Source organism: Nasonia vitripennis, assembly GCF_009193385.2.
Source record: "Nasonia vitripennis strain AsymCx chromosome 2 unlocalized genomic scaffold, Nvit_psr_1.1 chr2_random0004, whole genome shotgun sequence".
NCBI classification, from domain to species: domain Eukaryota; kingdom Metazoa; phylum Arthropoda; class Insecta; order Hymenoptera; family Pteromalidae; genus Nasonia; species Nasonia vitripennis.
Window position 1 is genome coordinate 2,869,516 of NW_022279610.1, and position 72,089 is coordinate 2,941,604.

At 38.9% G+C, this 72,089-nt stretch overlaps 2 protein-coding genes and 1 long non-coding RNA gene across 20 annotated transcripts in view; all 3 read left to right on the plus strand.

Annotated features, from left to right (window-relative positions):
- LOC107981865 (ubiquitin-protein ligase E3B) overlaps positions 1-2,638 on the plus strand; it is a 583,577-nt gene extending 580,939 nt beyond the window's left edge. For all 17 annotated transcript variants that reach the window (XM_032601499.1, XM_032601501.1, XM_032601502.1 and 14 more), the window contains 2 exons: positions 1,726-1,837; positions 2,292-2,638. In XM_032601499.1, coding sequence (XP_032457390.1) covers positions 1,726-1,837; positions 2,292-2,464 — 285 coding nt within the window. In that variant the 3' untranslated portion in view covers positions 2,465-2,638. The remainder of the gene's footprint in view (positions 1-1,725; positions 1,838-2,291) is intronic.
- Positions 2,639-29,790: 27,152 nt separating this feature from the next.
- On the plus strand, positions 29,791-34,131 carry LOC116416299. Its single transcript, XR_004226759.1, has 3 exons — positions 29,791-33,498; positions 33,590-33,769; positions 33,859-34,131. It is a non-coding gene; the product is annotated as an uncharacterized LOC116416299 (long non-coding RNA).
- A 33,634-nt stretch (positions 34,132-67,765) lies between these two features.
- The window catches only part of LOC116416298 (dihydropteridine reductase-like), a 5,744-nt gene continuing 1,420 nt past the window's right edge, over positions 67,766-72,089 (plus strand). The window contains exon 1 of one of the 2 annotated variants that reach the window (XR_004226758.2): positions 67,766-72,089. This exon is cut by the window's right edge and continues 92 nt beyond it. The gene's annotated coding sequence lies outside the window, so the exon portion shown is untranslated. The other variant, XM_031924024.1, reaches the window with a different exon arrangement.

Here is a 72,089-nt window from a genome sequence, read left to right on the forward strand (position 1 = left end):
TACAAACATGAATGTGACATGGTTAGTTTTCTGAATGTACATCAATGAATGCCGCTATTGATGACAGTATTCTGAAACTAGATAAAAGCAAAGATACCCTTGGAAAGATTACACAGACGGATTTAGGTTATATACAGAGCATTTTGAATGTGACAGCCAAAGATATGATACTGCAGACATGGGGTTCATTCCGTTTCAGATCCACAAGATTTGGAACGAAAGTTTCCTTGATTGAACTGCTTGAATTCCTGATGACGTCATGAAGATTTTTGCCGTTTGATGGAGGAGGTCGAATACGAATGATACCATCGTTCACATCCATGCCGTTCGATGGAGGAGGCTGGATAAGAATGACCCTGTGATGACGTATACCGACAAAGACGAAAGATCCTGATTAAGACACTTCACCTGATTGAGACACACCAACCCGAATGTGACCAAATTGAACCGGCTAATGAAGACTGCTCTGCTCACGGTTCTTTTAAGCCATGGTTTTTACCGTGAGCGCGAAAGTGAATACCGGAGCAGGGACTTGGGGCTTGGGACAACCACTACATGGCTGTAAAAACGTTCAATTTACTCTTTAATGATCTTAAAGAGTTAACAGTTAGAAAAGTAACTATAAAATATAAATTAAAGGATTTCATAAGAAATCTAATAGTATGAAATGAATTAGAGACACTAGTTTAACTTCTGTTATAAGTACAAGGAAGAACAGTATGAAAAGATTAATTTTAGTTTTTATTTTTTAAGTTATCTGTATAATTATTGTGCCATACCTATGTACAGGCAACTTGTTTGCCTCTATAGGAAGCCTTTAGAAGGCTTATGTATATGGTCATAAAAAAATTAAAAAATGAATAAATAAATAAATACATAAATTCCAAGAAGTCCAGAAAAATTCCCTGAAAAATCCGGGAAGTTCTTTACATTAAAATATTGCATTATTGGTGCACTAAAGAAAAAAAAAATAAAACGGTAGGAATGTTCTTAGATGTCAGGACTCATGTAAAAGTTACAAAAATTTTAATTACAATTGGAGGAATTTGAACTGGAAAAGACTTTGGGACATAAGTTCAAGAAAATTAATATTTTGCAGAAGATTTTACCCTAAATAAGACTGATCTGACACGTGTACAACGAAAATAAGGATTATATATGTATGTTTATGTATATTCTGTTTTGCTTAGCAAATAAAGCTTCTATTTACTCTTTTCTACTCTCTCTCTCTCTCTCTCTCTCTCTCTCTCTCTCTCTCTTTACTGGCCAAATTTGATGTTATTTGTGAACTTAGAAAAAAAAATATTGACTCAAAATTCCCTATTACCAATGTTTACCAAATTATCCAATTGAATTTTCATGTTTACGAGAAAATGCATTTAAAATGCAGAGCAAGTTGCGTCGTTATTTTATGAGCATGGCGGTCTAAGATGGCGGTTTAAGATGAATAATTTTGTACACTTATTACATCACCACAAGAAAGCATACTGCTATTAAAGATGGCAGCGGTTTTTTAGATCCGAAAAAAAATTTACTTATGTCACTAGGATTGAGAAAAGCGTAGGTGTGATGAGCCTACTCTAGAAACGAACGCAAAATTCATCTAGAAACACTAAATGATGCGTTATGTGGAATTAAACTTCTGAGTTTGAAAAATACACCTGTCAATTTTATTTCTATATTATTTTGCCAATTCAAGTTATTAGAAAAAATTGTATGTTTCAGTTTACTACTAGCAGTTCCAAGTCACCTTTGTTAGGATTTGCAACTTTGGAGCCACCATTTTCTATTAGATGTATTGAAGTAGGCGACGATGAAGATACGGGAGATACTATTGGTAAACAATATTATGCGGTTCAATTTTCGTTATAACACGTACACAAAAATTCTCTTCCCTGTGCCTTAAAAACTAATTAACATTTTAAAAGATGTTAAACATTCTAAAAATAGCGGAAAGTTATGAGCAAACGTTAAAAAGCTTTAGAAAATATTAAGAATTTTTTCGAATTGTATGATACACGCTGCACAGACCTTAATTTTCTATTTGTTTTTGTGTGCTAAAAAGGGCCTTTTCATTCACGATCCAGTGGAAAAGTGGCATTTTCAGACTCAAACCTTTTACGTACTAGTTTTTGAATCCGGCGCCTTCAGCGATTTTGCTCTGACTTGTGCTCAAACATCATTCTGGCTATAAAGTTCCGATTTTCACCTTTTTGAACTTTTTATAAATAACATAAAATACTAAAAATAATATAAAAAACAATTGATATAAAATATATGTTATTTAACAGGTAGCGTAATACGAGGATTTTTTACTATTCGGAAAAAGGATCCACAGAATCGTTTACCAACATCATCAACTTGTTTTAATTTACTGAAGCTACCAAATTACCAGAAAAAATGTACACTACGAGAAAAGTTACGTTATGCAATTACCAGCAACACTGGATTTGAATTGTCTTAAAATAATTTCTCTCTGAATTCTTTCTGAGAAAAATGTTCCAGTTTTTTTTAATATAAGCTAAATTTGGTAAAAAGTGAATCTTCTTATTTAAAAGTATGAGGCAAGACAAATCTATATCATAACATAAAAAAAGATGTGACCTATATGACCTATCACACGATCAATTTATATATATTACTCATTTTTGTTTTTCTTAAATGCTGCCTGATAATGCTGACCGACATGAACATTTCGTTTAACACGAAAGAAAAAAAACGCATGCCTTCTTCTGAGCCTTCTTCTCTTGCGTTGCGTACGAAAAAATCATGCGACTGCCAGAGACTTTTAGACTGTTCAAAACCCTTAAAATTCTCTCCGGCTTGAGCCTTCCTTGCATGCACGTGGGCCGACACTCGTGTAAAAGTAGCTTGAAATGTATAGTAAAACTCTCTCTCTCTCTCTCTCTCTCTCTCTCTCTCTCTCTCTCTCTCTCTCTCTCTCTCTCTCTCTCTCTCTCTCTCTCTCTCTCTCTCTCTCTCTCTCTCTCTCTCTCTCTCTCTCTCTCTGCTACATACTCTTACAGAAACTACAAAGGAATATGTGCTGAGAAGATAAGGGACTTCCTTAGCGCATGTGACTGGTCTTCCTTCACCACGCCATCACCTGACGAATGCATTACCATTCTTAACGCTCACGTCACGAACGCCATAAATCATCTTGCCCCATTAAAGACTGTGACACCTGGACGTAAAAGTCACCCGTGTTTTACCGCGGCTCTTCGTGACCTTTTAACTGAAAGGAACAGACTCTACAGACGCTTTCGCAGAAGTCGTTTACCTACGCTCATAAACAGGTTGAGGAAGCCAGGCTGAATTACTACTATTCACGCTTGTCTACCTTGACCGACGTTGCAGAGATCTGGAAAGAGCTTGAAAATCTTGGTATTACTACCTCTAAATCTCCTTCACCTGCTCGGTTCTCTTCAGATGCTCTCAACAAACACTTTAGCTCCATCTCAAACGACTCTCAAGCTCCATCTGTTGAGGAGTATCTGCGAACCCTGGAGAGTATGGACCTCCCTGAATACTTCATCTTCAGGGCTATCACGGAGTTGGATGTGTCGACTGCAGTATCACACTTTAACACCCAGGCCAAGGGAAGCGATGGCATTCCACAGGTTGTAATCTCCAAAGCACTGCCAATACTCGCTCTTTTACTTTGTCAAATTTCTAACCTGTCTCTGAGCGAGGCACGCTTTCCTTCAGCCTGGAAATCATCGATCGTGACAGCACTAAACCAAGTTAACTCTCCAACAGCTGTAACTGACTACCGTCGGATCTCTCTACTCTGTTTCCTCTCCAAGGCGCTAGAGTGGCTGGTGGACAAGCAAATCTCTGAATATCTTGAAACAAGACTTTACCTTGACAATTTCCAAACTGGCTTTCGCACTGGCCACAGTACGCAGTCTGGCTTAATCAAGCTGACTGATGATGTCAGGCTTGGGATAGACAGGAAGAGGGTCACTCTGCTACTTCTATTTGATTTTAGTAAGGCGTTTGATACTGCGTGTCACGTCAAGCTACTCGGAAAGCTATCCTCTTTCAGCTTTTCCAAGCAGGTTATCTGCTGGCTTGTATCTTACCTCACGGGAAGAGAACAGGCCGTCATTGGTGACAACAATGAGCTCTCAACTTTTCTACCATTAAACACCGGTGTTCCACAGGGGTCAGTTTTAGGCCCCCTGTTGTTCGCGTTGTACATCAATGATATTGGTTTTTGTCTAGATTCAGATGTGTCCCATCTAATCTATGCGGATGACCTGCAGATCTACAGCCAATGCCACCTCGAGGAGCTTGATTCCTGCTCTGTCAGGATGAGTGCTAACGCCGAGAGGATAATGGGCTGGGCTGCATCAAATAGTCTTAAATTTAATGTCCTTAAGACTAAAGCAATCGTCCTGAGCCCCCCCTACTATATAAATGCTCTACCTACTACTGCTAACACCTATATAAATATAGGAGGTGCCCGGGTCGACTACGAATCATCGGTGACCCCCCTGGACTTCCCGTCCTTCAGAACGGAACTCATTTTTCATCAGTGCTTCCTGCCTCTGGAATAGCCTACCATCTCACCTTCGCAACACACTATCCATATCACACTTTAAACCAACAGCTAAATCATATTTCTTTAAATTGGAAAACACGCAAACATGACACAAACATACACACCCATCCATCTCATTTCACCTAATTCCATTTACTCTTCACACTATCACTTCTTACACAACAATTGTTGATCTTATCTGTATTTTTACTATATTTAAATATGTACAACATAATGTAACAATAAAAACATATAAATCTCTCTCTCTCTTTCTCTCTCTCTCGCTCTCTCTCTCTGAGTTTATCTTGTCGAGCGCGTATCTCTCAGCATGCTCGCGCCTCGCGCCGCAGTCGCCAGTTACTATTCATCCTCAACAGTCGTTCAGACATCCTCAACATCAATCTCGAGAAACAAAAAGACGCCCTACGCCACGTGTTCCCTACCAGATCCCGAGGAGATGCAATTTTAGTAGCTCAAACCAAGCAGGTACAGTTCCCACAACGTGAAAATAAGTATTCATCGTTTTTAACCTAATTATTTTTTAACTAAACACAGTGCACCCGTGGATCTTCCTTGTTGAATTGATTTCAGAGAGTTTTTGCTTTCGTGAAAACTCAGTACGAACACTAACATTTAACCTGCCTCCGAAGGAACCTAAAAAGACCGATACGTGCCGTCCAGCTGGGGTGGCTACGTCATCCACAGTTGGTTGTCCTAGGCCGCAATTCGATATGTGTTTACTTAACTAACAGAATCATTTGTAACCGCGTTGTGCGTATAAACTTTGACGTGGACAACGCAATCATTCATATCTATATTTCACAACAGCGGGCATATTGTGTAGTAATAACATACGCGATGACTTACAAACCATAATATTTCTGTCCGCAATAATATTTCGTGAAACTCAGTTATTCACTCATATATATCCCAGAAAATTTGTCTAGCATTTATAAGTCCTGCTGAATACTGGATTCCATTCGTGTCGCAGAAAAAATATAGAACAAATTTGTACAAATTTCTTTATGTTATATTGCGAACAACCTTATTGAATTTCTAACGTCTATTTCAACCATCAGATTTAACTATTATTTTTTTTATTTTTGTCGTGTCTGTTTGATTTTCGGTATATCGCTAACTAAAGAATCACCTTATGATATTCTAACAACCCAACAAATGTTATTTGCAGCAATTAATTACTATTTTATGACATAGCAAGATTCTACGGGATACACATATATTTATTTTGAATAATTTCGTCAGCGTTGTATTTGAATAATTTTTTCTTTCTGTGCAAACATTTTATATTTCTTCCTAATTAAATCACACTTTGCTTAAGGGGGGTATTAGAGAGGTATATAGAGGGTCTAAAACCATCAAAATAAAGGTAATTATATCCGAGAATAGTAAGATTAATTTGGTTTATCTATACAAGTATTTATATATTTTTAATAAAAAATTTTGATTTTAATTTTAAAGGTGGTGTGGCCCATTAAAATAATCTTCATTCATCTATCTGTATACATATAGTTCTATGTACCGCGACAAAATTGAAACTGCAACGTGAGTTATGCAGACTCAGAGGTACTTATGCAGACGTCCGTATAAAACGAGTGATAATTGCTTTAGCGAAAAGATACTTGCTCGGACATATAAATACTAATTATATATAAATTAGGACTTATGCTGACAAAAAGTACATACACAACGCGACTTATGCAGACTGTCAGCATAAGTATACCTCCACCAAAAACAAATATAGATATATATATATATATATATATATATATATAATAGTATATGTTAAAATTATAAAAAAATTACATTAATTCCGTCTATTTTTTACATTGTTTTTACAGCTTCCAATCAACCTGGACCAAATCTTGAAAATGGATTAGTAGAAATGTATTATTTTATTATATGTACCTGTCTATAGCATTAAATACTTTTTTATTTATAAAATACGTCATGTTTTGTGGAATAAATGTAAAAAAAATCCGGATCGATGGACGGACGGACAAACGAACATTTTTTAAGTTCTTTTATTACTAAAAACTAATTAAAATTTGATAGATTTGACTTTTTTGGTAACCTGAATGATTTACTGAATAACAAATTTTAATATAGTGTAGATTTTTAAAATAATTTTGACATTTAGCACCAAATAAGGAAATAATTATATCGAATTATTTAATAGTAAACAAATAAGAAAAGCTCGAACATCTAGCGACCCCTGGACGCCGCATAAAACAAAGGAAACGTCCAATCAAACATCGCGCCGCAAGGTTCAAGCCATCTAGGAAAACGAGTGAAGAATATACTAATAAAAATCAATAATTAAAAAAATATTAACAAAAATTCAGAAGTGGAATATTGATTGGATCAGAACTAGGTTTTTAAATAGTCACTGGAATTCCCAGTAAAACCACATATATATATATATATATATATATATGTGGTTTTAAAGTTTTTAAGTTGTAGGATATCGAAGGGACAACCCGATGGTGACCTTGGATTTGACCTTGAACGCGTTTTTCAAGGTCATTTGAAGGTCAACTTTGGTTTTTTAAATAAGAACCCCATTCTTTTATTGCGGGAATGGAAAGAGCGGTAAATTTTACGTTCAGAATGGTATGTTCGGTTGCGGCACTGAAGGTCATCGCAAGGTCATGCAGCCAGAATGAAACCCCGCCTACGTAATTCCTCTAGCAACGCCAAATTAAAAAAAAGTGGTAGAGACCAAAGTTGTTGTATAGGGGGGGGGGGGAGAATTGTGACCTCGAATTTGAGCCAGTCCTACAAGGTCATTTCAAGGTCAAATTATTTTTTTTCAAACAGCACCCACTTTTTCGACTCCAGATCCTGAAAGCGTGTAAAATGTTGCACTTTAAACGAAGTAGTAAATTTGAAATAGAAGAAAAGATTTTAATCAGTTAGCGTACCATTTCCTGCGTTTTGTCATCATTATAAAACTTGATGTCCAGGACCCACGACGAGGACGTAGCAGGGTGGATTTTCAGGTCCCATTTTGATCCGGCCGATGAAGGCAAGACGTGAAGACACCGGCCGATTAAGGCAAGAATCATAGCCCGGCCGATGAAGGCAAGACGTGAAGACACCGGCCGATTAAGGCAAGAATCATAGCCCGGCCGATGAAGGCAAGACGTGAAGACACCGGCCGATTAACGCAAGAATCATAGCCCGGCCGATGAAGGCAAGACGTGAAGACACCGGCAGATGAAGGCAAGACCATGAAAAAATCACTTTATAAATAGAGTTTAAGCTTTACCTAATTAAGTGTTCAAAAATCCCTCCATGATGTCTAATACATAGTTGAATTCTTCGCTCAAAGCTTCCAACAGTCGACAGAAGCACATGCCTTGGTATGCCTCTGCAAGTATTAATGATTCTTTGCATCATATTTTCTCTAGTAGTAGGGGCGTCCGCATACACGCTGTTTTTCAAAAAGCCCCATAAATAAAAATCTGGGCTCGTGAGATCTGGGGATCGTGGAGGCCACTCAACATGATCTTCACCACGTCCAATACCTATCCATCTATTACGGTATGTTTGATTTAAAAAATCTTGAACATCTAAACTTCTATGCGCAGGTGCACCATCATGTTGAAGCCACATACGCATTCTGGTTTGTATATTAACATCTTCTAACAGATTTGGTAATTCATTTGTCAGAAAATGGAGGTATCTATCTCTGTTAACATTACCGTCAAAAAAGTAAGGCCCAATTAGATAGCCATTAACAATACCACACCATACTACAAGACTCTATTGATGTTGGTGATCGACTGCACGGGTCCAATGAGGATTTTCAATGGACCAATAGTGGGAATTGTGTCGGTTTAGTTGACCTGTATTATGGAAAGTGGCTTCATCGGAAAACATGACGTACCTGAAAAAATGTGGATCGTTTTGCAATCTTTCCTGTGCCCATTGGCAAAATCGTAACCTTCTTTCAAAATCACGTTCTGTTAGCTCTTGGGTCAAAGTAATATGATATGGATGGTAACGATGGAGTCTTGTTATTCTTCTCACTGTTTCTCTCGGGATGCCAGATCGTACTTCTATTTGTCGAATTGAAATATGAGGATCTAAATAAATCATATCAAGCACCACCAATACTCGTGGATCATTTCGCTCGATAGTCATTACTCTATGACGTTGTCGTGATCTTTGAGGTCCTCGCCTCTCTCGCTGTTCAATTCTCTGGATCGTACTTCGAGATGGATGATGATTTCTGTTTGGGAAACGCCTCCGATATAATTGTGCTGCTGCATTATAATTTCTTCGACACTCTCCCAAAATCAATAAAATATCAACAATTTCGCTTCGACTATAGTCCGGCATATTTACTTAGATTATAAATATTACAAAAATTAAAAAATGACTCAAATCACATATTTTCAATTATTAAATTAGTATTTGAAGTCGATAAATATCTAAATAAATTAAAAAATTCTACTGCATTACTAGAACTTAGACTGTTTTCTGCAAAAAATAATAAATAAAAAACTACTTAAACAATTATTTAATTGCAAATAGTAATTATTAATTTTTTATTATAAAATAATTTATTGATTAGGAAGCTTTTATGAAATAGATAATAAATAAATATTTTGTAATTCCAAAAGTGTTAAAAGTAAATTTTAATAGATAACTTATAAAATAGTTAAAATTGTATTTTAGTAAAAGATTTATTTTAACTTATTAAATTTTATGAAGTGAAATCAAACTTATACATACATTTAAAATATGGGTAATTAATCGGAATATTTAGCTCTTAAACAATATTTTCTAGAATAATCGCTATGACTTGAAATTATATCAAACATTTTTTAATTTTAAGTAAATTGATTCTTCAAGAAATACCTTCATTACGTATTGCAGAACTTTTTTTATACAAGACATTAATACAAAAATTTTAATAGAAAATGTATATTCGTATTATTTTTAATATTAAATGAAATGATGTAAAAAGTACAATCTTCATTTGTTAACAATAATAAATATTCTGTTACGTTAGATAAAAATTTTTTTACATTAACATAACTTTAGATGCAATATTTTATATTAATATGTATGTTATTAATTAATTATTATCGTGTTAAATACAATATTTTACAGCTTACATATTGTACAAGTTTAAATAATGAACATACATTTTTTAGTGTTGTTGGTTGTTTATTATTACTTATCTAATAGAAAAGTGCAAAAACTTTAAGTACCTACCAATTTCTGCTGCAAAAATATTTCTAATAGAATTAAAATATTTATACAGTGGAATTATCACTAAATAATTATATTAACTGTTGCCAGTAATTGTATGTATAATCTGTGTGACGACATGGTATGTATTACAAACTTTATAATTCTGCTTATACATATGTATTTTCAACATGCGTGTTTACATGTATGTGTGTATAGCATATGTATACAAACATACGTATGTATGTATATCTATGTATACTTAAAACAATAATAATTTATGAATAAATTAAATGGAAAAACAACAACGTTATTTAAAAAAACATAATGCAATTTATTTCTGATTCAAATAATAAATGTGTGTAAAATAAATATAAAAACTTTTTTACTTTATACTTCGATGTTTTACTTTTTCTTTTTCTGTATCGATGGCTTTTTATTGTAAAATTCTATTCATATTTTGGCATTACGGTTTATCAATTTATGATTTTTTAAAAATAAAACATTTAATATTTTTTTTACGTTTTTATCAAACTTTGACGTTTTTCTACAATACTTCGATGTTTTACTTAATCTTTTTCTGTAACGATGATTGGCTTTTTAATAAAAATTTTCGTTAATATTTTTGGCGGAAGGACGAGTGTGAGACTCTTTCGACAATTTTCGGAGGCTATTTTTATTTTTGCAAATCGAAAGTTCGGGCGGCAGGTACGGCGCGGGGCCGGGGCGCCTGCTTGAAAATCATTCGTGAGTTAAGCGTCGTAGGGGAAGGTTCGACGGAGTCGCGGTGGCAAGACTGAGCGCGGGACTTATTTTAAAAGGCTTATTTCGGGAGCCATTTTTATTTTTCGCACATCAGGAGTTCGGGTAGGTAGGTGGCGACCACCTAGAGGAGTCATGCGCAAGTTAACCGTCGGAAGGGATCATTCGGGGAATAGCGAGACTTATGTTTGGACGCTAGCGAGGGCTCATTTGCGTCTTGGCCGCTGGACAGAGAACATCTAAGAAGGGATTTCATCTCGGATACAAAGTAAAAGTAAAGTTTGAAAAAAAATAATTTGACCTTGAAATGACCTTGTAGGACTGGCTCAAATTCGAGGTCACAATTCTCCCCCCCCCCCCCCCCCCTATACAACAACTTTGGTCTCTACCACTTTTTTTAATTTGGCGTTGCTAGAGGAATTACGTAGGCGGGGTTTCATTCTGGCTGCCGGACATTGAGATGACCTTCAGTGCCGCAACCGAACATACCATTCTGAACGTAAAATTTACCGCTCTTTCCATTCCCGCAATAAAAGAATGGGGTTCCTATTTAAAAATCCAAAGTTGACCTTCAAATGACCTTGAAAAACGCGTTCAAAGTCAAATCCAAGGTCACCATCGGGTTGCCCCTTCGATATCCTACAACTTTGGTCTCTACCATTTTTTCGATTGTGGCTGTCCCTGACGAGTTATGAGCGGTGCCCGTTTAAATTGGGTCACCCTGTATATATATACATATAACCCGTATATAAATCACGAAAAATTAAAGTATTGTAAGTACATTTGCCACCTCGAAGGATAGCCACCTCGTCGTGTGCCCGTTGGGCCGGTGAGGGGACTCCTCTAGTCGATTGTGCGGCCGATCTCGGACCTGGACCCGGCGAGAGAAAGTGAATGTTTCTGGCTGTGTCTAATTCCCTGTAAAACGGGCTCTCAAATGTATGTGGATCCCCGTAAAAAGGGCTCTCACTCGAGTGCAAGATCTCCCTAAAAAGGGCTCTCCTTTGCTTCCGACTCTCAACGGACCTGGGGGCGAAACTCACTCAACTCTCCTCGTATCAGAGGGAGGAGAGCGAAAACTGCCTGGCGTACCGACTAGAGGCTAGGAGCAATGCCTCAACCAGGCGAAGGCGGTAGTGCCGGTTGGGATACACAACCCATGAACACACATGTTACACCCCAACACTCACACACTGCCGACCTCAAAGCTGCCCCCGGGCACGTATGTCCACCGGAGTCACTCGAGGGGGGCTGACTGCGTCGATCTGAGGGCACCGTAGGAAAACTAGGTTGTCTGGCGCTCCTAGGCCGTCGGATAGTACAGGGGCCCGAGTCAGCTTAACCATCATGATCTGGCTGCCCTATCAGCCGACGAAAAATCCCGCCTGACCTAACAGCGTCGGTCGGTGATCGGATAAAGCCATGTTGGGTTGGGTGAGGGGCTCTGCTGAGGCCACAGGCGTCGGGGTTGGCTTCTCTACGGTGAGTGGCTTCTGGGGGGCATACTGGTCCGGGATGCGGGGGTGGGGCTTGGTCCACATACACTAACACACCCGTTAACATAAAAAAAAAATGAAATGGAAAAGAATGAAACACAGGAAACGGTTGCAAAAGTACCAGCAACAAAGGAGCTCCCCAGCTCAAACCAAGTCCTCACGGACGGTATTCTGAAAGACCGGGCGGCTGTCGTCAAGACGGCAAATACCGTTGCAAGTTCCCAGGAGAGTCACCGGACGGCTGCGAGGACCGTCCCAGCGGTAAATACCAGTGCCTCCTCGGGAACTGAAAACAGTAAGGTAAAGAAAAGAAACAGGCATGCCAATAGGAAGCTAGCCTCGGGGGCGAAGCTAAGAATGAAGCGTCTGGAGGACGCTCCTGGGGGGTCTCAGGTTGGGACCCTTGCGGGCGCGACCAAAAGACAACACTCCGACAGCTCCACCCCGAGGGAGCTTAAGAAGAGGTCCGTTGGGGACGCTCCAAAGAGCTACAACAGAGCGGTGGCTACTGACTTAAAGGTAGCCATCGTTTCGGTCAAGTACTCGGAAGAGCGCCTTAACAAGGATCAGGGAAAGAAGGTCCTGGAGGCCTTGGAGGGGGAGATTGATGACGCCCAAGACGGAGGCTATTTTCCAAGTTTCTTGGATAATTGGTTCCAGAGGGGTGCATGAATCTTCCACTGCAAGGACCAAAAGGACAAAGATTAGTTACTTAGTAATGCCACTAAATGGTCGTGTGGGGAGGGAACCCAACTCAAGGCTATTGGGATAAGAGACCTCCAGAAGCTGGTCAGAGCGATAATCTATGCCCCCGGAGTGCATACTCCGGAGGTCGTGGTGAAGCGCTTGAAAAGGCAGAACACCACACTCACACCGGACTCCTGGGTGGTCGCCGAAACCAAAACGGTGACGGTGGGCACCGAGGGGAAAAAGAAGGAGGAGACGGCCATTCGGGTGCTGCTGGAAAGGACTAAGGTCGAGGCACTCAAGGCCCTGGACTTCAGACCTTTCTGTGGAGGCGGCAGGGCACATGTCGTCCCGTTCAAGCAAAAGACAAAGGAAAAGCCGGGACAGACAGAAGTCGAGGTTATGGAAGTCGATCCCGGCCTAATATCGTGAAAATCGATTCTAACTGCTCGCTAATCCCAGCCGGAAAAGAAGGCAAATAAGTACTTGTTATTGGGGGCAATAGTGCAAAAGAATCGGATACTTCAGAGGGATTATACGGGAATTGGGATACGCGCGACCCAACCTGACATACTTGAGTTTAGAAACGTTGTCTCGGTAGAACCGCGGCTAGGCGTCTGACTACGCCCAGGATATCCTGCACGTGCCACGTGGAGAAAGAGCTACAAACACATAAAAAAAAAAAAATACTGACGGATAACGGAATGAATGGTCGAAGGGTGAAAGATCAAGTTTAATCAAAATTGCTATTTACTCGAGCACTAGGCGAAGCCACATAAATGGGCTTATGCAGAGGTCGGTCACGTCGGAAGACACGAGAACCAGAAGAAAAGGAAAATTCCAAGGACGGGCGGAAACCTTGGCTAGCCGCTCAGGTTGAAGCAGGAGAGGAGTCACGCACAGCAGGTGTCCCTCCGATCGCACCCCGGCCATGACCAGCACGTCGATGATACGTTCACCCACTTCTTGGAGACTCCTAGCGGCGTGATCTTGGCAAATCCACTGAAAAGATATAACCCCGGACGGAATCCAACGCAGAATTCCTAGCGTAATTCTGAAAGGTTCAAACGAACAGCATATCCCGGATCATCTGGTTAAGCGCAACTTCAGGCGCCTCGACCTCAGCTAAAAGATCTTCTATAACACTCATTATATGAGCCAAAGGGCGTTAAGAACGCCTTTGAGGAGAAGACTCATCCAGATCCAGACCCAGATCCACAGAAACCAAAAGAAGCCATCTCATAGCCTCTTTCTGAGAATTATTAGAAAATGAGCAATGGAATGACGTAGCTCCAGAGAAAAATACATAAAAACCGAAGAAATGCAAACAAGCTAATATGGACACTGACCAAAATGTTAAAAAAATGATAAACCAATAGCACGAGACGCTAGGAAGCACTCGAAGAATAATACGTAACAGTCAACGAAACGGACGGACAACAATTTGGCTAGCAGTGAGGCAGAGAGGAGCGATCGCGATCACTTTATACGCTCAAGCAAAAATTCCTCTGATTTCAAATTTGCACAAAATTCTGTCAGTAGGGATAGACGAAGAGGTGTCAAGACAGAGTCAGTACTTGGTCTGAAAGGCAAGGTGCGACGGCGGAAGGTGAAGCGCGCGACAAATATCGGGAGCGAAAAGCGCGAACATATACAAAAATATTACAAACTATATCATGATACAATTATTTAACCGCGAGACGATTACGATTTTTAACTATGTAACGCATAATTTTGTAATCGCGAAAACGAAGATGTAAAACGATTACGGCACTGGTAATAATAATAATTAGGAAGAGGTCATTCGCTATGTAAAACACAGGGATAATGTTACGAGGTATGATTAAAATACCTTGAAAATGATACTAATTTAAATAATAAGTAGATTAGAAGCGTGGTAGATGCGAAGGATAGTACGGGATAAAATAATACAAAACGAGCAGCAGGCAAACCAATAAAGGGGACATAATTTAATTAGCAATCGCTTGTTAAAGGAGAACTGCGATTGATTGTATTACTGCTAGAATCCCGAAACTTTGTCATATAAGTACAAAATGAACGAAAAATCAACGATATACCCTCAACTCAACAAGACACGAAGGGCCAAAACGAGTCGTCGGAAAATTAATGAAGGCAGAAAAAAAAAGAAAGAACTTAGGGAACAAATAAGGAAACCTACTCAGCCTCCCATGAGAAGCTAACTAGTAGAATACACAACGCACATCAGCAACAATGAACTGGCGCCAACAAGTTTTTTTACAATTTTCATCACTATGGAGTAGCGCACGCACACTTCCATAAACGTCGCCTTCTAACAAAAGTTATATATGTTTTCGCTACTCTTAGATGCTGGGAATAGTCAATAAACAACCAATGATGAAGTTCACTAAGATAAAGTTCTTTTATTTACAATATAGACACTATATCGACACGATACTTACTAACTACTAATTCCAACAACTAGGATAATAAAGTAAATATATACAATTATCTTGGCCTAATACTTATTAAATGTTAAACTATCCTACACTACTTAACTATGCTATAACTAGTGAATAGACCTAACTGCATTCGGTGTTTGCGCTCGGAGGCTCCAGTGGCAGGAACATTCCCCGAGTTACGTTCACGGCGAGTCGAGTGGGCGGCCTTGGGCAAGGAGTTACCCATGCGTTTCTTACGCGCACGTTGCTTCATGTTTCCGCACGTTAGACCACTCAACGAGGTTACCGCAAAAACAGCAAGGGATCAAACCTTTCCCTGTATGGACTTCGCGCTTGTGCCGATTGATGTTTTTTGCAAGCATACGCTTATAGCAAATTGAACACATTTCCTCGGCATAGAACTTATCGGGACGCTGGTGAGACTCTACGTGCCTGCTGTATTCAGTACGCGACAACGTCACGAAGGAACACTGTCAAACTTCTCACTCGTATACACGCCGTACGTTGTCTCGGTCTGGGACCTGATGTTCGGTCTAAGAAAACTTACAGCGGTATTCTGGCTTGACGACAAGCTGACAAAGCATCCCTTTCACCCGAAGAAACTTGACAGACAACATAAAGTTCTTATGGAAATTTGGAGTCGGACATCGCCGTCTCCAACCAGAAAAGTCATCCTTACCAAGTTTCCGCAGACGCCGGATGGGTCGAGACAAGACCTCAGCGACCCGACTGAAGTTATCCCCAGAGACGCAAAGCCATACCTTGACCGCACCAGACTTTCCCCACCGCATAAGATTGACGCTGTCACTCCAACCGTCCCTCGGGGTAAGCCTCTGTAAACGCAAAACGCCTAGCCAAATAATAAGTAACTTTATTTATCCTGTCGCTGCGGCGGAGAGCCAAATTTCGGGCGTGATCCAGGAGAAGGGGGATGTTGTCCAGAAAAGACTTAACCCCCAGGGTCTTCTCTAGCAAGTTTCTTACATATACCGGAGACAACTCCCCGGCGGACACAGCTTATACAAGAGTGTCGTGAAACTGCTCCAATTCCCGGAGGGCGAGAGGAATTTTCTCAAAAGGAGCAGAAACCTAAGGAAAAAAAGGAAATATTTTAAAATCAACGATTATATTCCATATAAAATCAAAAAAAATAAAAGAGGAAACAAAACCTAACTAGAAATCGCTGGACTATCCGATCGCCTGGCTCAGTGCCTACGAGGCTCTTTCCAGCGCGGAGACTTATATAAAACCCTCGGGCTTGGGTAGCCCGTAGGATCTAGGAAACAATCTTGGTCTTATGTCCCGACAAGATCCCCCATAGCGTCACAACAGGATCAACAACCACTGGCGGAATCACCTTGCGGAAATGGCAAAGAAGAAAAGAAAATAATCAAATATTAATAAAAGAAATAAAGAAGAGTAGGTGATTAACAAACATACGCCTCAACCCAGATAGAAGGAATTTAGTAAACAGTCCCCATCGCATGCGTGGTTATGACACAATGAAGCATGTAAAAACTTACCCACCATGGCACAGGATACGTCGTATCCGCAGCGGCAGCTACCTGAAAGGAACGATGATCCCAAGAAATGGCAGGAAATAGAATACAAGTCACGCGCATATATATTAGAATATAGGCACATCTATCGGTAGACAGATCCCTGAAAGACATATATAAACATACAAAAGGACGGTAAACATATTAACAAATAATAATAATAAATATACACACACATTCGCATAAACGTTTTATTCGCACATCTTATTAGAAAAATTTATTAAATACATACATACTATATACACGCATATGCATATATGCGTAAGTAGCTAGTATAGACAAATTCTGCACCCCCCCCCCCTACCACTCGACCCTTTAACTCACCTGTGCAGGTGAGAAAGCCAGGGCCGGCAGAGCTTGGAGTAGGGGGGGGGGGGGGGTCGCTCATGTTAGGAGGAAGGAAGGGTAGAGTCGTTAGTGAACTCCTAATTCGTGCTGTCTCCAGAAGGTCGCTCAGGGTCAGAGGCTGTCGCTGTAGAATTACACAGTCCAAAGGAATGTTCTGGAAAAATTTCGCAGGGTGATGCCGGCGTGCGTCAGCGTACGTAAGCAGCCAGAAAGCTCGCAGTTAGAGTGATCAGATTAAACTTGATGTTTTGCTTACCTACATATGATATTCGTATTTTCAAAAGCACAGCAACATATGCGCATCTTCTTTACTACAATATGTAGCTGCTGTATATAAACAGCAGCTATCTTTCTCTCTCTCACATGCTGCACGTCACCGATGCGAATCGTGAAATTGCGCGGTTGGAGCGTAAAGTTCTGGCAGTGCGGTGACGTCAGCGGTGAAGTGAGTATTATAATCTTTATTATAAGTTATCTTAAATTTGGATCTATAAAGTGTGAAGATTGCTTTTACATTATTTATTTATTTTCCAAATGATAGCATGCATATGGATTAAGTATGGTCAACGGTTAAATAATTTTAATATTAACAAGTAAAATGAATTCATTTATTTATTTATTATTTTTCAAAACAGCATTATTTTATAGAAAACAAAGTCGACGTCTGTAGTTTGTTTACAATTACTGGCAATATAATTTCACTGATTCTTTCAATCTTTAATTGAAAACGCTCTCGATCTCGGGCTGCTTGCTTCCACTCTCTACGTCGTGCATTTTTATGTGCATATGCCCACGTACACATTAAATAAACCATTGGCTTGTCTTGGAAACGCACCCGCTTTTTCATATTGCTATTTTTTGTTAGCATTAAATTTACACTGTATGCAATCTATTCTCAAAGGTGGGACTCCACTCTTAATGCAACTGTACTTCCGACAGAGTAGGCAGTTCAAAATTTCTGAGTCCTGCTTCGAATGTTCTAGTAGTTTATCCCAAGTTTGCTCGATGCTATTAGCAGCAAACTTTATGAGAAATTCTTTTGGCAAAAATGTGATATCGTTCGGAGTCATAAACGATAGATGCTCTGTGCGATAAAATTGTCTAAGTGACCTCTCCAGCGATGGTGTATTATCGTGATAAAATTTTTTCAATAACAATACATTCCTGTGCGCACAGTTTACCTTAAATGCTAATTTGTGGTATGGACAGAGAGGCTTCAAAATATCATAGTTCAGCCTTTGTAATGAGGGAAAGCACATTTCATTCACATCACCTATGTAAAAATTGAATTTTTCAAGCCATTGCTTCTTCTTAACTCCTTTGACATACGAAACACTCGCGTTATGTAGAACAGTTCTTAACACATTTTTGAGCACCTCGTAGGCCACATCTTTCAAACTCCAAGATAGTCCATGATAATTACGTTCGAGCCAGAGATTTTCAGATTTGTACTTGGCTGTGAGTCTGCGCCAAGATGTGGGCGGCTTGAAAGAAAAACACCAATGTCTTGAGGTACGAATTAAGTGGAACAATGGTAAGTTTCTTGACGACAAATTCGTATTCCATTTTGACTGACTACCAACCACAAGCTGCTGCTCAATTTATACCATCTTCTCCCATCATCCTTCAAACGATTATGTTCACATCACCACTCATAGGATTGTATTCAACTATACGATCGTGTAGGATCAAACAGTATACAGAGGTGCCAACTGGAATATTTGCCCTTGCCTTAAATTCCAGACATACATCCACACATCCACTGAAGCTTGCTTCAATGACTCAATTTGTATTTGATTCAGCATTGGTTCTACCTCTTTGTTGTAGTAAGCATTTTCAAAATTAGGAAACATATCATATAGTAGAGCATACTGATTATTGGTAATATTAAGATTGAGATTTCCATATGGATAGTGTTGAGAGTTAAGAAAAATTGTGACGTTACTAATGTTGCAATGATCAAAGCGACTGGCATTAGCCACTCTTCGTTCCTCTTGCGATTTATCTGGAAGCCGAGAATAACGAAGAAATGCTTCTCTAGCTGATTAGCAGTATTAACAGTCCATACGTGTTTTGATGAACTGGGTAGTAATGGATACTTATATAGTTTCCAGCTACAAAAACTCATGGTGACAGGTCTATCCTTTTTTAGATAATTAAGCAATTTAATTTTATGTTTATCCGAGAGCACCACATATGGCATCAGCCATTCAATTTTGGTGATTTCAACTTGATAATCCTCGTAAACATTTGCACCAGCCATAACTACTTGCGTTTGCACAACAGAATTTACATCAGAATTTGATCTTGTAAGAATGAGCTCATGTTTGGCATTCAGAACGATTTTGCGATAATCTTCAGCAAAACCTAAAATCATACTAAGTGGAATTGATACATCAAAGTAGCCATTATTATCCAACCGTTAAGGCTCTGCGATGTCGAGCCAGTCGGCATTTTCAATCACTGAGCTCTGACTAGGATTGAATGATACGAAACCTTTTATGAAACTTTAAATAAAATAAATAATTTAAAAACTAAAATTTAAATTTAAAAATTTAAATTTAAATTTAAAAACTTTAAATAAATTAAATAAAATTATATATATATAGCTTGACTCATAACCCATCATCGTGTATATATATATATATATATATATATATATATATATATATATATATATATATATAGCTTGACTCATAACCCATCATCGTATTTTTTTGCGAAGAACTGATATTTCGTTTCGAAGATATGCCTTATATTGAACAAATCACCTCTTTTGCATTTGTTGCCGAACTGTGCAGTCGATCTGGCGGCCCTAACAAGGTAAGGAAGGAAATTTAATTCCCTTTTAAATACTTAATGGCTAAATCGTTTGTAATAATAGAATGATACAAAAAACGTCAGAAATAATTATGCAAAATTCAATAGACGTTCATGAAACAAAAACTAGCTAGCAAAATTACAAATAACTGTTTTCCCCGATTCAGAATTATAAAACAGATAAATATGCCAAATTTTATAGACATTTATAGCCTAGATTTGAAAATATTGCGGTATACATACAATCTTACACACACTCACACAAATGTATAATTAAAGCTGCTTCTACTACTGCTATTCAAAGCAACAACTCTCACGCAGTCATTCGCAGCGCTCTAAAAGGTGCTCGTCAAGCTGTGAATAAGTCTGGAGGCAAGTAAAATGTACGTATTTCATTTTCCAATATTTGTCGGTTTGAGTGCAACAGGTGCATTAGCAGGTGGCGATACTGTTATTGCTAAAGCAGTGAATTATGTTAGTGCTGCAAAACGACAGTTTGAAGAAAGTCAGACGCACAACAAAACGATGGAAGCTATTGCGCTCGGTGGTAAGGGTTTTTATTTGAAACCTTACAAAGAGGGCTATGTACCTCAAACGTGGGCAAGGCTTGAAGAAAAAAAAATTTCAAATTGCCACAACGTGCAATAACTGACGCCGATCTCCTTAAGTATGCCCGCATCCTAAAAATTCTATATTTTAGGGGTGTTTATATGCGAAATGCACTACCAGCCAGTGGACCGAACTATCGCAAATCGGTAATCGTCAATCTTGATGATAAAAATAGACCTGGCACGCACTGGGTCGCCTATCGAAAAAGAGGCAACGATGTAGTGTATTTTGATAGTTTTGGAGATTTACAACCACCTCAAGATCTTATAAAGTATCTAAACGTGAGCAGGGTCAAGTCCAATCAGGAGCATTATCAAAACTCTAACGCTCACTACTGTGGACATCTTTGCTTAAAATGTCTTCTGAATGATATATAAGTATTGTTAATGTATTAGCTGTAGTCAGTTTAATCGAATAATCATGGAAGAAGATTCGCTGACACTGAGCCTGTCTGGAACTTCATCTATACGGGAAGCTCAATATTTTCCACTGCTTTAACTTTCTCCTAACAAAAACTACGTTCTCGGACTTGTAGAGTTGTTGACATTCAATTCAATGCCTCATATTGATACAGGCAATAACAAGTTTTACGTGGGAGGAGAAGTGATAATTTTTCCTACGAATTTTTCCTGGAGGTATTGCACGTCCTCAACGCTCTTCGCAACAACGACAAGAGCTAAGTCATCGGCGAAAGCCACCATTGAAACCCCCTGGGGGAGCCGCTATCTTAACAGACTGTCGTACACGACGTTCCAGAACAGCGGCCCCAGGACCGAACCCTGTTTTCGGGCAAGCATGTACGACACAGTGCGAAGAGAAGCTTGCCGTGCATTTTTATCGGCAAAAGAGGCGGTAAAACCTTACATTTTACCAGCCCATCTATGGCCGAAAAATTGTTTAGATTGCCACCCGTCAGCTCATCAGATTCCTCGCCGACGTAAACCTTTGGATGACCGAGCGGAAATCTGCCTCGTTTACAAATGTAAGGATATAGCGAGCATATATCTGTATACAGAATACGCTCGCCTGGCTTAGCATCGTAAACTGCGACGAAATTTTCGGTTCCTCCGCCGAAGAACGCAAGCGTTATTTTGCTGATGAGCGGATGCTCCGACACGTACTTGGCGATTTCGGGGTTTTCACGCTTGACTCTGTCAAACGCGCACTCCTAAATTTCGCGCGTCTCGTAACCGAGCTGTTGGATCTGCGCGATTTTAGCGCGTGTATTCTTGAGCAACGCGTCGAAAGTATGACCCCAGGCATTCGGCTTGTTGCGATTGTTTTTGAAACATTCAGGGCAGCCATGCGTATAGCAGCCCTGGTATTCAAAAACAATGGGATTTTCTGCTGGATTGGTAGATGGTAAGAATCCGTCGACCAAAAATCCCTGGGGAAGCCGATATTCGCGCGCTCTGCCTGCATGCACGATTTCGCGACCGATCTCTCGCTCGCATTGTAGCAGCCACTCGACGGCTTTTTGGGAGTGCTTGTTGGCGCGCCGATATCGGCCCCTGGGGACTATTCCTATAGTCTGTGGCTTTAAGAAATGTTTTCTATAGAGATGAGAGCACGCGGACGCGATTGTAGTAGCCACTACGAACGGGTCCATGTCTCCGACCTCGAGAAAAATTTTTCTGAAAGCCACACACTCGCGACGCAGAATCGTCACATCCATGCGACAGTAGTCGACGATTTCCTTGCTGAAATCGAATACTGCGTTCGCTGCACGCATCTCGCTGTGCCAGAGCAAGAACTGCTCACGCTCGCTCGACGACATAGTGTCGGGCGAATAATAGTGCGCATTTGGTATGGCGCCACGGTATTCGGCGTTAGCCGAGATGTTAAAAAGGTGCTGAAGACAGCCTTTTTTGTAGTCTCACCTAAACCAAATGTAGCAGGCAAGGCTGCTAACTTCATTTGAAAATATCTGAGACTATCGATGAACTTTGTGCGTCCATACCGGATGCACAGTATTTTCTGACCATTCAGTATGATGCTTGGCGCGCAATTTATTTTACGTTCGACAAGTCGTCGTAAAACGAATTGCGCATCGTACCCTCGTGCGTTGTGTGCGATGCATATTATATTTTCAAAGTCCGTTTTGTCGCGTGCTACAAGCTGTAGCAGCTGACCAACGGGATCTTCGGTAAATAGATGCTCGCTCACACCGCACGAGGGACACCATTCTGAAATGTCGTCAGAACTTATGCACTTCGTGCAGACTTGCTGTGCAACGCAGACATTCGGGACGTGCATCTTTATGCTTTCATCGCCTCGATACGATGCTTTTTGCATCGTTTCCAGATCGTAGAAAACATAAAGATATTTTTTCGCTGAAGTATCATTTTTTTTTCGGCTGTATAAAACAGTGTTGATTATAACGGAGTGTCGACTTGCAATGTCGACACCAATTTTTGCCGCACTTGTTCTTACCGCGCTGCCGGTTCACGCTTTTGCAGCAGGTAAGTCAAATCTGCAGCACATCGCACAATCGCTTGTGCTTCGCTTTGTATGATCCCGCAACCGAATGGTTGCGATAACATACATCGCCGAAAAAACTGCGATTGCACGATGCGCATTTTTGCAAAGCTTCGTTTTCGCTACAGGGTGGCGAGACGAAGCAGCGCGAACACAGCTGCCTACAGTTGTGATCCTCGATATTAATGTAGCCACGATTGCAAAAAGTACAGAAAAAATATTGACGATCACGTCGTAATGAAGCTCGGAGTAGAGCAAAAATATTACGGTTGTGCAGGCATCGCAGCGTCCGTCAAAAAATGGTGCTTCACCGCTGCCGATCGAGTCTTTCTCGTAAGCAACTAAAGCTGTACCACGAGTAGTAAAATAATGCTGGAATTGACGAAGCTCTCGTACACCGCAACCTTCGCGAGGTACGAGAACACCGGCATCCTGGCACAATTTTACAGCTCGCTCATGCTGTAGTTGCCTACGACCGTCGCGGATGACGTTCCACTCGGCTCGCATCGCGGGGGTATCGTTCGTCTGAAGCGCTATTTTCGCCTCGCCTACAACGAGCGCTCTCGGCAGACAGAGATTGTCACGATTGTCGATCTGAATGATGGACCGTTGAGAAACGCTGTCGACGGTCAAGTTTTTCCGTCGAGAGCCACCTGCACCTACAGGCATCTCTACGACGGTCAAACAAACGGTAAATGACTCGTCGACTCGAAAATTTGCGTTGCTCTGAACGAGTCCAGACACCACAGACCATAAATCATCGCCAGTCAGCGCGCTCGCGAGACGATACGAGAGCCCGGCTAACCTGTTTGCGAAATATTCGCTAGAGATTGAAACACCGACGCGATCGCTTCCGCTTTTGATTAGAGTTAGCAAATACTCGTAAATGTCACGTAATTCTAACTCAACCCAGCTGAGCATGTCGGTCCCACGCGGCGGTATTTTAATCCGTAGCGTCAGACGGCGATCGTCTGTACGGAATTTCCGTACGCGATGCACCGTATTCGCGATAATTTCGAAGCGACGATAACGCTCATCGGCACGAGCTTCCTCCTCCTCCTCCTCCTCCTGATCCGAATCAGAAGCTGCAGCAGAACCGCTTACAATACTATTGTTCGGCGATGGTGCCTCTTCGCTCGAGGTATCGCCGCCGTCACCGCCGCCGCCTACCTGCGATATGCCGCTCGCTGTGCTGCGCATCGTAGAACCCGACCTCCTGCAGCATCGACAATGTAGGGCTCAGCGCTGTTGAAGAGTCCGATGATCATGGGTCCTCTTCCTCGCTGCTGCTGCTGCTGCTGCTGACATTATCGTCGTCGACTGCAAAGAAGCGAGCCTTCATTCTTCCGCACGACCGTTGTAACATTGAATGTTGTCGCTGAACAACTTGGCCATCTCGAACGCAGTCATAGAAAATAACTCGTCTGCTGATTTTTCAAGCAAGTTGTTTAACCAACGTACTTCCTGCGCACGACCGTTATTCACGATTAGTAGCGCAGCAGCTTGAAAAATCATAGCCACGTCATTTTCTGGATCTGCATCCGGACAGGGATCCATGCCTTCGTTCACACGACGTCTGATAACTTAAAAAAGTATTATTGTAAGTAATAATAATTTTTTAAGAAAATTTAAAAGTTTAAAAAAGTTTCTCTTACTTTCATTAATACGGCGGTCGAATGAGCTGTATTGATCGAAGCGTGCATGCGGATTCATCGCAACTTCCTCAGCGGTCTCATCCCGAGTCGCAAAGCCCTCGAAAACATCGGCTCTCGTAGGACCAAACTCGGGAGCTGGCTCGTAGCGGAACGAGAGCAGAATCATCGCAGCCTCCATCGTTTGCTCGCTACCTCTCAGCGGTGTTGGAGCGCCCGCTCTGTAGACAGCCTGCTCGGAGACCCCAGGCCGATCATCGCCGTGATCGCTGTCCTCTATCTCGCTCTCAGCATCATCCTCCACGGAGTCCTCCATAGGAGCATGTATATCCTCCTGCTCCTCCTGTTCCTCCTCCTCCTCCTCCTCCTCCTCCTCCTCCTCCTCCTTGGATGATGTGGCTCGCTGTGGTGAAGGAGGTGACGACACAACAAACAGCGTTGCGTCGCTGTCGCTCTCCTCAGCGTCTTCCTGCAGAGTAATTCGAGCTACAAGAATAACAAAAATAAAGTACTATTTTTTTTTTTAAACTGATTGTAGGGAACACTGTAAACACTTACCATGTTCCTCGATGATATGCCTCAGACCGTACACATCGCGTGCACCGTGTTCCACCAAAAAACTGCCCACGATTTTTATCACAACACTAGAATATTTAAAGTATCTGATAAAAATCGGCGATCCAGCGGTACGCGCAATGCGTCAGCAAGCAGCGCAGCTCGCGTCGCAGCCTTTCCTCGCACATCCGATGAACGCGCTCGTACCACTCGCGGGTACACTTCCTCTGCATAGGTATGTGACGTCCCTTGAGCGCGTTGGCTACGCGCAGGATCGCATCGCGAACTTCGTTCGTAGCACTGGGCATTTCTTCGACACGTGGTAAGCTGGCTCTCTCAATGACACGCATTTCGAGAGACTGATGACTGCGCCAGCGTACGGAGGAGTTTTGTATACGGCTCAGGGCTGATATGAAAATATCATGCCTTTCTTAGGAGTGATTTCATCGAATAAGAAGATCGTAGAGCAGAAAAACCGTTAAAGAGGGGGATTTGTTTTAAAACAGCGCACATTACAGCAATAGCTGAGAAATCTAGGTTGCCACCAGTGATCGAAAGAAATAAATCCGATACCGTACACGCTGTTTGCGCTTTAGGCACGTAGCAGTCATAAACCTTAGGCGGATAGCGGACGTCTCATAGAATGGGCCGTCGCCACCGCTAGATCCGTTGACACGGACCAAACAGTTTTTTATGACTCTACGGCTGACCCTTTTTAATCTCTCTTACCAGACACCTGTAATCTCTGTATAAACAGTTTACACTCGTTCTCAAGTGTCTACCGGAGATCCGATGATTCGTTCTCTGCTTAGTTTTGAAAACTAATCCGTTGGCGATAATAAAACAAAGCCCGAGTCCATGATCACACGATACTTCTTGGAGCTGATTCGCGAGACATTGCAAACCTTTCTTTCGCTCTCATCTCATGCTGGACATGTCAGCGCTGTTGCAGCAAAAACAGCAAGAAGCCGAGCGAAAGGCTTCTCTGGCGGTACAGTTTGTGCCGATCAACGTGAGGTGCAGAGTGTGCATCACCAACAGTTCGGAGCACGACGTGTGGCAACAGTGCTGAAGGTGCCTTCTCTTTCGCTGCTGGAATTGCAACGGACAGTCCTGCCCGTGCATCCTGGATATGGATTCGCCGAGATCGCCTTCGCCTCCACCATCATCAGCAGCAGGCGACGACAACGACAGTGACGACAACAACGTCCAAGGTACGCCACCGATAGCACGCCGCAACCACAGCGTACCTTACAACTCATCGGATGCCTACTCCGCCGAAAGAGTTGGTGCCTGGTTTACTGCGAGGAGGGCCCACATGTCAACTGTGCCAACAACGCGCCACTCGCAAGTGTAGGTGTATCGCTTGTTTATAATTTATAGCGTAGAAATTTAGTGTGTGTGTGTGTGTGTATGCGGCTGTGTAAGTATGTTTGTGTGTGTATGCGTGCGCTCGTGTCATTTTATTATTTCATTACCTTGTAAGCTGAGTCATTCGACTCGTACGCGTTTTTTAGTAAATAAATAATGTGTCAGAATTTCTCTTTTTATGCGTGCAAAACCCCCCTACTCCCATCAACGATCCCCAAAGCCGAAATTTAGAATAAGCTTTGCGGCACCGAGTAGTAGTTATATATGCACGCGTTCATTTCGATGCGAATCATTTGTCAAGCGACCGGCAAAGCAGCAACTCGACCATGGGACAGGAGCAGAGCAAAGAGCAGAAAAAAGGTTCTACGTGGGAGGAGAGACAGCCTCTCGTGAGATGCAAGGAGCCAAGAAAGCAGAACAATCAGTCGTCATTCTCAACCAACACTTTCTCGTAACCAGAGAAAAGCGGTTATAATAATCTGTCTAAAAAATCTTCCTCCTCCTCCTCGTCACAGAATCAAAAATCCTTTTCCACAAACACCTTTTCGCGCCCCGAAAAAGACGGCTACAGCAAGCTGAAACGCTAATTACAATATATATTTCAAAAAACAATCGGCCCTTTTCAGGGCCACCATATAAATTATATACGTTGAACAATCTCTCACTTTACAGTGCAGAAAGGATCAGAGCCGGCGCTAGGGCAAGAGAGAGAGAGAGAGAGAGAGAGAGAGAGAGAGAGAGAGAGAGAGAGAGAGAGAGAGAAGCGGGTCCGGTATAGCAGCGGCGAGAGCCACCACGCCAGAGCTCACGGGCTACTATAGTGTAAAAGGTGAGGGGGCTACGGGCTGGTATAGCGAGAGTCGCGCACGTGCGTTCGAGCTCGGGGCCGGTATGGAGTAGACAGCGAAAGAGAGAGAGAGAGAGTCGCGCTCGGGTCTGCTTGAGTAAAAGGGGGAGGGCTGGCATCGTATGCGTGATATAACTTTTGTTTAAAAATTATTTATAATTATTTATAAATAAACAAATAAAACTCACCCATCGATGACAGACTGTTTATGACAGTAGCGGTCGTAAATCATGTTTATTAACCTTATCAACTACTGTTGATATAAACATGGGCTACATAAACAACTGGCGCCAGCCACGGGACTGATGACGTCACTCTAGGCCACGCTCAGTCTCTCCATACCAGCCCATATACTACTCTTTGTAACCAAATATCAGATCCTCGAAAAAAACTACGATGATAGGTTATGAGTCAAGCTATATATATATGTATCGTTGTGTGTGTGTGTGTGTACCGCAATATTTTTGAATCGAGGCTATGAATGACTTCAAAATTTGGCATTTTTATCCGTGTTCAAATTCTAAATTGGGGGAAAAAAGTTATTTGTAATTTTGCCAGCTAGTTTTTGTTTAATGGCTGTTTATTGAATTTTGCAAAATTATTTTTGTTGATTTTCGTATCATTTTATCGTTACACACGATTCTGCCATAAAGCATTTGAAACAGAATTAAATTTCCTTTCTTACCTTGTTTGGCCCTCCAGATCGACCAAACTGTATAGCAGCAAATGCAAAATAAGTAATTTTTTTAAAATAAGGCATATATTCGGAAGCAAATAACAGAACCTCTCAAAAAAAAAAAAAAAAATAGGATTATGGGTTATGCGTCAAGCTATACTTATGTATAGATGTCTACATTACCGTTGGTAACATTGTTAGGGCTAAACTCTTAATCAATCTAAGAGTTTCTCCTTGTTCTCCGTAGGGGATAGATATCGTTATAATTCGTAATTTCTTCTGATACGTGGACATCGCGTACTGTGGAAAGGGATGGTGTGTATATATATATATACACACATATATATATATATATATATATATATATATATATATAGAGGAAATTTCCGATAGATTTTATAGGCTCCTTCATGGCGAAGCACTAATCGTCGTTTTGACAATCGGAGTAATGTCGTTGTAGATTTCTCGAATAAGTCGGCGTAAGATATTTATCAAGTCCAATAAGTTTTTTGCTTTCTTTGCCATTCTTGACAGGCTTCTATGTAATTATTATAAGGTTTCGGGTAGACGTTTTCAAGGGTGCGGATGTTTTCACTATTTACGACTCGTCCTTCTTCCGTATCTCTCGCTAATAAAGAAAGAATAAATGATATCGCTAACCTGGGTATTTTATCGGAGTATACATTGTAACGGGGTTCGCTTTCGGGGGAAAACTAGGTGATATTCAACTGGATCACAATCTCTCGGTGCGACGGAGAACTCTCTCAACGTCCTGCTAGAGCTGCTTCGCGAACGTCGTGTGCATGCAACGCCCGCGAAGGCGGCGGTATTCGCGATGAGGACGTAGGGAACAGGAGAGAACAAGCCGGGAAAATAAATCTAATTCCGATTAAAATCAAATAAAATAATGATATATTGTGCGGCCAATATTTTCTCTATACAAACGTGCGCTGAATCACCTCAATGTCGACTCGGCGTGGAGAGTATCTCGCGAAGCTTTCGCGTGCGAACGAGAAGGCCGTTACTCGGTGCCGCTGCACCAAGTCGCAAAGCTGTAACCGCTGCTACCGCTGACGCGATACAGAAAAAAGGCTCAGTCCTACTTACTCGCAGTTGCCGTTCTCGGTAGGCGCACACCACACACTCTGCGCCGGTGGTGTTGCTTCCTCACTCGCTGGAGCCGATGTCCTCTCGTTTGGCCGCTGATCGACAGGCCGGGTCGTCCTTGCTTCTCGTAGCTGGAGTTGACTTGAACGTCTTCTTCTCGCGATCTCACACACACTCTCACTCTCTCGCACGCTATCGGTCGTCGCTCGATGCCGTCAGTCTCACACACGAGAGCTGACGCGTTCGCACCTATGGCCGGAAGCTATCTCCTTGTCCGACGGACCGCGACATATACGCGAGGCCTCGAATCTTGCCTCGCGCTTGCGCAACGTCGCGTTTCAACGATGCGCGAATTTATCCGATTTCGCACCTCGTTACAACATAGCGTAATAATTCTCCTGAAGGATATAGTACTGCTCCAGCGTCAGCTAAAGTTCTCACCTTTATATAATTATTATTCCAATATGATATTCTTAACGCAGTGTTTTCGGTGCAATCTCTTTTATTAACATCGATTTTACTTTTTTCTAATAATAATTTTATACTCCTGTTGGTTCCAAATTCGGCGGCTATGTGTAATAAGCCGTCTTCGCTTCTTGTTGGTATTTCTACATTTGCTTCTTCATCGAGAAGTAATTCTAGTGTATGATCGTTCTCTTGTAGTATAGCTGTCTCTATAGCATACCTTGCATCACGAGAGCAAGTGTTTACAGGTATACCTTCATCCAATAACAATTGTATATTTTCCAGAGAATCTATATAAGTAGCACTCGCAGCTCTTTCCAATAACCAATGTTAAGAACTAATTAGCATTTTCAATTTCTTAGCATGCTTAATGAGTAACAAGAAGATCTCTGTGGGTCCGTTGGCAGCTTGTCCCACGTGATTAAATTTTTGTATACTTGCTCCTGCATTTAATAGGATCTCCACCGCTTCTCGATCCCATCTTGCTATAGCATCTCCTAATACAGTGCTACCCATTCGGTTGGAACTATCAGCAGAGATATCTTCTTTGAGTAATAGTGATAGGAATCTTTTATCTTTAAGCCTGTCGCAGTGAAGGTAATTATATACTATGTAGTTGTCAAGAGTTGCTCCTAATTTAAATAATTTTTCTAAAATGTCTAGACGCTTTGCTATTAGTGTAGAATGAATAGCAGGGATGGCAGTCTTCTAATGTAGTATAATCTACTTTGTATTCTAACAATAAATTTATCATTTCCTCGTATCCCTTGTTTATAGCGTGGGTAAGAGCACTAGTTAAACATAATGTGGATTTGTGCGGATATACCTCCAAACAAAGCCTGACAGGTTCTAGATCCGAAGATCCCACGAGTTCTTTGATTATTTCCCTCATCTCTGAAGCTCTTATCATCGGAGCCAATAATCGAATTAAAATTTTTGCTTTTCTATTTTCTTGACGAATTATTTTAGTCATCATGATAGTTAATTTCCGTCGATCTCGAGAGAAGATGAATGGAATCCACGTATGTGCCAAACATTCCCAAACTGCTGCCATCTGTGGGATAGAAAGAGTCTAGGTGTCAGACTTATTACTAACTTATGAGGTGTTTATCAATTCTTATTTATATAAACGTATATCTATTATCGCCGATTAGTCTAGACGTTCTTGTAGTCTCTCTTCGTGTTCTTTTCATATTATCCTTTTATTAATAATTTGGTGTATAGCTTGCATGATCTGAGAGCCGTATATCGGAAATTGATAAGGATAAATTTCTGCTTCACGGTTTTGGAATGCACATGATTTAGCAATATATAAAAAGGAGTTCGTAGGTTGCTCTATCAATTGTTTAAAAGTGACTCCTGTGATAAAATTTTGCCTTGAGATTTGTTGCCATTCGAGACATGCTTTTTCGTATTTATCATATAATTTCGAGTAGCATTCTTTTAACGTTAGTTCATCTTCTATATTAATGTTTTGATTCTCTACCTTTCCTCTTGCTAATAATGAAATAAAAATCTTCGGTTTGTTTCATGGCAAAAGTTCGGTTAATATAAAGTAAACGTTTCTCCCGATAGGGTAAAGCGAAGCCCCTCGCTGTAGCAATACTTCGATTTTCCGACAGCAGTCTATCTTAAATGCTCAGGTTAAAGCAGTTTCACCGAAAGATGATACTTCGTCTATATCACATTCTCCTGTATCTAGGATCATTTCGACTGCTTGGATCGTACCGAATCTTACTGCTATGTGCAAGGCATTTTCTCCCTTGCTTGACGTGGTTTTTAAATTGGCTTTATGCTCGATTAATAATTTTAGTACTTCATTATTATGATGTATGATAGCGGCTACTACAGGACATCTTTTATTTCGCGACAATGAATTTACATTAAATCCCCTTTTTAGTAGTAATTCAACGTTCTTTGCAGCGTGAGGATGTTGAGCGGTAACCGCTTTTTCGAGTAGATATTCAGTTATGCAAGATTCACGCTGAGTCTTTTGTGCATGATTTAATAATAATTCTAATATTTCGGGCTTGGTTCTAGTGGCTCTTTCTAAGGGTGTTTGATCGAAATGATTTATTATATTTGATGCGGCGTTAGCTTCCAATAGTAATTGAATAATCGGTATATCGCCCCAATCAACAGCGTGCATTAATGCCGTTGACCCAAAGGTATTTTTTGCATTAACGATTATGCCGGCTTTTAATAATAGACGTAAATAATCTAAACTTTCACATTCCATGGCCCTTTCTAGAAGCTCATGTCCTTCGTACATCAATAGATATTTACACGCCCCCAAATTTTATTAATTGAGTAAGAATATCGATACGTCTGTACAAAATGGCTACTCTGGTCATTGACCCTTGTTCCTTTTCGCAACGTATCGACCAATCTATCGGAAGTTGTAATATTCTTTTAATAATTTCTTCGTGATGATCTTGAATGGCTAATGTTAAAACCATGTCTAGGCTGGTTTCTTGGAGTCTAGGATATGATTTTAAACAGGCTTTTATGATGAATGGTTTATCATTCAATAGCGCTTGCCGCATAATACTGGTCACTTCCACCGGTTGCAGAACTAGGGACCATTTGTAAATCAGATCTCGTGCTTCGCGTTCGCATCCATGTTCTAGTTTTATCTTAAGGTCTTGTACTTTTTCGCATCAATTAGGTGTTACTCTTAACAGTACTTTGTTGATCCATCTCCAAAAATATACAGCCATCATCGAAACTGCGAGACAATGAGGAATAACGAATCACTATTTTGTTCCTGACTCAATCGGATTAATACTTCTCTCAAGATTTTATGATTAATTATAACTGATACTGAGGTAGTTTATGCAAGAGGAAAAGATTTTCTTTTCCGATGTAGTGAGTTTTCTTTGTTTTTAAATTGCAAATGGAAATTAAATTTCGTAAGGCCTCTAATCTTTCCGTGTGTTGTTGATCTCCTTTCTCATTGTTTTCAATTTTATATTAAGGTTTTCTTTATGATTCTGATTCAATTGCTTTACTATTTTCAATTTTTCCCGCTCGCCAGGTAGTCTACAACCCATGCGTGAGTTTAATTTCGTTATAACGAGTATATTCTTTATCCGATAAAATTTTCAATTAAACTTATTAATTCTTAAATTTGTTTATTATTGGTTTGGTCTCTATGTATGCTCGTAGTACTACTTGAAGTCCCTTCTTTGGATGGAGAGTGGTTTGTCTCTGTTTTCCATCCTTCTAATTCCACTTCTCTTGACGTCTAGAAAATTTCTTTTTCTCGACATGGCGTGGGTGTATTTTGTTTTCTATGATCAGTCGGTTATCATGCTTCGAACGGTTCAGTTTTTTCAATATTTTGAGTCTGTTCATCACTGTCGATTTTATAATACAATTGTGCGATATTTGGTCTTACTGATTTATAAAATAATGTTTACGCGTGTTGTGCTAGCGTCCAATGATTCGATCTAAGTGAAATAATTGAATTTAGTGAAAAATATAGTGATTTGCTTGCAATCGACGTGTGAAACAAAGGCCATGACTTCACGTGAATCCCAGTGTCCTTACAATTTTTGCATCGAATCCAGAACGAAGGAAGGCTTTCCGACTTACGAGGAGGAATTAGTAAGTTTCTTAAATTTTTAATTATATAAATAGAGAAATTTTTTTTTTTTAACTCTTGGTTTTCCTTATACGGCAAATTTCCCTCTTCCTTTTCTTAGATTTCGCCCAGGATTCCTTGTATAGCAAGTAAGCAACCCACTCGGTGTTATCGGCCTTATCCAGGGATTGATATGCTTTGTGTGGTATATCACCGAACTCAATCGGAGGCAATACAGTGAGAGTTTATCCCACTCACTCAGAAAATAAGGTGGGCAGTGCTACTATTTTTTTTATTTCCTCTTGTTATTCCATATTTCGTAATAGTTTAGTAATCCTTTTATATATTTTTTTTGTTTCAGTATTCTTATCCTATATGCGTACCGTCGGACGGTTGTTCCCCCTTTGGCTTGGTACCAAATCTTTGGGTTCCATGCCATATACCCTGTATCGACTGCCCAAATAAAAGACACGGAAATTGCGATATTCGTGGTTTAGTTATGGATCAGACCTTTGAGAAAATCAGATGGGAGAATTTTGGCGTAAGTTAACTTTAAAATTTTTATTATCCTTTTCTCGATGAAATTCTTGTTTTTACTAATTTTTAATTATTTACTTTTATTTGTTTTAGCGCTGGATTCCACGTTTTGAGCTTGTAGAGCAGCCATACTTCTTTCGAGATAATCTCGTACAATAGCGCCGTAGACAATTGGCCTCGGGTTCTTTCGTTGCTGCCAGATGGGATAGATCTCGCCTGCATGATGCTGAAAAATGTTGTTCTCTGTCTGTGCGCTTTATGGTTTTAATATATATTAGTGCAATTGCGGCACGCGATATATTGTAATTCAATTTCACTATACTCCAATATAATTATCATTAAATAATATTGGAACTTTTCTTCATACATGTATTTGGTCCTTTTCTTGGCTTTCGTCGGCCCTTTGGCTTATCTCCTTACTTAATTGTCCTTATTCTAGTCATATTGTAAATAAAAGTAAAACCTTTTTTTTGTAAAATTTTCTTAATGACAATCTTTTGTTTTATTTTCATTATCTTTTTCTTTATTGCACGGCAAAAATTTAAAACAATCGTTATATAGGCAAAGTTTTACTAAATACTGATTCTCGCTTAACTATGCTTATGATCGACCATGTATGATGTACATATCATTGCCATCGGGGCGTAAGCGCATATCACTACATAATCGCCATCGGGGCGTTAGCATTTATGTTTAGTATTGCTATGAAGGTGCTACCGAGCTCCTTGATCTACTCTTACAGATCACATTGTATCTTGAGATGAGTTCACCTTTTGATAATATTTTTTTCTTAAGCTTAGTTGCTTTAAACGTAGATTTTACCAGTTATTTTGCTACTACCTTTCCTTTTTTCTGAAATCTTTATCTCGCTTGTTTAATCGATTATTGCTGATACTGTAATTATGCATTATGTTAATTTGAATAGAATAAAATAGGATCATACTTTATACTTAAACTATATTTGACATATATCATTTAATTAATTTAGACTTAAGTCTTTTCTGGTTCAATGTATGATATACGTACGCGATTCATATGCACTACTTTATATTTATTAGTTTTTAGTTGTATCCTAATATTACCATTACGCAGTATATCTACGACTAAATAAGGACCTTCGTACTGGTCTTTTAGCTTATGAATTTTTCCTCTTTTAAGTAGCCAAATATAATCGCCAACCTTAAAATCTTGTGGATTCGCACTTCTGTCATAATAATATTTTGCACGCCATTTGGCTGCTATTAATTTTTCTCGCACAATTTCTTGAATGTTATTCAACCTTGTTGTTAATTCGATAATATAATTGGCATACGTCAGAAGTCTGTCCTCTGTTTCGAGTGGGTCGCTCGACGGGGAGCGAGCCAATCATTCGAAAACTAACTCATAGGGCGTGTTTTGTGTCGCTTCGTGTACGGTATTATATGAAAAAGCAGCCATTTCTAGCCACTGGTCTCATTGTTCGTCTTGCGAGATAAATTGTTTCAGATATTCGCTCAGTACATAGTGACTTCTCTCAAGAGAGCCGTTTGACAGTGGATGAAAGGCGGTCGTCTTAAATTGCGTTATTCTGAATCTTTTTGCTACTCGTTTCATCAGACTGCTCAAGAAATTTGTACCTTGATCAGTCGAAATTGCGATAGGAGCGTCAAAAGTGCAGATAAAACGTTTTATTAGTGCATCGGCGACCGATCGCTCCGTGGCGTCCTTAAGTGCAATAGCGAGTGAGTATTTAGTCAAACAGCTTTGTAACGTTAGTATATTATCCTGCCCGTATTCTGTTTGTGGGAACGGACCAACCAGGTCGAGGGTGACCTTTTCAAAAGGTTGAACAGGCGTATCTGTGATAACCATACGATATTTTGTTTTAACTCGGACTAGTTTCTTTAATTGACACGGCAAACATTTTCGAATATACATCTGTATATCGATTTTCATATTTTCCCAGTAGAAATTTTGTTTTATGCGCTTATAAGTTTTATTCACGCCCTTATGTCCGCCGATGGCAGAACAATGGGACTCTTCTATAATCTTTGCGCGCTCGCTTAAACTTGGATAAGTAACAGTACCTTTACAAATTATTATTTTAACTTGCGATTTCCTTAGAGTGCTTCGAATCTTATCCATCACATCGTCCCATTGTACATTTTCAATCGAGACACTTTTTGCAAGACTAATTGATTTGATATGTTCTTTCAAGATAAATGATTTTAATTGTTTTAAACCGGAAACTAAATTCTGTGTGATTTTCGAGATACTCTAGCGTTCAAGTCCCCATAATATTATGATAAAATGTCGTTTGTTGCTTTTCGGCATTATTCTTAACTCTCCCGCAGTCAATTCGTGTAGTCGCGGTACTCCCTTGCGACTCTCTAGGAGTCGTGCTCCTTCATCGCAGGGCTGATGGATAGAGAATAAAAAATATAAATAATTATCCTTGCGCATCGACAGCTGTTCTCATGTTTCAGCAAACATTTTGCCATAATTTTTAGAGCGTTTTTGTGTATTCGGATTTATAATAGAATCGTTGTCTTCATGATTAATCGTGGTTTCTTGATCGCTGACATTATTTGTGTCAATATCGTCGAGATTAATTGTTTCTGGCGCACTTTGACTGCTGACAGGTGATTCATAAGATTATTGAGAAAATTGTTCGGTCTCTTCTGAATTTTCCCTTGGTAGAATAGAATATTGATTCTCATTATCCTTATCAGTAGCCGGGACTATATTTTCTAATGCTTTATTCATTGTTTGAAAATTATATAATTCTGGATTTTCGTCCTCTTTGATTAAATTCTGGAATTTGTATGGCTTTGTTTTCGCAAAAATGTCGATAAAATCTTCATAATTATTAAATAATGGCGATATGTTTTCAATGTTTCTCTTTACTTTTATCGATTTCGGAATTGCACCTTTACTTATTGTATTGTTCTTACGAATTTTTGTCGGTTTTCTAATTACACTGTCGCTGTCACTTCCGAAACTTGGTCAATCGGGTTTAAATTTTTAAATTTGTTCAAGATTTTTATCCCGGAAATTAACACTTTTCTTCGGCGCGATTTTGTTTGAAGAGTTCGTTAGTAGGCATTGTTTTTTTCTATCTGGCAGACGTCCCGTTGAGTATGTCACCATAGGTTGCGCGGTGTCGGTTAACTCGAATTTTACACGCGCTCCGTCTCGCTATCCGACTTTAGGATTCCTTGTCATATTCGTATTTTCTTTTATTTTCGCTGAATTACATGCCTTTGATTCATCATGATGTTTATCATTTATCTTTTCAGTACAAACATATACACAATCATTATTTTTACTAGAGTAGTCCCTTTCAATGTCATGATTTTCTCCAATGGTGTGTGCTTGACTTCCGTAGCGTAGAGGTATGAGTGCACTAAATTCTAAATTATCATTTTTCTCATTTTCATTAATTTTACAATAATTCACGGTATCAATATTTTTACTTAATCTCTGCTTATTATTATTTTGACAGTCGACTACACTGTGTTCGACTTCTCTACTTTCTTCGTTAATTATTTCTTGATTTTTATTTTGTAAGATATAATCACTTCCCGTAACTATATTATCCCGTGCACTTAATTCATTTGGCTTTTGATCACTTTTAAGATTTAAATTTCTCCAAATGTCCGTATCGTTTGATGTGATTCCCATTTTTTTCTTATAAATTAAAGATCGCTTTATATCTTGGAATTTATCCTCTTCGATTCTATGCAATATTGTAATTGCCCTATTGAACGAGTAATTAATGCCCTCCACAGGAAAAACGTTTGGATCTTTTTCTTTTTTATACAGACGCGCAGTTATTCTATCATATTCATCCAGAATCTCTGTTACACTGTCGCTTTTGCGAATATTTTCTATTTTCCTATCTGCCTCATAATCGGCAGCAATATCCTCTTCGCTTTCGGATAAATTTTCACTTAAGTTTTCAAGTGTCGCCGTTCGTCTTTCGATTTATTTCTTAACACTTTCATCGAACAGGCGTTATCGCAATCATTTGAACATGTATACATTGTCTCAGCGTCACCCTCAACGCTATTAATCAATGTTACTTTATTCACTGTGCCTTTCGTGTCATTCACTCCTAGGGAATTCACAAGAGGTTCGTTATTTGATTCGAATTCATCAACATTTTCAGTCCCTTCCTCGTTACGGGACTTCTCTATCAGATTTCCTCCGCCGTTCTCTAGACTCGGCTGAGTACTTGCTATGCTCATATGTGGATCTAGTATCTCGTCTCTTGTCGTCGAGTGGCTTACATCTGTATAATTTCCAGAGAGATTTCGGGTTTCTTTCTTTGACTCGAAATTGACTCTACCGGGATTAATATTCAATAGAGGTTTAGTGCATGGGATTTGAGAGTTATTTTTAGCGTTTTCTTCGGGGAGCCTCTCCGACACGACTCTCCTGTTTGCAGGATTCCCTAAATTCCATTGTTCGTCACCACCTTCGTCGTTTTGAAGGAATGGAATATCATTTATAAAAGGATACTCTACACTCGCTAATTCGAGGTAGTTTCTTTCATAGCAGATTTCTTTCATTGCACTCGTTTGTTGGAAAAAATCGCTACCCAATATCCCCGCTTCTTTGATGGGAAATTCATCAGATACTACATGAAAATAAATGTGCAAACCGTCGTAATTAACCGTTATGGTTCCTAATGTTTTTATCGATGCGGATGTTATTCCTCTCAATAAAATTATTTCTTGTGAATTGATTGGCAGATAAATAAGGACGTGCGAAATTTTTAAAAAATTTGGTGAGGAAACAGTATCTAGCATGAAGGTAGCAGGTCGAGTTAACTCTTTGATATCGATTTCGATATTGTGTGCGCTATTTTTCTGATTTAAGTTGACAGTGACCTCGTAGAGGATGCACTCGCTCCTTGAGTCTCCCGAGTCGAGCGAGCACTCGAAGCGGCAGCCTCTCCGCGAGGATTGCCGCGACCGTTTCCCGTCGGCAAGTTTCTCTCTTGCATATCTCTCATTAATTTGTAACAACTTCGTTTAGAGTGCCCTGGTTTTTGGCAGTAATAGCAAACGAAATTTGCCGGTAAATTGGAATTCGGATTATTTGATATTTGATTATTATGGTTGTATCTCATATTGTTATTCGGACCTGTCCTATTATTCGAATTATAACGATTGTCGCCACTATTATTATTGTTGTAAGTATTCTGACGACCTTCAGAACGATTACTGTTTCCATTAGTAAAATTATTAGGACGATTATTATTTCCGTTCTCGCGATTTTGAAAGTAATTATTTTCTTCGCGTGGTTTATCAAAGCGAGAGTTATTGATAGTGACAGGTCCTGAGTTGCGAAAAAAGTTATTATAACGAATGTTCCTCTTGAATCCATTCGAATTATTATTACGATTATAAGATGATTGATTATTATCTCGATTGTTCTTATTATTTCCGTTAAAAGACGGGGGACGAGCGTTGTTTGTATTCCAATTTGATTGCGGAGAACGATTATTATTTAATTGTAGGCAAAATTTTAAACATTTCATCGCGACATGTCCAGCTTCATTAAAAAATTGCACGTTACCTCTGAGATGGCTTCTATAACGTTTACTCTCCGAATTTCCTTTGGTTTTAGTCGCGCTTCTTCCTTTCTCGAGTTTTCATCACTCTCTTCCGTATACGCAAAGTCCCTCTCGATTTCTATTGCCTTCTATGAGCTTTCTCTAGTGTTTTCATATCACCCATTCTAGTTTGTATCTTCGATATAAGTCCTCGAATAAAAAATCTGATACAATCTTTTTATAATTCCTCGTTAAAATTATTTTTATCCGTTGCTCTCTCTTCGCGAACCGCGGCTTTCTTGATTTCTTTTTCGATTTCTCGAAGGCGAGTCGAGTAAACGACTACACTCTCCGTCGGACGCTGTTTGATTTTAGCTAGTTCTCCCGAAACTTCGTGGTACGTCTTTGATGATCCGAAATTACTCTCAAAGAATTGAATGATTTCATCAATAGTTTTTAATTTTTGCCCCCTTGCGCACTCTAACGCATCGCCAAAAAGACGCATTCGAATAAGACGCGAACAGTCTTCTTCGTTTCCTTCGGGGAGAATATCTCGCGCTTCTATGCAACCGTCGACATACTGCGTTACTGATATGTTCGATCCATTAAAACGGGGAATTAAATCGAGCGTGTCTTTTAAAGAGATTCCTTTTATTTGCGGCGCCATTTTTTTCTTATTACTCTCAATTTCACTTTCACTATTTTTTTCGTTTATAGTTTCGTCAAATTTTAGATGCGTCTTCGAAGCAATTATTTGTAAAGGGTTGTTACGTCCTGACTATCCTAAATTGAATAGATAGGAACGTAATGATATTTGTAGTGGCAAAGACTGTAATAAATATTAGTCCACGCCTAACACTCTCACTGTTAGTAAATAAATGAGAAAACTTACCTTTAAGTACGGTGATGCTTAGTTGCCAAAATGCAGATTCAAGCTCGTACTGGATAGATAGGATTTAGTTATAAAGAACTTTTAAAATACGAATTCTATTCCACTGTAACTCTATTGTTTATTTAATTAGCTATATAAAATTCTCTTACAATATTATTCGCTTATAACGGAATGAAATGGCATATAGATATTTATAGTGAAAACTGCTTTCACAAATATATCGCCAATTGTCGAACTGACGCGTACGGAGCCCGTGACTGACTACGAACTGCTCGTTTGAGTGCGTATAAGGCTTTTTAAAACCTTCGTTCGTAACGTAACTTTTGCAATATTTACAAACTTAAAATTACGGAAAATGTATACATAAAAAGTAGCGCTCGCTTACAACGTCACGAATTGCTGATTTATCATTTCGCTGATTCGCAAGGTAAATCGAAATCGTATTACAAAAGTGATTATTTTGCATTTTGCGAACTCAACTCATAAGCGACACTGACGCATTGGAAAATTGAGATTCAGCAGTTTTTATTTAATTTAGGCCATATCGAATTGTTCAAATCATAAAGAAATATTACTAATAGTAAGTATACGTCGTACGACGTAATAGGGTTTATTATATTTCCGGTTGGCGTAGAGAACTGTTCGTTATTCTCCGTGTAGTCGCGAGTGTAGGACTATCTTTAAATGCAGTGATTCCCCAAAAATTCGAGATCCGTCGGCAGACGTAGTCGTATACGCTAGAAAATTTTTCTCCCTTTCTAAGTTTTTCACCTAATTCGTCAACGTTATCCGGACTTTAAAAATAGTCGTCTAAAACTTTCTTTTTCACACAGGGACTCATTTGAATCTTCAAGTGATACGCGAATTTATTGCGTAATTCTTCTGCTTCTCGCGCGACTTCTTCTGCCGATTCTGCCAGGGACTGTCTGGATAGTAACTCTATTTGTTTGTTCGCTTGTATTACTTCAAATTTTGTTAAATTTTTGGGAATTACATCACTTTTTACTTTTTCTTACGATTGGGTATTAGTTTCTGTTGCAATTATAATAGTCGCGTTTTCGACGGTTGAGTTTACCGAGGAGCTGGATAAGTTCTGTATATTCTCTAAGTTAAGGGATTCAGACAAATACGAGTTAGTTAGCAATTCGGTCGATAGATTTTTCTCTGATTCAGCTAATTTTAATTCGTGAGCGGCGTCGCTCGGTTCTGTACGAGTAGGATCTCGCTGCCCGAGAGTGGGATTTGAGAAAGGGGGCGTGGCTTCTAGAGATACGTTTGCTTGGGCCACTGCGGAAATTAATTTTTTTTTTTATTTAGGCTACTTGGTTTTAATAATGATTCTCTTAATCAAATCGGTTTTATAGGTACTTGCTTAACTGGAACGCTGGTGTTAACTTGTTTAACAATACCGTCTTCTTCGTCGTCCGTAGCTTTACTTTCTCTATAAGCGCTAAATAAATTTTTGTTGAAACTCTGAACTCTATCATGAATTGACTTTCTAGCTTTCGGTTTAGCAAAAGGGGCTTCTACGTGATACTTCGATAAACTCTTTTCTAATCTTTTATAACTTTGGCTTGCTCTTCGCGGAATTTCGTTCGGATTATTTGTAGTATTCATTTATTTTATTTTGCGTACTAGTAAGGAAAATAAGGTTATTTATTAATCGATCACGGAGTTAGGGAATGACGAACAGGTCGCACAAAGAGGCGTTTCTCTGTTTTAAGAAGGATTGTTGATAACGACTAAGTCGCTACTCAGCGATTCTTTACTCGCTGAAGGATTGTGAAAACGAAAGCAAGTCGCTACTCAGCGATTTTTTGCTTGCGGAGGAATCGGAAAAGGCTTGCGAAAAATAAAATATTAAGTTAAATAATCACTTTCTTAGTTTCTACACAATTTTAAGTTCCACTTTCACGAGTTTTTGTTCAATAATCACTCAAAAATGTCTGAATTTTTTGCGTTTCAAAATATTTCCCGGCTGTGGTGCACCAAAAAATTATAAGTAAACAACCTGTTATGTCCTAAGCTATTAAAAGCTGTCACCGAACAGTAACTCTACGGGTTATTTTGCTTTCATAAGCACGGACGAGGACAAAGCTTCAGAGCGCGAAGCTGAGTGCCGTCGGTGATTGACTACCTTCGTGATCTATTTAACAGAACGGCCTCCAGTAGCCGCCGGAAAGTCTTTTGAAATTGCACTAGTTCCCATTATACGCACAAATTTAATTTAAACTCCTAAATTTTGATTCCGATACTTTTCGGGTAATTCGTCGAATAGACGTGACTCTAATCGTGTTATCGTTATCGCGAATTCGTGATATTCGAGAGGCTACTTGGATTTCTAATTATGAGAGAGAAAGAGAGAAGTGCGCGATTGAACCATGCTTATTTAAATAAAGTCACTTACCTTTTTTTATTCTCTGCTACTGGACTGCTCGGCTACTAACACGTTCTCTCAGCTGTGTCGATTCTGCTTCCCAAAGCGGATGGTTTCGATTTTGAATGGGTGCGCCAGGGATCAGGAGCTTTGGGGTCAAATATTCACAAGATTTCGCTTTAAATAGATTTATTTAATTTAGGAGGAGTGATGAGGAAAGTGATGAGGATGATACGCTACTCAATAAAACAGCTGATACTTCATTTGAAAGTGCTCAAGAGGATGGTGAGAACGAGAAGGTCGAGAAAGACAGTAAAATGAAGAACAAGCATTTGCTATTGTTAAAAGAAAACCGCCATGAGAAGGATGAGAAAGACACTGAAATGAATAACAAGTATCTGCTGTCGTTAAAACAAAATCGTCAACGATATCTCGATTAGATGTTTGGAATTCGTCAAGAGGATCAAGTACTTAAGATTGGTGATTCACCTATAGAAATCACCAAAAATAATGTTAGGGTTTTAAATACGAAATATCAAAAAACTGAAGGACTGCAAGAGTTGCTTTTTAAACTGCATCCAGATGAGACATTGATTAAGCCAGATGATTTGAAAAATTATAAAAAGATTCTTAAAGCTACAAATGCACATAGAAAACATTATAGTTACAACTAGCCTATGTGCCAACAGAACCGTAAGAAATATAATACCATCATTGCTTCACTTTTTAAATTCCAAAGCCAAGCAAAGTCTGGTGGTGGGCTACTACCTCGATATAAAATTGCAAGAAAAGGAGCTCTTATGGACTATATATACTGGGATGATCCTAACAAACTAGTTGATCGTCTATGTTTGCTTATAGCTGAACGATTAGCTGATAATAATAGCCATCTTAAAGAAATTCATTCCATCCTTGAAGAGTTGCGGGAAGCTAAGGTTATATATTAATCGTAGTTACAAATGTTGAATGTTGAAGTCAGTAGCAAGATGAGCGTCGATGTGTTTGGACGTCAGTCTAATCGCTCCAAAGGTCGTAGTGGTCCTCTACTGACGAACACTTCGACATTGGAGGCAAAAAATTGTGTAACGTAGCAGAATTTAGCAGTCCTTCGACGTTTAATTCATACGGAGATCCGCAGTGTTAACGAGATTACGAGTGACCTGAGACAATCAATTGATGCTGTAGAATTAGCTATACAAAACGTTAAAGATAAGAATGCGAAAAAACTGAGAAAAATAGATTTTACTATTAGTGAATTATATGAGATTCTGCTTAAAAATTCTCAGAATAATAATGACACATCAAAAAGCTAGACTAGCGGAGGAACTTCATAAGCCAGCTCGGCGTAATAATCAGCGTCGAAGGTTCATAATGCGTAGCTTGGATGAGGTATGGAAAGCTGATCTGGTGGAGATGCAGCCATATGCACAAGAGAACAAAGGCTATAAGTACCTGCTAACGGTTATCGATGTCTTCTCAAAGAACGCTTGGGCCGTACCTTTAAAACAGAAAACTAGAAACGAAGTGGCAGCAGCAATGAAGTCTGTTCTAGATCAGGGTCGTGTGCCAAAAAACTTGCATACCGATCGAGGTAAAGAATTTTACAACTCCGCGTTCTAAAGCCTTATGAGAAAATACGGCATCAATCTCTACTCAACATACAGCAATCTCAAAGCTTCCATCTGTGAGCGTTTGAACCGTACGCTTAAGGACAAAATGTGGATGCAATTTAGTTAAAGAGGCACGTATAAATGGCTTGATATCTCACCTGATTTACTGACAGAGTACAATAATAGCAAACATCGCACAATTGGGATAAAGCCTAAAGATGTCAGCTAGGAGAATGAAGCTATACTCCTCATACGTTTTTCTCGCCAAGAAAACAGAAAAAAAGCTATATTCAAGGTTGGAGATAAGGTAAGAGTGAGCAAAATGAAGGAAGTATTTGAAAAGGGTTGTACACCTAACTGGTCGACAGAGATTTTTACCATTAGTCAAGTTGTACCAACGTACCCAGTATACACGTACAAAATGAAGGATTATCAAGTTCAACCTATCGCTGGTGGTTTCTATGAGCAAGACTCCTCAAAGCTAAATATCCAGATATTTATCTTATGGAGAAAGTATTGAAAAAGCGTGGAAATCAGTTATATTTAAAATGGTTAGGATTTGATGAATTGCACAATAGTTGGATTGTTACGAGTAAAGAGTGCAACGAAAACTCGTCTTCTACTCGTTCTACTCGTTCTACTCGTCTTCTTGTAGTAATTATAAACCCGTGACATGTGTACACACGTGACAGAATAAATAAATAAGATTCGTAATGACTCTATGAAAATAAATTTATTCTATAATATCTATACATGATTAATTTTCATTCAAGATTTGATAATACCCCCAGAAAAACGTATCTGTTTTTCCTGGAATTAAAAATCGCTTGTCATCGTAGGGGCTTGGTGCTAGTTTCGTTTATTTAACGGTTTGCACTCTATGAGCTTTCCATTAAATGATACATTGCTGTCTATACTGCGTGGAATAATCTTTTAAGCACTTGACGTAATCATCAGAAGTGATTGTCTTTTAACCACACTGCTTTTAACACCTTTAATCTTTTTTATTCGATTTTCTTCATTTATGTGCACACTATACATTTTGCTGCGTAATCTCACAAATTCAATCATGATTTGTCCACAACATTCATCTTTCATTAAGCCGAGAATTTTTTATTTTAGAAATATTTTCAGGAGGATAATCGGAAGTACCAGAATTCTGAATATCTCGTTTTATAAATTCATAAATATCTTCACAACCTATTTCATATAGAAAACTGTCAATATCTGTATGAAGTAATTTACATTTTTCACCAAATTCTCGCTTTATGTAATTGTAATGGAAGTCATACATTAAAGTTTTTGATAAATGCAAAACACATAGCCCAACATAGATTGGTTTATTTATTAATATTTCAATCTGTTTGAGTTCAATAAGTACGAGATTTTCATCAAGAATTGTACGACTGTGAAATTCTGGTCTGGAAATAAGAGCCTACACCATGTCTACCTTCCCATTTTGTTTTTAGCTTGATATTTACTCTTTTCCGCACATTCTCCATAGTCTTTCCAAATACAGCGTTGTTCATTAATTTATAAAGATTTTTCTCGAACTCGTGTTTATCTTCTTGTCTCATCTTACTGTTTAGATCAACGTATTATTTAATCCAAGCTTTTTGTTTGAATTTAATGATTCTATGAATTTTTGTAAGGCGTAATCTATTATTGATAGCCTCTTTCAAATTTCGATAATGAAGTATATAGCGTAACTTTGAATCTACGGTTGTTAAAAGTTTCTCTAATTTGGCGCCTGCTGGTTTTTTATGCTTAGGGCAAATGGTAAATCTTTATGTGTATTGTGTCTCGGATACTCTAAGTCGACTTCAAAAATATATCCAAAGTCAGATGTTGGCGAAATTACATCAGATTTTGTATTAAAATACTTTATGTCAGCAACTTTTTTTATAATAAATTCAGCAGCCAATACAACGTATGCTTTGAGTGCCTGTTTTTTTAAGCATGCTTTTAATTTGAGGTTTGAATAATGCTTCAGCATCTTTCAAAAAAGCAGTGATATCCAAGTTTTTAAGATTCGTATCTACTCCTGATTTTATGTGGTTATTAAAACAACTTTCTACATTTTGCCACTTAACACGATCACTTCTTCTTTTACGTCGTTTTATACCTTCACCGCTTCTCAATAAACATTTTAGTTTTATATGGACTCCCTTTATCAGTGAAATGAAAGATAAAAATTTTTGTTCTTCATGAACACTTGTATCACTTTTATTCAAAAGCTGTCTTAAAAGCTTCAAAGTTTGATTTGCAAACTTGATCCACTTTTTCAGAATAAACAGGTGGCTTTAATAAAAGTGAATAAGCTTTAAAAAAACGGTCTACAATATTTTTGCAATCAACCGCTGACATTTTGTTCAGCATATGCAAAAACGATCTTTATGTACTGCACGGAAAAGTGTTACAATACTAAATTTAAAACAACAAAATAAACTTCTTTCCAAAAAAATAAACTTTAAAATATTTTGTGAAAAATAATAAAATCAATAACTGCTGTCTTTTATATCACTAAAGTGTGTATGTTATTGCTGGAACCTTCAAAAACGCAGGATGTAATTTGATATTGCCTCGAATATTCAATAGTCTAATTATATGCAAATACAGGATGCCTACGTGCAAATTTCCATGAGAGATATTCAGTCGCATCCCAGAAGATTCTATGTATTTGTCACATCATTCATATGTTTATATTATTGCCCGAACCTTAACTTGCTCAGGATGCAACTTAATACTTCTTTGAATATTCCATAGTATAATCATATTACGGATACGCAAGGGTGCCTACGTGCAAAACTGGAGGTGAAAAATTCGCCTGCAGCTAGAATATTCTTCGTATTTATCTTGTTTATATTATTATTTTTTTCTTAGAAATAACGGCTTACAAATAATGTAGTCCTGTGCTTCGTAAGTATTCAAGAATCTAATTGTTTAAATATTCCAAGAAATCATCGTTCAAAATAATTCGTAGAAAATAATTGAATCAATACCTGCAGTCTGTTAAACTCTTAGATTCACATTGAGAAATATATGCTGTACATGGAAAATTCTAGATATTATCCCCATGCCTATTCAAACCTTAAAGTACGCAAGATGTAATGTGATGCTTATTTCAATATTCGACAGTTCAATTATATACAGATACGTACGTACGTATAAGAGCGTGAATCTACAGGAAAATATTGAATTGCATCCAGAATATTCTATATATTTTTCATCCTGTTTATTTGTATTCCTTTTCGTAGAAATAATCATTGACAAATAAAGCAGACCTTTGCTGCATGAATGTTCTGGAATCTGATCATACCTATAAAAGGATAGTGTGCATAATAATATTTTCACAGTTTTCAAATAGCTCTCATTATATAAGCATCATTGTTCGAATTCAAAAAATGAATTTCAACGACGTTAATCGCCTCAGTCAAATGGATTTCCTGCAAACAAAAAAATTATCTAATTTTGAAATTAGGAAAAAATATAAAATCACCAATGTGAAGCAAGTTGAAACTAGATATAGGGAAAAAATCGTTATCGACGTGGATGATTCTTTTAACGTATTCCTACCTCAAAGAATGTGTAAATTTATTATTAAAAATCAAGATTATTTAAAGAAGTTATCTGAAGAGTGTAGAAACAAGAGCATTTATATGAAATATTTCGGTGGTATGTTAAATAAGATAGAATTTGGTTACATTGTAGATTAATTTATTTAAATCAAGATTTCAGTCTTTCAATAAGTTAAATAAACGTAAACAATTAACTTATAAGATAACGTACATAAGTTAAGCTAAAGGGATCATCATTCGTCTTATTTTGCAATGGAAACAGCCAAGAAGAATCGAGAGACACATATTCAAACTGAGGTATTAAATTACAGCTTCACTGTATATTATAAATACAAGCGGGTTATCCTTCGAGTCAGTCTTCATTTGCCTGCCAAACTGATTTCTTTTTCTTTCGCGACTATTGTCAGCTGCAACTCTTAATGAGAGAGAGAGAGAGAGAGAGAGAGAGAGAGAGAGAGAGAGAGAGAGAGAGAGAGAGAGAGAGAGAGAGAGAGAGAGAGAGAGAAGTCGATCGATCTTCCAATCGCACGACCCTACCTGTTAAGGAAAGGGGAGTGTGGTTTGGAGAACTTAAGCATATCCCGACCAACCCGAGAATCGACCCAGCGCCATACAGTGGTTTTAACTACTGGAAACTGGGCCACGGAGTCACTCAGTGCCCCAACGGCATCGACTGCGACTACTCGAGACGCGGAGTCCTGGTGACGAGCTGTTCCCGTTGTGCAGGTGCCCTCCGAATCCACTAGCTTCGAGGAGGAGGTTACGTCCCTATTGAGACGGCCAGCGGAGTCATCCACACAAACGAGGATTAGGACAAGCCCGACAACCAACAGCTAGATGAGCAAGGAGCTCAGGATCGTCGATGACGAGAGCAACGAGAAGCACTCGAGCGTTGCCAGTGAGAACAAAGAGAAGAGCGAGAGTCGTACAACCGTCGCATACGAGAGGAGAGAGAGAAGCACGAGGCCCGTTACCAATGCCAGGTAAAGAAGAGAGTGGCTTTGTAGCTACGCCAACAGCAGGAGAGGGAGCAGCGCCACCGCCTTCAGCTCAAGGAAAAGACTCGACGTCACAAACGCGCTATTCTAAGGTCAGACATTCCCACTTGCGTATAAATTCGTAGATCATCTGCGTAGAACAGGTGATTGATCTGGCTTAGGTCTAGTGTCTCCGCGATGTCATTTATATACAAACTAAAGAGAAGGGGGCCAGAACCAAGCCCTGTGGAACGCCTAGATTGGTTGAAAAACAATCAGATTGGCTAAATCATTTAGTGACCACATTTTGCTGCCTATCGGAAATGTAAGACTTTATCCACTGAACAACGCTCCTGGAGAACCTCATCGCGATCAGTTTACGAAGCAATTTAGTCGGGGAGATGGTATCGAAGGCCTTGCTAAAGTCAAACAAGAGTAAAAAAGTCACGAGCTTTGAGAGTTTTTATTATTATTATTAGCATCGGGCACTTCGACACCATCAATACCGAGGCGAATATCTTCTCAAGATTTTGCTTGACTCAAGGAAATCCATAAACCGCGTGTGAATAAGCTTTTCGACGACCTTTGATAGAAAGCTCAGAATATCGATCGGTCGAAAATCCGAGACCAAGGAGGGAGTGGCTGTCTTTTTCAGTGGTATCAGTTGAGCCTCCTCCAGGCTCCCAGAAAAACACCACGCAAGAGAGATAAGTTAAACAAATGAGCAAGATGCGAACCAATGATAGTCAGACTCTTGGCAATCACTTCAAGGGGAATGCCGTCCTCGCCAGCAGCACCAGATGAAAAACGAGAAACGGCAAGGATAACGTCTGCGATGAAAACCTCACGGAAAGCAAAGCCATTCTCAGAGGCCGAGGCCACAACATCCTCCATTTCCTTTCCACACTCCATACCAGAAACCGACACGCCAGCAAAATGCGAGTTGAGCTCCGCAGTAGTTAAACCATGAAGGTCGTCCTTGAAAGATGGCAAGAGGCCAAGTGCGCGCAGATCCTTCCGGGTACCTTTTTGGTCATGCAGAGCCCCGAAAATTCTATTCTGAAGAAAGGAGCTGCACGCAAATTCAGTCCGAGACTTAGCCTCGCCCATAAATCGGAGATACTCCTCCCAGTTGTCGTCATTACCGGTTCTGGCATAGCGTCTTCGTACCGCATCACGCTTTTTATAAAGGCAAAGAAGCTCGTCGTCCACTCATGAAGGATGCAACTTGTGCTTGGGCATGCACGTCTTCAGGGAACCAACGTCATCCAGGACATGCAAGAAATTAACGCTAAGGCAAGATAAACCCACATCCACGTCCAGGTTCGGGCAATCGAGAAGCGACAAATCACAGCTTGAAAGAGAAGAGATAAGGCTAGAAGAATCTATTAATTTAAAATCGCGGTAAGTGAAAGTGGAGGGCGTAATAGTTTCGATAGAGTGAAGCCTTATACATCAATAATGGCGTGATGGCTGCGAAAAGTCGCTAGACGATTTCCCTTTATCTTCAACAAGAATTACATCAATCCATGTATCCGTGTGATGCGTCGCGCCACGTTCCACAATTTCTAGAAACAGATCGCTCGCCAAGTCACGCGCGAATCTCGCGTCAGGCGATGCAGAGAGTAGGTTAGCTTTGAGATTACCCATGATTATTTTATGGCTGTAATCACCGGCGCTAGCGCAAAGCTGTTTAACTAAATCAGTGCCTTTAAGAAACGGCACTGTTGACTAAAACTATACAGCCATTTTCTACATAACCTACTAATACACTAAATTGGGCTTAATCATCTCATAAGCTTTTCCACGATGCTTCTGAAACTCTTACAAAGACTCGACTTATATGAATTTTCAAATTTTCAACGTTTGGTTTAATACCAAAAAATATTTCATAAGGAGTTTTATTCTCTGCTGTATTCGCAATTGTATGATTTTTTAGATAGCAACAGTTTTTATAATTTCTGGCCAATATTGCCTGTGTATTTTAGCTTCACGCATTAAGCATCGACCTATGCCCATATCTGACATATTGTATCTTTCCGCTACTCCATTTTATTTATGGACGTACGGTGGACAAGTTACTAGTTCTATTCCTTTAGACTTTACAAAATCATAAATCTCGCGGTTTAAATATTCTTTGCCGTTATCACATGCACTTTTTCACTTTTTTATTGAATTTATTCTCTACTTAATTTACAAATTCTTTGAGACAACTAACAGTTCCTGATATGTTCTTAATACAGAAGATTCTTGTACATTTACTATAGTCGGCGACAAATATTAAGAAATATTTTTCTCCGCCATAACCAGTAGTATTATGTGGACTCTTCAGATCGATATAAATTATTTCAAGTATTTCTGTAGATTTTGTTCTATTATTTTCGAACTGTACATTTGACATTTTGCTCTCAATACAATTTGCACATTTCATTTTAGTATTTTCAATTTTTTCTGGCAAGCCTTCAACTAATTTATTGTTTACTATGTTTGAAAAATATTGAAAATTTACATGACCAAGTGCTCTATGCCATTTCTCTTTAGCAGTCAATTTCATTGAATTGACATACATTGTTTTAATATCTTTTTGTAATACAAAACTTTTCGTGAAGTATAAATTATCCTTTTTATGTGTGACTGCTATCACTCTCTAGATTTATCGTATATACTGTTTTATAATTATTTAAGTTTATTTTTTCAATTTGACTTCTTCATATTATTTGTAAGGCTGTTGATTGTGTTAGATACATTTAATCAAACTTCATCTTAAATGCTGGTTTTGATTCACCAACATACTCTAATTGTTTATCCAAAATTGTACTGATTATTATTGATCTAGGCTTCAGATCCATTTTCTGCCATTTGGCTTCATCTTCTTGTCGTCTTCAGTTATTGCTCTGACTTCTAGATCTTTACATTCTTTGTATTCTAATAAAATCAATAATTTGATTTACCAGCTCGTGTAATTTTGACCATCGAACACTGGTATTAGAATGTCTTCAACTTTATCTTGTTTTGCTATATTTGATTCTTTTACTTTTATATTTTTATACACTTGATTTTTTAGTATAATAATTTTCGTGATTTCTTTCAAAAACAATTATTTAATCGGATTTCTTATATTCTCTTTTCAAACAGCTTCTTTAGTTTCTGAACCGTGTTCTAGATTCACTGTTTGCTTCAGCCACTTGAAAAAAAAAATCTTGATTTCCGATTTTCAAATGATTGTAGGCTCGTTCTACCTTATAAGAAGCGAAAATGGATTAATTTATACATGTATTATGTCCAGGGACTCTTGCTCTACATTTTGTCTGACGCTCGGAAAACCCTATTTTTGGCCCCCTTTATATGCGCTGAAAATGGACATTTTTATGCACGTGTTATAAAAACTCTTTTTATTGTTTAGAACTTGACGACTTTATCTTTGTATTACAATCTATATTTTTTGACTTGAACTTTTCTAGATTAGTTAATTTTTACTTTGAAGTTTACGTTACTCAACAGTCGTTATAAGACAAAAATTCGAATTTTTTGCTTCAATAAATTTTTTTCTTTTATTTCACTGTTTAATTTATTCACTTTGCGATTCAGTTTGTTAACAATAACCGTAAAATACTTTTCCACATGGCTTTTCTAACCTCACTTTCGATTATCTCTACGTAACTCGAAAGTCAACGTAGAAGATAAAGATAATTCCTTACCAACCATACTCTCCTTACCAACCATGTTGGAATCGAGGGTGAATAATTAATAACAATAAGATTAAATAATAAAATAAATATTTTCAACTTAGTAAATGGCAGTAGCCACAAATCGGCGGTGCGTCCGATCAGCTCGAAGTCTTACGCCAGAGAGAGAGAGAGAGAGAGAGAGAGAGAGAGAGAGAGAGAGAGAGAGAGATTAGATTAGATTAATTAGATTAATTAATTTTTATTATTGTACATTATGTTGTACATATATCAATATAAAGAAGTAAAATAAAAAGTATAAGGTATTCAGTGTGTGAGTTTGGTGTAGGCGTGTGTGAGTTTGGTGATAGCACGAGAGAGAGAGAGAGAGAGAGAGAGAGATTTTAGATTTAGATTGGTTTCATTTTTGTACATTATGTTGTACATATACATTATATTAGTTTGGTGAAATAAAGATAATAATTGTTGTGTCAGGGTGTAAGTGTGAAAGTGAGTAATGGAATTAAGTGAGATGAGATGAAAGTGTGTTCATGAGATGAAATGTTTGCGTCATGTTTGTGTATTTTCCAAATTGAAGAAGTGATTTTTAGCCGCCTGTTTAAAGTGTGATATGGACAGGGTGTTACGTAGGTGAGATGGAAGGCTGTTCCAGAGGTAGGAAGCGCTGATGAAAAATGAGTTCTTCAGCGTCTCCGTCTTGAAGGGTGGGATGTCCAGGGGGGTCACCTCACCCCTCATAGGCCTGAGCGCGACGTGGAAATCAAAATAGGCTAATAAGTAAGAGGGTACTGAGGTGTTAAAGATTTTTCTAAGAAAACATGCCATCAAATATTTCCTACGTCCGACGGTGGTAAGCCATTGCAACTCACGCCTATAAGGGGAGATGTGCTCGTCCCTCTTTACACCGTAGATATAACGGATCCCCGTGTTGACAAGCCTCTGAAGCTTCAGGTCGAGTTCTTGCGTCAGGTCACAGTAAGCCAGTGAACAGTAGTCGATGATGGGAAACAGGAGTGCTTGCACTAAATGTTGGCGCAATCTGAAGTTAGTGCTCTTCCGAAAAAAGTAGAGACGATACATTAAAGAGTGAGCACGTTTGCAAATTTGTGTGACGTGCTCTTTCCATGATAGTTTGGAATCGAGCACCAACCCCAGATTGCGTACAGATGATTCGTAGTCGACCTGGGCTCCCCCTATATTTATATAGGTGTTGGCAGTAGAGGGAAGAGCATTGATATAGTAGGGGGAACCCAGGACGATTGCCTTAGTCTTACTGACATTCAGCCTAAGCCTGAAATAGATACGTATATAGGATACGTATATAGATATGCATATAGGATACACATTGGATAATAACTTCAGTGAACAGCTGACTACTTTTATGCACAAATATTCCACAAAGGTCATTATGGGTGATTTCAACGCTGACTAACTCTCCTCATCCGAAGATGCCAAGTTCATCAAGGCCTATATTGAGGAAAACTCCTTATTGTCGGTCCCTTATGGTGCCACGCACCATAAACAGGACTCCGACACCTGGCTTGACCTCTGCTTAATTGATGAGCAGGATCGCCTGCTATCATACTACAAGACTTATACTCCTTTCATCAACGGACATGACCTAACTACGCTACGTACCTAAAGCATACTCTTACAGAAACTACAAGGGAATCTGTGCCGAGAAGCTAAGGGACTTTTTTGGCACATGTGACTGGTCATCTCTCGCTACATCATCACTCGACGAATGCATCACCCTTCTTAACGCTAACTTAACGAACGCCATAAATCATCTCGCCCCATCACGGACTGTTACTCCAAGATGTAAACGTCACCCGTGGTTTACCACGGCTCTTCGTGACTTCTTGACTGAACGAGACAGACTTTACAGAAGGTTTCGCAGAACTCGTCTACCTTGTGATCGATATTATTATAGAGTAGCAAGGGACGACGCTCACAGACAGGTTGAGGAGGCCAGGCTGAATTATTATTATTCACGCCTGTCAACCCTAACTGATGTCGCTGAGATCTGGAGAGAGCTTGAGAACCTTGGAATCACCACCTCTAAAGCACCATCACCTTCTCGCTTCTCTACAGATGACCTCAACAAACACTTTAGTTCCATCTCAAATGATCGACTGGCTCCTGCAGTTGAGGTTTTTCTGCGTACCCTCGAGAGTCTAGACTTCCCTGAGCATTTCAACTTCAAGGTTATTACAGAATCATACGTTTTGGCTGCTGTGTCGCACTTCCACACCCAGGCCAGAGGCAACGATGGCATCCCACAGGTTGTAATTTCAAAGGCATTATCCGTACTCGCTCCTTTACTATGTCGGATTTTCAACCTGTCCTTAAGCGAGTCACGTTTCCCCTCTGCCTGGAAGATGTCGCTGGTGCGAGCACTGAACAAGGTCAGTTCACCAGCAGCCCTGACTTACTACCGTACAATTTCTCTCCTCTATTTTTTATCAAAGGCGCTGGAGTGGCTGGTGCACAGGCAAGTCTCGGAATATCTTTAATCAAGACTACTCATTGACAACCTACAAAAAGGCTTCCGCACCGGTCACAGCACACAGTCTGGCTTAATTAAGTCAGGCTTGGCATAAACAAAAAGAAAGTGACGCTTCTGTTTCTATTTGATTTCAGCAAGGCGTTTGATACGGTGTGTCACGTCAGGCTTCTGAGAAAGCTATCCTCTTCCGGCTTCTCCAAGCAGGTCATCCGCTGGCTTGCATCTTACCTTCCCGGAAGAGAACAGGCCGTCATTGGTGACAACAACGAACTCTCAACATTCCGTCCCCTGAACACCGGTGTCCCGCAGGGATCGGTTCTAGGTCCCCTGCTGTTCGCGTTGTACATCAATGACATTGGTTTTTGCCTAGATTCAGATGTGTCCCATCTAATCTATGCGGATGACTTGCAAATATACAGCCAATGCCACCTTGAGGAGCTCGATTCTCGTTCCGAAAGGATAATGGGCTGGGCTGCACAAAATCACCTTAAACCTAATGTCCTGAAAACTAAGGCAATTGTCCTGGGCTCCCCCTACTACATTAATGCTTTACCAACTGTTGCTAACGCCTACATCAACATAGGGGGAGCCCGGGTCGACTATGAATCATCCGTGCGCAATCTGGGGTTGGTGCTTGACTCCAAACTAACGTGTAAAGAGCACGTTACACAACTATGCAAACGTGCTCACTCATTAATGTATAGGCTTTACTTTTTCAGGAAAAGTACCAATATCAGGTTGCGTAAACATCTCGTGCAAGCACTCCTATTTCCAATCATCGACTACTGCTCATTGGTATACTGTGACCTGACCCAAGAACTTGACACAAAACTCCAGAGACTCGTAAACACGGGAATTCGATACATCTATGGTGTAAGGAGGGACGAGCACATCACCCCCTACAGGCGTGAACTACAATGGCTTACAACTGCAGGACGTAGAAACTACTTTGCAGCCTGTTTTCTACGAAAACTGTTTAACACAGCTGTGCCTTCCTACATCTTGGCCTTTTTTGACTTTCACGTCGCGCACAGGCCTGTGAGGGGGGAGGTGACGCCTCTGGACATCCCGACTTTCAAGACGGAGACGCTGAAAGGTTAATTCCATATAAGCGCCTCATACCTCCGGAACTCGCTACCATCACGCGTTCGCAACACTACATCCATGTCACACTTCAAACAATTAGCTAAACAATATTTTTATGCACTTGAAAACTCATAATCATCTAACAAACACTTACACTCCTCCACTCTATATATATCATTTCACATTCACTCTATATATATATATATATATATATATATATATATATATATATATATATATATATATATATATATATATATATATATATCATCTCTCACACACACACACACAAATTATAACTGGTTTTACTTTATACTGTTATTTTTGAATTGTACAACACAATGTACAGAAATAAAACTTATTTAATCTAATCTCTCTCTCTCTCTCTCTCTCTCTCTCTCTCTCTCTCTCTCTCTCTCTCTCTCTCTCTCTCTCTCTCTCTCTCTCTCTCTCTCTCTCTCTCTCTCTCTCTCTCTGGCGTAAGACTTCGAGCTGATCGGACGCACCGCCGATTTGTGGCTACTGCCATTTACTAAGTTGAAAATATTTATTTTATTATTTAATCTGTGCGCAGTCTAGGGGTGGTGCTTGATTCTAAATGTATAGACTATACTTCTTCAGAAAGAATAATCTGCGCAGACATCTCGTGCAAACGCTTCTTTTTCCAATAATAGACTATTGCTCGCTAGTATACTGTGACCTAACGCAAGAACTGGATACTAAACTGCAGAGATTAGTGAACACGGGAATCCGTTACATCTATAGTGTAAGAAGGGACGAGCACATCACCCCTTACAGACGCGAGTTGCAGTGGCTTACCACCGCCGAACGTAGGAAGTACTTCATGGCTTGCTTTCTAAGAAAACTTTTCAACACAGCGGTACCATCATACATCACTACCTATTTTGACTTCCACGTAGCACTTCGTCCTGTCAAGGGTGAGGTGACACCTCTGGGCATTGCACATAAGCGTCTCATACCTGGAATACACTATCTTCACAGCTCCGCGACAATAGATCCATTACACACTTCACGAAACAAGCCAGATGCTACTTTTTCACCCTTGAAAACACATAGCTTATTATCTCCACAGTCATCTTAGTCTCACCTCACTCAACATCATAATTTATTACTTTACTACGTTTTTATTTTTTATTAAATTTTGTACAACACATTATACAGCAAAATAAATAAATAAATCTGAATCTCTCTCTCTCTCTCTCTCTCTCTCTCTCTCTCTCGATCTCTCTCGAGATCTGCTTGTATACAGCAACAGCGTGATGACGCCAAAATAAAAATAAAAAAGGACACACAATCGATAGTGGGCATGGTGCGCGAGTGCTGAGTATGTATGCACATGTAGATGATGTGACGAAGATTAAACAAAATGTGTACAAGAGAGGTGGGCGCGCGTTATTTCGAAAGTGACGTCAACTTCTACAGGGTGGGCCATTTTAATCAAACCAGTCTAAATACTCCTAAATTAAGCCATGAACAGAAAAATTGTTCAGATGAAAGTTGTCCAGGATCAAGGGGGACATCTTTTTGTGCAATTAGTTTTGACCTTGAACTCAAATTTCAAGGTCATTTGAAGGTCAAATTTTTTTTACAAATAGGAACCCCTATTTTTGATAGCAGATTCGGAAAGAACAGGAAATTTTACGTCCGAAACGTCCGAAAGTCAACATCCTCTAAAAGCTCTGGCAGTCGATCTCTGAGCAATGCCAAATAGCTATTCTGGTTAACATTTTGACCGAAAAAATATGGCCCAATCAGGTAACCATTAATGATCCCACACCACACCATTAAACTCCATCGGTTTTGATGGTCAATAGCCCTGTACCAGTGGGGATTTACAGGTGACCAGTAGTGACTATTGTGCCTATTTAATTGACCATCACTGCAAAATATAGCCTCGTCAGAAAACATAACAAATCTGAAAAAATCTGGATCATTTTGTAAAACTCCTAAAGCCCACTGGCAAAAGTTAATATGCATTAGAAAATGGCGTGGCCTCAGCTCATGAACTAATCTTATGTGGTAATCGTGATAGTGAAGATTATTGAGAATTCTCAATGTTGTTCTTCGTGGTATACCGATTTCTCTTTCAATTTGTCGACTACTAATTTGTGGATTGAGATAAACAGCTGCTAAGGCGGCTATAACATTAGGATCATTTTCGTTGTATTCGTCGCGTCCATCGATGTCCATCACGAGCTCTTCGAAGTAATCTGAGTAATGTGTCGTGAGTAGGACGCCTTCTTAGAGGAAAGCGTTCAGCGTAGAGTCGCACCGCGGCTCTGGAATTGTATTGGGTTTCGCCTAAGTTCATTATCATATCAACAATTTCATTGGATTGATAATCACCCATGTTGAAAATTTTGTTTATAATAAGAAAAACTATTTTATTTACATTCACTCTTTATTGAAATTGAAACTAAACCAAAATAAGAAAGTGACAACAAAAAAGGAGGAATTTTCAAACTGTATAATTTTTAAATCAAATTTGTAACTTCTTATTTTCTTACATTGTGATTTAAATTGAAGACAGCGTGAGAACAATCGTTACAATTCATATTAGATTAAAGAAATTCAACTTAAAAAAAACATCTAAACTGGAAGTGATGCACTTTGGCAAATACAATTATTAAAATTTTTTTTTAATATTACAAAAGCAAAATGCTGTTTAATATTTTATCTTAAATACTGTATTTTTTAACATCCTACCTTTATTGTTTAACCATTTTTTACGCTTTTGAAACGTTAAACTTTTACTTGACTCTGCTTCGACCGTGAATGAATTGACAATATTGATTTTTAACGTTCCATTTCCCACTCCCATTAAGAACTCGGATATTTAAAATTATCATGTTTACTTCAAAATTTACTTTTGACCACTAAAAATTTGTTAACGAGAGGCAAGGGGAATCACGTTATAAAAGCACCCCAAAGGGAACATAATCCTAATACGTCCACGTCGTTGTTCCTGGGTAGCGCTGAAATTAGGGAATTATTTTGTTTTCAAGGTAAATATTTTCATGGTCATTGTCACATTGGGTTTGAATATTCATCATAAAAGTACATTAACTACGATTATTCTATCAGAAAAAATGCGATTAAATAGCAATTACAGTATTTCTTAACATTTGACCTTGAAATGACCTTGTGAAGGTCATGAAAAAAATTTTGAAATACCGTTTCGCACGTAAAATTTCCTGTTCTTTCCGAATCTGCTATCAAAAATAGGGGTTCCTATTTTAAATAAAATTGACCTTCAAATGACCTTGAAATGTGAGTTCAAGGTCAAAACTAATTGCACAAAAAGATGTCCCCTTTGATCCTGGACAACCTTCATCTGAACAATTTTTCTGTTCATGGCTTAATTTATGAGTTATTAGATTGGTTTGATTAAAATGGCCCACCCTGTATATCTAGTTATAGAATGTTACCTTCATCATTACGTGAATTTATTTTTGGGTTTTTCGCATTTATTAACCCCTTTTTTAGTATGGATAACGGATCATCATTTTGGTTTCTTTTGTGTTGATTTGTTTTTGAGGTCCCTGCCTCTTCAATAGCCATCGGTTCATCTTCTGAATAAATTTCATCCTGATTTGATTTTGAGGTTCCTGCCTCTACAGTAGCCATCGGTTGATTTTCTTTTGAATACATTTTTTCCAAAACATCTAAAACCGAAAATCAATTGTGTTTATATTACAAAACTGACTATGCATAGAATATATTTTATTTCCTTACCTTCCTTATCAGTAGAATCTGTTATTAAACGAATGTTACTGTTTACTAAACGAACACGGTTGGTTGTAAGAATCTCAGATGACTTGATAATGACTTTTGTTTTACCTCGTACGTTGTCTTCCTCACTTACATTTTCATCTGCTTCAAGACAATCATTCACTTCTTCTGATTCTATATTTAGTAATAATCATTTTTATTATTATTATTCTATAACTGCTTTAGTAATGTCTTCATGCAGAATTTTGGTAGCTTATAAGTTAACGTTAATAAAATTTGTAACTTTGCTAATTTAATTTGTTATTACCTGCATTACTGTTACAATGCCGCTACCCTAAGCGGGTCTTGGGCGTTGTCGTCCAGATCGGACGGGTGGGTGCCTATCACCACTACACAGCGCGTCCTTAGGTTGCGGATAGGAACAGCCCCTGAGAAAGAGGTTAGCTGTGAATAAATTGAATAAGCAGCCGCGGACAGCCGATAGGAACAGGCGTGGGTGTGATGAGCCCACACTGTCGAACGCATTCATCTAGAAACACTACGCAAGCACCACAACAACAAAAACACTTCACATTATCTCTTATCTCTCAATCTATCTCTTTCATCACACATTACAAAAATGGGCAAAAATCCTGCTGCCGAGGAGGATGCGGGAGCGATGACAACTGCCCCGAAAGGGGATGTGTAGAATGATTCGTCACCTGGTTTTACGCGGTAACGATGCCAGCGAAGGCGCGCTGCCTTGCAGGGGGGGGGGGGCGTTAGGATGCGAGAATGAAACCGTAGTGTGTCTGACGACGAGTTGACACTGTCCTCGTCAAAGTCGGAAAACTCTCATACTTAGTTCTAGAGAGGTATGGGGGTTATCACCTCTAGAACGGTGGACTCACCTGCGATCGGAACAGGATCCGAAGCGCGCGGGTTTAACATAACATCATGGCTCAAAAAAATCAAATCCGAACCAAAAGGGACTTAAGGGTCGGAACTTGGAATGTTCGCAGTCTATACAGAGCAGGTCCGTTTAAAGAACTCGTAAAGGAAGCTGATAGGTACAATCTAGATTTGGTAGCAATACAGGAATCGCGGTGGCCAGATGACGGAGTACTAGCATCGGGTAATTTCACGTACCTGTATGGGGCCGGGAGTGGGGGATCTCTAGGCACCGGATTTCTCGTAAGCAAAAGCATCATACATTCGGTTAAAAGTTTCAAATCCGTCAATGATAGGCTCTCGTACATCATTATCGAAGGTGAATGGTATAGATATGTATTTATTAATGTACACTGTCCTACGGAGGACAAAGAAGAAGAAGCTAAGGATCTCTATTACAAAACTTTAGAGCAGGTAATCGACCAGTTCGCGTCTTACGACACAAGAATAGTATTAGGCGATTTCAATGCTAAAATAGGTAGGGAGGAAATGTTTAGGCCTACTATAGGGAAGGAAAGCCTGCACGAAGCCAGCAATGATAACAGTATTAAGGTCATAAATTTCGCGGCGGCAAAAGATCTTATAATCAAAACTACGTGTTTTAAGCACAAGGACATACACAAGGCAACGTGGACATCGCCGGACGGGGCCACACAGAACCAAATTGATCATTTCCTCATTGAAAAAAGACGTCATACTAATGTTCTTGACGTAAGGGCTTACAGAGGGGCAGATAGCGACTCGGACCACTTCCTAGTAGTAGCCAAATTAAGAGCTAGACTAGTAGCGAATCAAAATAGTAAGCGAGCAAACAAGATAGAAAGCTTCGATATTGAGAAGCTACGAGATAGAACAGAGCGAATTAGGTACCAGATAGAAATTAATAACAGGTTTCAGGCACTTTTGAAGAAGCAAACACATCGCCCGAGGGGAATTACGAACCGAATAGCTTATGGGGGGACATCGAAAAAACGGTAAAAGAGGCCGCGAACAAAGTACTGGGTAAAAAGAAAAAGCCAAAGAGCAAACCAAGAGTGCGAACTCTGGGTTGAAAGGCGCAAAAAGGCTAAATTAGATAGCTTACAAAATAGAAGCGATAGCACCGTAGAAGAGTATTCTAACGTAAGGAAACAGACGAGCGCGATCTACAGAAATAAGAAGCGGGAGTATCAAAAGAATCTTATTAGGAGAATAGAAACTAACAGTAAGGAAAATAACCCCCGCGAAATGTACAGAGGGATTAACGCCATCAGAAAGGGTTTTAGGAGTAGAGCGCAATTGATGAAGGACGAAAACGGGGACCTCGTAACAAATGACAACGAATTACTGTCGCTGTGGAAAAATTATTTCGATAAATTATTAAACGTGCACGAAAATAGCGAAGAATTAGGGGACGAAATTCACACTGCTGAACCCCACGTGGAGGAACCGAGCTACCAAGAAGTAGAGGCCGCGCTTAAAAAACTAAAAAACAACAAAGCCGCGGGAAATGACTCTGTACCAGCTGAGTTACTCAAATATGGGGGCGTCGAGCTCACTTTCAAAATCTATAAACTAGTATGTGCAATCTGGAAAAATGAAACAATACCCGAAAATTGGAAGGAATCTATCATTATATCGATTTTTAAAAAGGGGGATAAGACAGACTGCAATAACTATAGGGGTATTTCACTTTTAGCAACGTGCTACAAAGTTCTGTCAAACGTAATACAAGCTAGACTCACTCCATTCGCGGAAGATATAGTAGGATATTATCAGTGCGGATTTCGGCGCAATAGATCGACGAGCGATCAAATGTTTACCATAAGACAGTTGTTAGAGAAAAAGTGGGAATTTTGCAAAACCATACACCAACTATTTATAGATTTTAAAAAAGCGTACGACTCTATTAAGCGTAGCAAAATGTATCAAATTCTAGTACTTCTCGGTGTACCGAAAAAACTCGTGAGATTACTTCAAACATGTCTGAACGGAAACACGGGAAAGGTCCGAGTAGGCGGTAATGTATCAGAACCCTTCATGATACGCGATGGTTTAAAACAAGGGGATGGGCTCTCTACGGTGCTGTTCAACTTAACGTTAGAGTATGCCGTTAGAAAAATGCAGGTTAGCCAGCTGGGCGCAACGCTTAATGGAACAACGCAGATACTAGGCTACGCAGATGATTTGAATATACTGGGGGATTGTAGGGAAACGGTAGCAAGAAACGCGGAAATCCTCATAAAAGCGGTGGAGTATACAGGTTTAGAAGTGAGTGAATCAAAAACAAAGTACATGATTGTGGATAAGCTAGGCATCTGCAGAGGGGAGGAAGATCTCAGAGTTGGGAATTTTACTTTTGAAAAGGTTAGCGAATTCAGGTATCTGGGTACGACCATAAATGATAGAAACGAGATTAATGTCGAAATAAATAAGAGACTCCATTCGGGTAATGCTTGCTTCTACGCCGTGAGTAATTTACTTAAGTCGAGGCTGTTGTCTAAAAACGTTAAAATAAGAATATACAGGACAATAATACTGCCGGTGGTTCTGTACGGGTGCGAAAAGTGGGCTCTCACTAAGCAGGCGGACAACCGTTTTAGGGTATTTGAAAATAAAGTCTTGCGGAAAATATACGGGCCGAAGAAAGATGAGGAAACAATACTACAATAATAAAATCGCGCAGATTGGGATGAGCAGGGCACGTAGCGAGAATGGGAGACGACCGTACGGCAGCGCGTGTCATGAAGGGCAGGCCGATGGTAACGCGACCTCTAGGTAGACCTAGACGTAGATGGTAGGACAACGTAAAAGCGGATCTAGTAGAAATAGGACGGGTGGGTGTCGATCGGAGAGGTGCATCTTGGGTGGGGTTGACACAAGATAGGGCAGCGTGGAAGGCTTGCGTAGATGAGGCGATGAACTTTCGAGTTCCAAATGCCACGTAAAAAAAAAAAATTACCTGCATTAACGATTGTTTGTGGAATTACATCCCTGAATATTCGATCTTCCATATCATCCACTGTTCCTTCAACTTTTGCAATCCTACTAGCCATTGCTTCGTCAACTTGTGTACTATCCTTTGTTTTCTCAACTTCGGTACTATCCCTTGTATTATCAACTTCTTTCATACCAGCCATTGTACCATCATAATTTGAATCTCACATTGTTTCTTCATATTGATTGCCAGTTTCATGAGATGTAAACTTTTCTTTGCCTTTATAAAAATGATGTACTTTTAATATGTGGATTATTTACATATTTTTTTAATAATATTAATTTATTATTTATTATTACCTTCAGTTGTAGTTTTAAAAGAATTGCAGTAATTCAGATTTATCTCATCTAATGGTGGAGTTGACGAGCTTTTCTCAAATTCGTTATATTTCCACCTGACGCTGCTCGGCCCTCATTTTTCAAGTCTTGCTTTTTACTCTCGCTAATTATATCCTATAGTTGCTAACATAACTCGCGCATCGTCTTTTTCAGCTAAAACACGTTTCAACTTAGCAACGTTCTGAATCCCGAATGGAAATAATAATCGTACATTTGCAATACATTTCACTACGTAACTGTTACAATGCTGTACATTCGCGTACGTGCGCGTACGTTTTGAGTGGAATTCGGACATTTTTTACACAATTGCACAGAACGTACGCGAATGTACGTGGATATATATCGTTATACAGTATCGTGCCGAATCCTACATTTCAAGTACATTTACAAAAAATGATTCAGATCAGCATGTATGGCAAAATATGCAAACGTACGCAAACGTACGCGAATATACGTGAACGAACGCGACCGTACGTAGATGTAGGCAAATGTATATTATTAAAAAATTATACGGTAAACAGTACATGTATTATAATATTCACTTATTATTACATTTAAACGATACGGTTGAAAACTAGCTAATATTTGAATTTAAAAATAAAAAAAGATTGTTACTAAAAGAAAGAAATGTAATAAACGTATTGCGCAGCAAAATGATTATGGACTAATGGTATATCAGCAATTACCATTACCTTATCCAAAACATTATATTTCAGACAATACAAGAAATATAAGTAACAATATATGTAATAATAACCGACTAAATGAGTATGAAAAAAATTGGAAATTGTAATTTATTAGGACATGGCCCTCTGAAAAAAACAGATGACAATCAACTGATTATTAGTTAATAATCTGCTGGTAATTATGCCAACAAATTTTCAACCTTTAGTATATTTTTTCAAAGTTGTTTTAAATTAATAAAATTTATAAAATTCACATAATGAGGGCCAATACGTTTTTTCCATCAAGCTGATAACACCAAAACACTGTCTGTGAGCTACAAAATTTTTATTTTTTAATAACTTGATTTAAACAAATAATTTTTCAAATATTATAAGTTTTCTTAACAAAGCAATGCTTACTAAATATGTAGACTAACTTAAGATATAATTATTAAATAAATGAATATTTTTTATAACACATTTATTATGAATAAAATATCTCCCGCGAGTCATTAAAAATTCTCTTGTGTACATCTATATAAACAATCAGAAAATTAAGAAATATTACTTTTCTGTTCAATTGTGTACAAACATGTATAATTAAGTAGGTTCGCGTACATTCGCGTGCGTTCACGTACGTTTCCGTACGTTCACGTATACGTTCACGTACGTTAACGTACGTTCGCGTACACTTAACTACGCTAATGCACAAGCGAGTATCTTTTAGAATCGTAAAATTTTAGGTATAAAAATTGTTTTATCTCTGATAATGTATAAAGCTGTACATATTCGTATAAATGAGTATATTCGAGCAATTTTTCGTACGGTCACGTACGTTGGCATACGTTGGCGTACGTTTGCGTACGTTCTCGCACAGTTGCGTACGTTTGCGTACGGTTACGTATAATGCTGTATTAAATGTCCGAATTCCACCCAAAACGTACATAAATGTACGTCAACGTACACAAGTCTACAGTAATGTACCAAAATGTATCACAATCGTACGGTGATTTGCGTTATAATACTGTTGAAAATTTCCATACGGGATACTGACTAGATACTACCCTTATTAATCTCAGTAGTGACTTTATTTAAAGAAACGGTTTAAATAAGCACTTTGTTAAAAATTTGTATTATGGAGAGAATTCACTTTGATATTTTTTATCGCTGTGTTCACACGAGATCGTATCGAAAAAGAAGCAACGAAAAAATATGAGACTCAAAAAATATTAAATAAACAGCGATTTCCCGGATTTGTTGGAAAATTGTAATTAAAAACTTACGGCTCACAGCGATATTCAAAATATTGAGTCATGGCCATTTCGCCTAGATGACACTTCGCCCACCAATAAGGAGCAAGAATTTTTAAAAAATTCCCACCAATCAGAGATGCGTTCGAAAGAACAATTGAAGCTTGATCATGCCTTGAGATCTTACTTAGGCCATTGCTCAAGCCATAGCAGAAGTAATTACTCAAGAAATTAAGGAATAAAAAATTTAACATACCTATGTCCTAGAAATCACTGAAGCAATTTCTTGAGTTATTACTTTTCAAAATTTTTTCTAAATTTTCATTCAATGAGTAATTCTTTAAGTAAATGCTTGAGTAACTTCTTGAGTAATTTCTTAAAAAATTTTTCGGTAAAATCTTATTGAATCTCAGTAGTGACTTAAGCATTTACTTAAGCAATTGCTTAAGTAATTACTTTGAGTGTAAAATTCGCATTTCTTTCTTGAGCTAATATACAGAGGCGTATAGGAACGCACTCACATACATAGGAGAGATGCGAGTTCAATCTTTGCAAGAGTTCCGTAATCTCGCGTCATCGGCAGCCCACGAGCCGATATTTCGGACCATAACAGGACCTGCGTCAGGACTCTATTTACGGTGTTTTCTTCTGTTTTTCGTCCTCTATAAGCCTGCCTAGATCAGATTACTGAGAAAACGTGCCAAGGTATCGTGAACGCCCGATAAGCGAGCCACAGAAATACGCGGTTTTCGAGGTCCGGTACGGCATGATTTTTCGGGCCATAGCAGGGCTTGCACCAGGACTCACTGTATGCAAGGCTTTCTTTATTTTTTTTTCGTCCTGTTGAAGCCCGTGGAGGTCAGATTCTCGAGAAAATGTGCCAAGGTATCAAAATCGACCCGTTGTTAAGAGAACCCCAGCCGATCTCTCGGCTGTAGGATCCATTTGGTACTAAGCTCCGTGTACCGTACATCCTTGGCCGCAGTGGTCCAGTGCGCCGTGCTTGGACGAATGCACGGTCGTATATACATGCTTCTACGATACTGATACGAGAGAGAGGAAGAGATGAGAAGTATATATTATTTGGATTTATTCTCTTTGCACAATAATGAAAATATAAAAACAAGATTTGAAAGAAATTACAGGCAGTCGCAGCTCGAAAGCTCGCAGAAATTCGCATGAGTTTCGGAATCGCGTCCCCGGAAGCTCTCTCGCGCCTAAATTATTTATAACGCTATACGAGGCGCATTGCGAAAGGTGGAGGAGGTGTAGGCGTGTTGCTTTTTTCGCCGAAAAGTAAATGACGAGGTGCGGGGCTGCTCCGGGCGACGCGATGCTCCTCTCTCACTCTCTCGGTGCAGCACAATATGCGCGCTCTCGGTGTGCGACAGGTGTATAATTATGGTACCTGCATCAGCAACCAGCCGAGTGCTTAAGTACTTATGCCTCCAAGAGAGAGAAAGAGAAAGAGAGAACTCGAGTGCCGCTCAGTGTACAATACAAAGTACAATACACAGTGTACAAAGTTGCGGATAAATTGAATGCGTAAGAACACGTAAAAATTCTTTTTCTCTTTAATCTTCTTTCTGATCTGCTAAATTCTTCTTCTCGTTCTCGGATCCACTCCAAAAAGTCATAGCTTCAAAATTTTTGTTTAGGTACCATTCCTCAAACGCCTTTAATCGTAATTCTTGATACTTGGATTCGGCCTTTGCGCACCTTAATTCATACGCCATTATCGCCTCATCCGTTCGTGTATGTCTGCACGGACATTTTTTTTTTCTTTCAGCACCTAATAAATTATAATACAATAATATAATATTTATTTATTTTATAAGTTGAGTTTTATTAATACTTTCACCCCTTTGACCTACAAAATAGCATCATGACACACAATCTTTCATACACAAGATTATGTTAATTCAAATTTCGCGCGCAAATACACCCTAAGGTACGGCTCGGCATAATCCGAGTCCGAAAATCTGAGAGGTTATGTTTTGATCACTCTCTAGCAGTTTGCTTGCTTCTTATTTGATGTGAAAGTTAAGATTTGCCATTGATTAAGGTGCTGCAGTGAGAACAACATTTTTTTGTTTGCTGAACTAGGAGGAGAATTAACATACGATCCCTTGGAGAAAACAAGGATCGTTAATGAGACAGTTAATTTTCTAGTGGAAGAAAAATCACGCAGAGTGAAAAGTCAAGGGCTTGCTGTCTTTTTAATAAGTATCTGATGTGCATTACTGAGGCTCCACGTGTAGTTAAAAATTTATACGAGATTTGTGCACTTTGCCATACTAAAGTAAGAAGGAAAATCATTAGTGAAAAATGTAAGCATTGCAAAAAAATCCAAAATTTGCAGTAAATACATTATGAAGATTCAGGTAAATATTAGGTAGTCTATGGTAAGTCTAACATTATCTACAAGTCGCTCTGCCTGTTTAACATCTTTTTAATGTGTTTTCTCACTCGATTGAGTGATTTTTCGCAGCGAGAAGGATCCTCTTACCGGTTCGCACGCTAGCGCTAAAAAAACCACGGCTCACATAACCTCATCTCAACCACTGAACGACTGCTGACGGCGAAGATACACATGGCTTTTCCATCAGGAGGACATAACATCAGTGTTCAACATCGCTAAAAAGGAAAAAAAGGAAAATCACGTTTCTGTGATCATCAGCTCCAACTTCCACCGAACCGAGGTCTTCTTCAGAAATGTTTTGAGGTTAGAAACACATAGCTCTATCTCTCTCTAAAAAGCGCGAGATCAGTTGTCACCGTCGCTGCGCGTCTAGTACCAATTGTCGCCACCAGAGTGCAACACCATCGACTCTGGAAAAACGTTGGCACCTATGACTGATCGGCCATGGTAATTTTGGCGCGTGTCTCAAGAATCTGCTAGAACGGGAGTTTTGAAAATTGAAAAAGGAAGGAAGGTTCTTTCTTTTCTCTCGAAAATGTTGATAAGCATTACAAGCTGAAAAAACACATACGTCCTCACATGCCAAAATGGCGCCGGGCCGAAACAAGCCTCCTGACAAGTGTCGCAGTAATTTTGCATGTTGCAAACAAAAACCTGCAACAACAGCAGTGTGCGTGATCTGTGATGAGGCATATCACCTTAGCTGCCTTAAAAACAAGAATGAAAACTTTAAATTCATTGGTAATAACCTTATAGTATGCTCTGAACACAGTGATCGGAACATAACCTCAAAAATTGATGAGGATGTCCTGAGTGAGTCAGCATCACTTTTAATTGCACAGATTAAACTAAAAAAATCAGAAGATGTGAGGAATGACCTTCTGGCAGAAACTAGTAACAAGACTTCAAGACTTGCAAGAAACTGATTCCATAGATGAAAGTGATCTTGAACTGCTGAAAACGGAAAACATGCTGTTAAGGAGATTAGTTAGTGAATTAACTGAGAAAATTGACCTCCTAAAAGAAAAATTACAAAACACCAGAGGTAAAACTTACAACAATGTCCTTACATACTCAGATGCCATGAAGTACTCTAGACCAATCCATAAAAAAATTCCTAAAATATCCGTAAGAAAAAACAACAACAGTAATATAGATGTTATGAAGTCAGTTATTGAATGTCTAACAGCTGAAAAAAACATCCAAACAAAGAACATCTACGTAAATAAAAATGAAGAAGTCATTATAAGCTGTCTTAATGAGAATAGTGCGGTATTGACAGAGACAGTACTAAAGGAAAAACTAGAGGACCAATGTGATGTCATGAAAAATTAACTCAACAACCCGAAAATTAAGATAGTAGGTATAGATAATCACGCAAATATGGACATCAAGGATATTGAAAAGGACATAAACGAAAGGAACTTCAGTTATTTTGAAAAGGGAGAACAAGTCCTACACATGTATAAGAATAATTATAATAGCTTGAGTACGGTCATAATGGAAGTCCCAGCTGATATCTACAAGCATATAAGAGAAAATAATAACAAAGTTTTTGTTGGATATCAGCAATGCAAAGCCTATGATTTGGTTAACGTTTGCCCATGTTTCAAGTGCGGTAGATTTGGACACAGTGCCAGGAAATGCCAAAATGAGTTTCTGCGTTTGAAATGTTCCGGGAAGCATAATACGTGTAATTGTGATAAAGATTATGCTAAGTGCATTAACTGTCACTATAGTAACACAAAATATAAGTCAAAGTTAGACACGAAACATCATACTTATGACTCTAACTTGTGCAGCATCTTGAAAAAGAAAATTGACAGATATATTGACTCTATTGATTATCCGATAAAACCTACTCTACCTGAAACTGAATCGATCTATCACAGCATAGAATTGGCAAACAGGCGTAAAGTATCCACAGAGGCTAATAATGTCGTAGATAGTGAACAACAGGAAAATGACACTCCGCGCAATAAAACAAAGCCAAAAACTGAACACAACAGAAGACCAATCAGAAGACGTGATCCACAAATTCCACTGAACCATCTAAAACCGCAATCCTCTGCATTGTCACCAGCCAACAAGAGTGATAAAAACAAGATCAAGAAATAGGTAAAAATGGATATTTTTGATTATTTGGATAGGTTTCAAAATGAATCGATGCAAAAAGAACGGACATGTGGTAATATTGAAAATTTTATCAAAGCTATAAACAATAAGAAGGACTTTATCATGCATGTAAACATTCGTAGTATGAATGCAAATTTTGATAAGCTGAAAATTTTAATAGAAAGTTTAGCTATCAAACCAGCGATTGTGATATGTTCAGAAGCTTTTGAGCAAGTTAATTATAATTTCTATCAACTGAATGGTTCAGATTATGAATATAAAACTTATTATAACGAAAGTAGGATAAACAGGAATGATGGAGTCTTTGTTTTTGTCAATAGCAATCTAATCCAAAATACCAAAGTCATTGAAGCAGGGAGAATTAAAATAATAAATACTAGAATAACCTTAAATGATAAAAGCGGTCTTGAAATATCAGCCATGTATAAGTCACATGGGATACCGAAAACAGAATTTATACTAGATCTTAATAAGTACTTAATTTATAAAAAAATGTAAAGAATCACTTAGTCATAGATGATTTTAATATTGACCTGCTAGACTGTGATCATAATAGCCAAGATTTTCTATGTAACTTCCTTGATAAGGGATATATTCAGGGTTTTGTTGGTATTACAAAGCCAGCTATCGGTAGAGCTAAAGGATCATGTATCGACAACATTTTCATTAAATCTCACAACATTAACACAGCCGCATACAAGCTTAAGCATGATCTAACGGATCATTACCCGATTATCATAGCTGTAAATAAGCTAAAGACAGTAACTAAAGAACCGTATGTTTTCTTAAACTACAAAAAAATAATAAATAACGCTAATTCAAGAAACTGGGATGAAATTAGTTCGATACCTGATCCAAACTTGACTGTAGAAAAATTGTTAAATGAAATCAAGCAATGCGTAGAATTGTCAAAAACAACAAAAAAGGCTAATAGACAAAATGGTAGAAAAAACTGGATTACCGACGCAATAATAAGATCATGTGAAACCAAAGAATTTTTGTATAATTTGTGGCAACTAGATGTGCAGAATAAACAGCTTAAAATACAGTATAAAACCTATTCTAAAATCTTGGATAAGGTAATTACCGATTCCAAAATGAAATATGAATTGAATCTAGTGCAGAATAATTACAACAACCCAAAAAAACTATGGGAAAGAATAAATACAAAAATTAGTTAAATATACCTAATATATATGTGAATCTCTGTGAAACCAAAATCAACAGTTGATTTTCAAAATGTTATTAATCATTCAAAACACAGCGATAACTGGTAGGATCCTCATGGGGAAATCGGAGCTCTTCATATCATGAATCCATTGGAGAAAAGTTTGTCAGAGATGTTTTGGCTAATGTTGGTTTTGAAGAAACAAACCCGTCTTACTCTTGACGCGCGTCTTGTCCGTTACGGACGCGCATGCGCCACGCGAATAGTTTGGGCTCGTTCGCAGAGCGCGTACATATATTTAAACCGTGTAATTCGTAATTCGCGCAGGTCTCGTTTGTTTGAAATTGTCAGCCTCATTTTTAATAAAGTTTTTGCAATATTCAAATAATTGCATCTGCGTCAAACTTGCTGACTCCTTGGTTGCTAGC